Source organism: Neoarius graeffei, chromosome 2 (assembly GCF_027579695.1).
Source record: "Neoarius graeffei isolate fNeoGra1 chromosome 2, fNeoGra1.pri, whole genome shotgun sequence".
NCBI classification, from domain to species: Eukaryota; Metazoa; Chordata; class Actinopteri; order Siluriformes; family Ariidae; genus Neoarius; species Neoarius graeffei.
Window position 1 is genome coordinate 103,496,165 of NC_083570.1, and position 72,089 is coordinate 103,568,253.

The window sequence follows — 72,089 nt, forward strand, 5'->3', positions numbered from 1 at the left end:
AATAAGACCGCAGCGATTGCGGCCTGCCTGAGGCCCAAGACCAAAAAGGGGGTGAGACAGTTCCTGGGGCTGGCTGGCTATTATCGTAGGTTTATAACTAATTATTCGGACGTCACCAGCCAGCTGACTGACCTCACTAAAAAGGGAGCGCCAGATCCGGTCCAGTGGACGGAGCAGTGTCAGCGGGCTTTCTCTGAGGTAAAGGCTGCACTGTGTGGGGGGCCACTTTTACACTCCCCTGACTTCTCTCTCCCTTTTATGTTACAGACGGATGCGTCAGACAGAGGGCTGGGGGCCGTTTTGTCCCAGCAGGTGGAGGGGGAGGACCGCCCGGTCCTTTACATCAGTCGGAAGCTGACAGTGCATGAGGGGAGCTACAGCACGTTTGAGAAGGAGTGCCTGGCGATCAAGTGGGCGGTCCTCGCCCTCCGTTACTACCTGCTGGGGCGCCCTTTCACCCTCTGTTCGGACCACGCACCCCTCCAGTGGCTCCACCGCATGAAGGATGCCAATGCGCGGATCACCCGTTGGTATCTGGCACTCCAACCCTTCAACTTCAAGGTGGTCCACAGGCCGGGGGCGCAGATGGTCGGTGCGGACTTCCTCTCCCGTCAAGGGGGGGGGAGTCGGCTGCAGGCCGGACGGGCGCCCGGCCTGAGTCGGGCGGTGGGGGTATGTGGCAGCGGGGGCGTGGTCAAGCGCCGGTCTGTGACAGGAGGGCGGAGTCAGGGAAGGTAAGTGGCAGAATCACTTCACCTGAGAGCAATTAACCTGTGTTTGTGTGTCTTCCCAGTGACCGCGCCCTATATGAGGAGGGAGAGTGAGAGCAGAGGTAGCTCATCTCCAGACCAGACGCCGGTTGTGTGTGGGTGTGTGTCGGAGTTGGAAGTTGTTCACTGAAAAGTGTAGCAATAAAAGCCACATTTACAAACCTCATCTCTGTCCTGCCGTCCTCTGTGCTCCACCCCTTCGTTAGAATGGTTACATGTACAAATGGAGGAAATTCAAGACCATTGTTACCCTCTCCAGGAGTGGTTGACCAACAAAGATCACTCCAAGAGCAAGGCGTGTAATACTCAGCGAGGTCACAAAGGACCCCAGGGCAACTTCTAAGCAACTGAAGGCCTCTCTCACATTGGCTAGTGTTAATGTTCATGAGTCCACCATCAGGAGAACACTGAACAACAGTGGTGTGCATGGCAGGGTTGCAAGGAGAAAGCCACTGCTCTCCAAAAAGAACATTGCTGCTTGTCTGCAGTTTGCTAAAGATCACATGGACAAGCCAGAAGGCTATTGGAAAAATGTTTTGTGGATGGATGAGACCAAAATAGAACTTTTTGTTTTAAATGAGAAGCTTTATGTTTGAAGAAAAGAAAACACCACATTCCAGCATAAGAACCTTATCCCATCTGTGAAACATGGTGGTGGTAGTATCATGGTTTGGGCCTGTTTTGCTGCATCTGGGTCAGGACAGCTTGCCATCATTGATGGAACAATGAATTCTGAATTATACCAGCGAATTCTAAAGGAAAATGTCAGGACATCTGTCCATGAACTGAATCTCAAGAGAAGGTGGGTCATGCAGCAAGACAACGACCCTAAGCACACAAGTCGGTCTACCAAAGAATGGTTAAAGAAGAATAAAGTTAATGTTTTGGAATGGCCAAGTCAAAGTCCTGACCTTAATCCAATCGAAATGTTGTGGAAGGACCTGAAGCGAGCAGTTTATGTGAGGAAACCCACCAACATCCCAGAGTTGAAGCTGTTCTGTACAGAGGAATGGGCTAAAATTCCTCCAAGCCGGTGTGCAGGACTGATCAACAGTTACCGCAAATGTTTAGTTGCAGTTATTGCTGCACAAGGGGGTCACACCAGATACTGAAAGCAAAGGTTCATATACTTTTGCCACTCACAGATATGTAATCTCATCTCATTATCTCTAGCCGCTTTATCCTTCTACAGGGTCGCAGGCAAGCTGGAGCCTATCCCAGCTGACTATGGGCGAAAGGCGGGGTACACCCTGGACAAGTCGCCAGGTCATCACAGGGCTGACACATAGACACAGACAACCATTCACACTCACATTCACACCTACGGTCAATTTAGAGTCACCAGTTAACCTAACCTGCATGTCTTTGGACTGTGGGGGAAACCGGAGCACCCGGAGGAAACCCACGCGGACACGGGGAGAACATGCAAACTCCACACAGAAAGGCCCTCGCTGGCCCCGGGGCTCGAACCCAGGACCTTCTTGCTGTGAGGCGACAGCGCTAACCACTACACCACCGTGCCGCCCCTGGATCCATAATATATTGTAGATATTGTTTTACTTGTGGTTATATTTACAGAACACATCTGTCTGATTAAAGATTTCTTCATTGGTTAGTTTTCTTTGTCACTCTGGTGTTTAAACTCAGTGATGTTTCAGTAAAACTGTCTGACTCTGGAGCACAGTGTACTGTACACACTGCAGGAGACTGGAAGAGAAATAACACCAAATGATGGATTAGTGATGAGATTTATCTCTACAGTCAGAAAAAAACAAGCCTATTTAAGGCCTATTTAAGCAGCTAGAAATAAAACCTTCACTAAACCTTTTCCTCAATGCCCAATGTCACTCATCAAATAAATCAGATTATCTGAATGTGTTCTTAATACACAGTTAAATTAACCCTTGAATGGACTTTAACTCTGAAAGTAATTTAAAGCCTTTTGCAAATATAAACTCAATATTACCTGTGGATGAAATAATCCATGAAATATGCAAAATGCAACAGATAATTTAAACTATGAACTTAAAAATAGATTTACATATATTCAAATATAAAGGGTCATAAAGTCAAATTAAAAGCTTTTGCATTCTTTCAAGTCTTTTTCAATTTAAATAAAAAAAAACCCTCAAACATTGTTTCAGTTCATGACCATGTATTCAGCAACACACTTTCAATATCAACACACAAAATGTTATATCAAAACCTCAAATCCTAAACCTCTATTCCCGCTGGCGCTCATCACACTCATCATTAACAAACATAATCCATCAGTGATGAAGAGAAAATTACTAGCAGTCATCACAGTGAAGAATGTATTTGTCATCTTTATCATTACCATAAGTCATCTTTTCTAGAAATCCCTCTGTTTGCCAAAATCCAACCACAGTGAAAAGACGGCGGGAAGCCAGTGTGTAAACAATTAACATGTGTTTGTGATCAATAAGGGACCAATACAGGGACGGAGCATAAAAGGAGAGAGAGAGCAGAGAAAAGGAGCTCTCTCCCCAACCACAATGCATGTGAGTGAGTGAGTGAGTGAGTGAGTGAGTGAGGAGAGAGAGAGAGTGAGTGAGTGAGATTGAGTGAATGAATGAATGAATGACAAAAGGAAGCTGAAAAACTCAATAAAGTTTTTGGATAAACATCAACTCTCACCTGCTGTGCTCCACCCACATCAGGAAGTGTTACAGTGGTGCCGAAACCCGGGAGCACAGAAGAGAACCACCCCATGGAGTCCCTGCCATTTGAAGAGCTCATCCTTGCCCTCGCTACCGCCCAGCAGAACCAGCATCAAGTGCTGATTGCCCTCCAAAAGGAGCAGGAGCAACGCTTCGAAGCCTTGATGCTGGCCCAGCAGGAAGATCGCCAGGCGTTCCGGCACTGGCTCGCATCAGCAGGGGCGTCGACCACTGCTGCCACCACCCTCACAAAGATGGGACTGCAGGACGATCCGGAAGCATTCCTCGCTCTTTTCGAGCAAGCAGCCGAGGCGTGGGGATGGCCGCTGGAGCAGCGCGTGGCGCGCCTTCTCCCACTCCTGACTTGCGAGGCAGAGCTCACAGCGCAGCAGCTCCCTGCTGACAACCGGCTGATCTACGTTGACCTAACAAAAGCCATCCTGCAGCGGCTCGGCCGCTCCCGGAGCAACATTGCCAGCGCTTCCGGACGCTGGCATTGGAGGAAGTTGGCTGGCTGTTTGCATTTGGCCAGCAACTCCGGGACACCTGCTGGCGGTGGCGGAGGGCGGAAAACCGCGACGCTGACGAGATCATCGATCTGGTGGCACTGGAGCAGTTTGTCTTTCGACTTCCAGAAGGAATGGTGGAATGGGTCCAGTGTCATCACCCGGCATCGCTGGAGCGAGCCATCGAGCTGGCGGTGGACCATCTGCAGGCGGCTTCGACGGCAGGCAGATGAGGCTTCTCCCCTCGTTTCTCTTCTCTCTATCTCTCTTTTCTCCCCTGTCTCTCGCCCCCCTCCCCACCCCAATCCCCTGCCACGGAAGTGGCAGCTGGATCCTTCCCAGCCAGCCTGTCGCACCCGTGGTGTCCTCCCCTCTCCCTCTCCTGTGTCTGTGTTGTCTCCCCCTCAGGTGAGTGACACCCATAACACCAGTGCAGAGGGAAATCCTGGGCTGGTGTGCTGGCATGGCAGGGAATCAGAGCATCTCCAAGGTCAGAGCTCCACAAGGGAGGTGGGTGCTGTAATCCGGATCCCCAACGCACCAGAAACTGCCCCCGATTGGGCCGGAACTTATCGCATACTGGTGAGTATCCAAGGGGTTACATATCACGCTTTGGTGGATTCTGGTTGCAATCAGACCTCAATTCACCAATGCCTGGTGCAAGGTGAGGCATTGGGGGGAGCACAAGTGGTGAAAGTGTTGTGTGTGCACATGGGGATGTTCACCATTACCCTCTAGTGTCTGTCCAAATTCTATTGTGGGGCCAAATGCATAGAATAAAGGTGGCGGTTAAAGGCGGCCCCGTCTCACCCACTCATTGATTTTGCGTACTGATTGGCCGGGATTTAAAAACCTAATGGAATATTTAACATGCAGTGGGTCCTGCACTAGTAGGTCATGGGAAGGTCCTGGTGTGGCGTTGACTGGAGAAGCTGTCTCAGAGCCATCTACATCAACACTGCGACAGAGTGAGGAGCAGCCCACTCCTCCTCCCTCTCTCGGGGATTCCCTTGGGGATTTCCCATTAGAGCAGTCACGAGATGAGACTCTGCAGCATGTGTTTGACCAAGTGAGAGTAATCGATGGTCAAACTCTTCAGCCACACGCAGCACCGACCTTCCCCTATTTTGCCATTATTAAAGGTAAATTGTACCGAGTGATGCAGGACACTCAAACCAAGGAACAAATAACCCAGTTGTTAATCCCAAAGAGCCATAGGGAATTCATGTTCCATGCGGCTCTCTTTAATCCCATGGCTGGACACTTGGGGCAAGATAAAACACTAGCCCGAATAATGGCCTGATTCTATTGGCCAGGGATTCATGGGGATGTCCATTGGTGGTATGCAGCATGCTGTGAATGCCAATTAGTAAATCCCGCGGCCACTCCAAAAGCGCCTTCTTCCTCTAATTGAGACCCCGTTTGAGCAAATTGGGATGGATCTCGTTGGGCCATTAGATCGGTCAGCATGGGGATATAACTTTATTTTAGTTCTAGTGGACTATGCAATGCGATATCTGGAACCAGTGCCTCTCTGCAATATCTCAGCACGCAGTATTGTGGAAGCGCTCTTCCGCTTTATTTCCCGGGTCGGGATTCTGAAAAAAATCCTGACAGACCAAGGCACTTCGTTTATGTCACGCACACTGCCCGAGCTGTATGGGTTACTGGGGATTAAGTCTATCCACACCAGTGTTTATCACCCACAAACGGATGGCTTAGTAGAGCGATTTAACCAGACACTCAAAAACATAATCCATAAATTCATAAGTGAAGATGCACATAATTGGGATAAGTGGCTCGAGCCCCTGTTGTTTGCAGTATGAGAGGTCCCACAAGCCTCCACGGGGTTTTCTCCCTTCGAACTGTTATATGGGCATAAGCCGCGTGGCATTCTGGATGTGCTGTGGGAAAATTGGGAGGAGGGACCTTCACCGAGTAAAAATGAAATCCAGTACGTTCTTGACCTGCACGCAAAACTCCACACCCTCATGCACCTAACCCAGGAGAATTTACGGCAGGCACAAGAATGTCAAAGCCAGCTGTATGACAGGGGCACGCGCCATAGATAGTTCACGCCAAGAGACAAAGTGCTCGTATTATTGCCCACATCGAGTTCTAAATTAGTCAGCAAGTGGCAAGGGCCCTTTGAGGTCACACGGCGAGTCGGGGACGTCGACTATGAGGTGAAGTGAATGGATAGGGGTGGGGCATGGCAAATCTACCACCTCAACCTTTTAAAATGCTGGAATGAGGGGGTCCCCATGGCATTGGCGTTGGTAGTCCCAGAGAAGGTGGAGCTGGGGCCGGAGGTAAAAAAGATAACATCTCGGACCACTCCGGTTCCTTGTGGAGACCACCTCTCACTGGCCCAACTCACGGAAGTAGCAAAGTTGCAGAAGGAATTTTCCGACGTGTTCTCGCCCCTTCCTGGTCATACCCACCTCATAGAACACCACATCGAAATGACCCCAGGGGTGGTAGTGCGTAGCCGCCCTTACCACTTGCCGGAACACAAGAAAAAGGTGGTTCGGGACGAACTCAAGGCCATGCTCAAAATGGGCATAGTCGAGGAGTCCCACAGTGACTGGAGCAGCCCAGTGGTCCTGGTTCCCAAGACCGACGGGTCAGTCCGGTTCTATGTGGACTATAAAAAGGTCAATGCGGTGTCTAAATTTGACGCATACCCAATTCCTCGCATTGATGAGTTGCTTGATTGGTTAGGTGCTGCTCGCTTTTATTCGACACTGGATCTAACAAAGGGATATTGGCAGATCCCCTTGACTCCTCTATCCCAAGAGAAAATGGCCTTTTCCACACTGTTTGGATTACACCAATTTGTGATGCTCCCTTTTGGGTTGTTTGGGGCGCCCGCTACGTTGCAGCGGCTTATGGACAGGGTCCTCCGCCCTCACGCTGCCTATGCGGCCGCCTATCTAGATGACATTGTAATCTATAGTAATAATTGGCCACGGCACTTGGAACACCTGAGGGCTGTCCTAAAGTTGCTGAGGCGAGCGGGCCTCACAGCTAACCCAAAAAAGTGTGCGATTGGGCAGGTGGAAGTACGGTATCTGGGGTTCCACTTAGGCCATGGGCAGGTGCGTCCCCAAATTAACAAGACTGCAGTAATTGCGGCCTGCCCGAGGCCCAAGACCAAAAAGGAGGTGAGACGGTTCTTGGGGCTGGCTGGCTATTATCGTAGGTTTCTACCTAATTATTCGGACGTCACCAGCCCGCTAACTGATCTCACTAAAAAGGGGGCTCCAGATCCGGTCCAGTGGACGGAGCAGTGCCAACAGACCTTCTCTGAGGTAAAAGCTGCACTGTGTGGGGGGCCACTTTTACACTCTCCTGACTTCTCTCTCCCATTTATTTTGCAGACTGATGCATCGGACAGAGGGCTGGGGGCCATTTTGTCCTAGAAAGTGGAGGGCGAGGAACGCCCCGTGCTGTACATCAGCTGGAAACTCTCGATGCATGAAAGCAGGTACAGCACAATCGAGAAGGGGTGTCTTACCATCAAGTGGGCAGTCCTCGCCCTCTGATACTACCTGCTGGGGCGTCCTTTCACTCTCTGTTCGGACCACGCGCCCCTTCAGTGGCTCCACCGCATGAAGGATGCCAATGCACGGATCACCCGTTGGTATCTCGCCCTCCACCCATTTAAGTTCGAGGTGATCCACAGGCCGGGGGCGCAGATGGTGGTGGCAGACTTCCTGTCCCGTCGGGGGGGGGGGGGGGGGGGGAGTCAGCTTCAGGCTGGATGGCTCCCTGGCCTGAGTTGGGCGGTGGGGGTATGTGGCAGCGGGGGCATGGCCAAGCAGCAGTCTGTGAATGGAGGGTGGGGTCAGGGAAGGAAAGTGGCTGTCATTCCACCTGCTGTCAATTAATGTGTGTGTGTGTGTTTGTGTGTGTGTCATTGTTTGTTACAGGGACAGAGCATAAAAGGAGAGAGAAAGCAGAGAAAGGGAGCTCTCTCCCCAACCACAATGCATGTGTGAGTGAGTGAGTGAGTGAGTGAGTGAGTGAGTGAGTGAGTGAGTGAATGGGTGATAAAAGGAAGCTGAAAGCTCAATAATGTTTTTGGATCAACATCAACTCTCGCCTGCCGTGCTTCTGTGCTCTACCCACATCAGGAAGTGTTACAATGACCAAATGAGCACCAAGCTTTTCACCAATCACAGAGCATCTTAATCGGCCTGGTGTCATGGTGTGATTATCTCTGCTTGAACCAAACAATGGTGCAGTCTAAGCTGATGAAGTTTTTCGGGCATCTTCTTCAAGCACTGAAGATTAATTCAGGGCCGAAAGAAACACGGTGGAGGCACACTCAGAGCCCTGACTGTCCCCGAGCACATTGGACAGTGCCAGTAATACAGGGGCCAGTAAAAAGTGCCAAAATGAAAATGCTTTCAGCCGGCAAGTGACAGAAGGGAGCAAAGATTAAAGTCCTCACTGCATTCTTTACAGAGGCTCAGTATGCAGAAGACATCGCAATCTTCAGTGATGCCCCAGAAGGTTTGCAGTCACTGCTGTCCGCATACAATGATATCTCGAGTCACATGGGTTTACAGATCAAGAAAACAAAAACAGAGACCATGTGTACAGGTGGCACAAAGCTTGCTAACGTAAGTCGTTTCAAGTATCTCAGGAGTTATGTTACCAGTGACTGTTCTATGAGGGAGGAACTTGCATGCCGTATCCGAGCAACATCATGTGCATTTGGTCATTTGCCTAAAAGGGTCTTTGGCATTCGCGACTTAATGACCACGACCAAAGTAGCTGTGTTCAACCAATGCTTACTGCCACTTTTAAACGTGAAATGGGATCACTTTGTCAGCAACGATGAGGTCCTAAAGTGGGCGGGAGCTGAGGATATCGAAACCATTCTAGTCCACAGACTTCTACGCTGGTTTGGCCATATCTATCGGATGGACAATAACAGGCCTCAAAAACAGCTCTTGTTTGGTGAACATGTTCATTGCACATCTGGAAAGTCATCCGCTGCTTCGGTACAGGGGCACATGTAAATCGGCATTGAAATGTGGGGGTGTCCTCAGCACCTGGCAGGTCTGTATCAGCAACAGGACAAAGTGGTGGAAACTAACCACAACAGTGTGCGATAGTTTGCACAGAAAGAGGACAACCGAATACGAGAAGAGGAGGTTGATTAGACAGAAGAGAAAAGATCTGTGACTTTACCCATCTGTGGGTTTCTGAGAGGCGTATATATATATATTAGACTTTATAATGAATATGAGGGTCTATAACAGATACTGAGACAGATGCATTGGTGATTTGTTTATGATGTACATGAACAATAATGTGGAGCAAAATTGTTTCATGATTCAAAGGCTTTTATTAATAATTCAAAGCAGGACATTGCAGTGATACACACACAACACATATGTAAGTGATCATGAAGAAGAAGAATTGAGTTAAACTGAGGAGTGTGTGAGCTCACATGTTAATAACACAAATGAAATGATGAAAGTGGGAGATTTGAGCAGTAAAGGCCACATGTAACACACAGTAAAGCAGTAGAAGGTGAGCTGAGTAAAGTGTGTGTGAGCTCACAGCTCTGAGCACTGCTCTGTGTTCACTCTGCCCACCACAGTAGGTTGGTTGTCTTTGGAGGCCTCACAGGTCACCACCTTGTTCCTCCACTGCTCCGGGTGGAGGCTCAGCGTGCTGCTCCAGCTGTAGAGGCCGTCCGCGTGCAGAACGGCGGTGCTGCGGCTCTCCCCCGAGCTCCAGCTGCTCCCATCAACCTTCCAGCTCAGTGTCCAGTCCGAGGGGAAGCCCTTGTCGGCCACACACATGAGTGTGACCTTCTCCTGCTGCAGCTCCACACTGGAGGGGGGCAACACCGTCACACTGGGCTGAGTGACACCTACACACACACACACACACACACACACACACACACACACACACACACAGAGTTGAGACAGGAATGGGTAGCTGTCAGTCACTCAGGCTTCGTTTCAGCTCACTGTGTGTTTCACTTCCCTTTATATCTTACAGAGCAGAACTGAGTTCAGTGGAGCATCACAAACGTTTCACACTCAATTCAAACACTTTTACATCTTAGATCTATAATCATTTATATTACAGTTATCCCTGGACAGGAAAATTGAATTAGACCAAGTATTCAGTCATTAAAAATATGAAGCTCATTTTATAACATGAATAAGCCACATTTAAAATACAGAATATTTACCACTTAAGCAAATTCAGTTTTGATTTCTACATTTAAATCCGTTTTTGGACTCACAGTCTCTAAGATATTAAATGTCATTAAAATCATTCAACAAAATGTCATCTGTAATTTACACAATGATATCTACTTTCCTTTTATATTTAAATTATGATTAACGACCAGCAGTAGAATCAAATACATTTAAGCTTTAAATTATAATAACAACCGGCAATATAATCAAAGACATTTTTCAAAGTTCTAAAATAAGGGAAATTTGAGAAACAGAAGTACGTGACACAAAAATCACATCTGATCTGAATTTGGAAGAAAAATAAATCTAATTACACATTACAACATGAATCTGAACACAGTCCATTTCAGTCATTAATCTGAACACACTCCATTTCAGTCAGTAATCTGAACACACTCCATTTCAGTCATTAATCTGAACACACTCCATTTCAGTCATTAATCTGAACACACTCCATTTCAGTAATTAGTAAACAGGTTACTTACGGCCCACAGACAGTTTGGTTCCTCCACCAAAAGTGTACCACAGTGATACAAACAGGTTTAGCGGCCGTACAAAAACCCTGCTGCTCTAAACTCACTGCTCTCTCCATCCATTTCAACCTCTTATTACAAAACAGCTACAAAACACCAACTTCTGCTCACATCAGCTGATTAATACACTAACTCTCTGACTGTTTTACTACATTTTACTGTTTTTTTTTCTTTTTATACACCAAGAGTGTCAATCTAAACTGAGGATGCAATTAGTGCGTAAGAAACACAAATAAATTACACAAAATAAAAGTTGAAATTTCACAAAATGTAGAACTGCAATTGCACAGGTTTTACCCAGAATGCCTCATGGAGTAAAAATGCTGATGTACTCATGAGAAATTTACAATATATGACTGAATGTGTGGAGCTAAAGTGAGAATAATTCCTCCACTGCTTCTGTAGACTGATAGAAAGTTATGATATGATATTTAAGTCCTACAATAATCTAAAGATTAATTTACAGTCAAAAATATGAGTGTGTATTTACTCACTGCCAACATTGATGCTGCTTCTTCCACCATAAATCCACTACAGTGAGAAACTCATTAACATTCAGTACAAACACCATCCAGTGAAAGTTGAAGCTTCTCTCTCTAATTCACTTATTTATGCATCTTAGACCTCAAAGTGTTTTACAGAAAATCTCCATCTGACCCCACAAGTAAAATTCACACAATAACTCTGTAGTAGTGTGAGAATTACAGTAAGATTGGGGGAATGTGGTAAAGGTGTTTCCATACTTAGAGGACACTTTGCATTGGCAGCACATGCTTCAGTGCTCTGGGAGTGTTTATAGCGCTGTGACTTTAACACTTCATGACTGAGAGCTGCTGCTACAGCAACTTCACCCACAGCTACCATGACTTTGATCCCCGTCTTCATCTGGACACTGATCCTCTGGACTCAAGGTCAGACACGGCTTTGCCTTTTATATTTACAACAAACTCGTCAAGACAATACATTTTTCAGGTTTGTCTCATGATTATTCTTTCAACAATTTTCTATCTCATATATTTTTTTTTTTCAGAATGCAGAGGTCAAGCCACAGTAACTCAGACTCCTGCAGTGAAATCTGCTCTTCCAGGAGAAACAGTCACCATCAATTGTAGAACCAGTCAGGCCGTGTACAAGGACTCATCTGGTGACTACTTACACTGGTATCAGCAGAAACCTGGAGAAGCTCCTAAACTCCTGATTAAATTTGCAAATCAGCGAGTGTCAGGTTTCCCAGCTCGTTTCAGTGGCAGTGGATCTGGATCTGATTTCACTCTGACCATCAGTGGAGTCCAGACGGAAGATGCAGGAGATTATTACTGTCAGAGTGTACATTCTATCACTGGTTACTGGTTCACACAGTGTTATAGAGTCGTACAAAAACCTCCCTCAGTCAGATTGTAGAGAGACTGCACTGCTGCAGCTGGGAGAGACTGCAGGTGCTGAGTTGGAGGATGTGATACGGCACAAGTTCACAACTCACAGTCGAAATCTCTCAATAACCATGATGATTATGAAAAGTGAGTATATAGTAAGCTATATTTCCATTAAATTAGTTCAGCAACGAAAGATGTAGGATTAGACTTCGAGGCCTTTTTGAATTTTTCCTGCTATATTTTCACTCAATCCTCCTCTGAGCCCAACACTGAATTGGTTGACAAGCAGGAATTATGGCTCATCATTTTGAAGGCCATTGTTCTGAAAAAACTTCGATGAAGCTGTTGACTGTTTGCCCATTTCTGGTACATCACACATTGACATAACTGACCCTGTCACCTCACAGCAAGAAGGTCTGGGTTCGAGCCCCGTGGCTGGCGAGGGCCTTTCTGTGTGGAGTTTGCATGTTCTCCCCGTGTCCGCGTGGGTTTCCTCCGGGTGCTCCGGTTTCCCCCACAGTCCAAAGACATGCAGGTTAGGTTAACTGGTGACTCTAAATTGACCATAGGTGTGAGTGTGAATGGTTGTCTGTGTCTATGTGTCAGCCCTGTGATGACCTGGCGACTTGTCTAGGGTGTACCCCGCCTTTTGGCCGTAGTCAGCTGGGATAGGTTCCAGCTTGCCTGTGACCCTGTAGAACAGGATAAAGTGGCTAGAGATAATGAGACGAGAACTCTAAATTAGTTCTGATGAAACAAGTTCCCATCAGATGTCATATAATTAGTTGAACGGTGTCCACCAGTGTCACATGATCGCAGTGTAAATCTACCTGTTCCTGAAAGGCCCTGAAATATGTTGGAGAACATCCTGAAACAAACAGCATCATGGAGAACAAGTTCGTGATGGAAGTCATATGAAAACCCGTTTGAGTTTATCTTCAGGCTTGTGGCAGACGCAGCAAACATGGAAGAATCGGTCTGATGAGAACAAAACACAACTTGGAACAATGAACTGAACCATATTTGGTCGAAACTGATGTCCTGAATGAAGCATGGTGGTGGGAACATCACGTTGAGAGATTTACCTTTGCCCCCTTTGTGGCATCCTGAGTAATGCCCTTCTTTACCTGGACACTGATTTTTGGTGAACAGCCTCCTCTAGGCAGAGTCTCATTTGTTCCGTATTTGATCCAGTTTTAAAATAATGGATTTAATTGTGCTCTGTGGTATATTCACACTTTGGGAAATGTTTTTACCAAACCAAACCAAGACTGATACTTTTTCAGTGAGACCATGGAGATCTTTAATTGCAATGATGTGCTATTTTGTGGAGATTCATGACATTTAATCACACTACTTACTTCTTCCACACTTGTGCACATTTATGGATGGACACAATGTCACTTTGATCAGCTACATCCACAGTAATTTCAGGAAGATGGAGCACAATACACAGATTTCCCATCCAGTTCAATCTTTTTTTTTTTTAATCCATGAAATTCACTTTGCTCATTGATTGCTTTTATCCAAAGAGATATAAATTAAAATGCTAAAAGCATATATTGTGTTCCAGGAGGTTTGTATGAACAGGACCTTTAGAATAGGAGCCTGATCTTACTTAGTGTGTGTGTGTGTGTGTGTGTGTGTGTGTGTGTGTGTGTGTGTGTGAACGATAGGACAAGATTTTAGATCTTGAATATGTCTCTATTACTGCCTCTGTATGATTCTCTCTCTCTCTCTCTCTCTTTTGATCTGTCTATGGTTTCTGTGTCTATCACTGTCTTGACTCCTGTTGTGGTTTATACAAATATTACAGGAGAGATTTCCTTTAAAAAGGAAATCATATTTTTATATTTTCTCTGACATCAGTTTATTCTTGAGTGTATTGTTATGGCATGTGTGAGATTCATTCTGATTTGAGGCACATTCTAACCAGTCAGAGAAATAAGCAGTAACAGTTCATTTGCATGAACAGCTCTGAGTCCCAGAATAGATCAACACTTTCAGCAGATGTTCATGGTTCTTCAGTCGAACTCACTCAAGCACAACACACAGCGCTGCCCTCGACCTGCTGTTAAAGGTGCCGATCCAAATCACTGTCAAAGACACTTCACGACTGAAAAAGGAGACATGATTTCCACATTTAAGCTTTATTTCAGTACAGCACCACCACTGACACCAGCTCAGTCTGCTCAATGTTTTAATTGAATTCTAGTGGACTTTATACCAACTCTTTCAGAACGAGGTGATCTGAGTGGTGTCGTGGTGGGAGATGGTACAGCCAAACACCTCGGACTCTTCCCAGCATTCTTTGCAGAGCGTCAGGGTTCTGAAGAGTCTTTCTGTTCTTCTGTGCTGTTCAGAACCCCCTCGTTCACCTCGGCACCATCCATGGTGCAGCTCAGCAGCGCCCCCTGTGGAGAATAGGCTGAGAGCAGGCAGAGCAGCGAGGCCGATCCTTCAGAGAGCTGCAGAGAGGAGGGAGGGAGCAGAGACACGGAGGAGTTCACCACTGGACCAGCTGGAGAACACACACACACACACACACATATTCAGTAATTGTGGTTATATTTTCAGACCACAACTGTCTGATTAAAGATTTCTTCATTGGTTAGTTTTCTTTGTCACTCTGGTGTTTAAACTCAGTGATGATTCAGTAAACCTGTCTGACTCTGGAGCACAGTGTACTGTACACACTGCAGGAGACTGGAGGAGAAATAACACCAAATGATGGATTAGTGATGAGATTCATCTCTACAGTCAGAAAAAACAACAACATGATCCATAAAGATAGTAAGGAATGAACTTTTTATTGCTGCTCACCTCTAAATCTCCTCTGTAGTCAGTCTGAATCCTGATGGAATTAAAGTGAAAGACTCAACTTCTGTCATTTCTTGTTGACCTTTATACATTTATACATTTGTAATTTCCAAGAAATCTCTCATTTTGACCACTGAAAGTTGAAGCTTCTCTCTCTAATTCACTTATTTATGCATCTTAGATCTAAAAGTCTTTTCCAGAAAATCTCCATCTGAGGGGCGGCACCGTGGTGTAGTGGTTAGCACTGTCGCCTCACAGCAAGAAGGTCCTGGGTTTGAATCCAGCCGCCGACAAGGGCCTTTCGGTGTGGAGTATGCATGCTCTCCGCATGGGTTTCCTCCGGGTGCTCCAGTTATCCCCACAGTCCAAAGGCATGCAGGTTAGGCTAATTGATGGCTCTAAATTGACCGTAGGTGTGAATGTGAGTGTGAATGGTTGTCTGGGTCTATGTGTCAGCCCTGTGATGACCTGGCGATTTGTCCAGGGTGTACCATGCCTCTCGCCCATAGTTAGCTGGGATAGGCTCCAGCTTGCCTGCGACCCTGTAGGACAGGATAAGCGGCTACAGATGATGGATGGATGGATGGCTGGATCTCCATCTGATCCCACAAGGAAAAGTCACACAATAACTCTGTAGCGCCCCCTAGCTCCCTGGCTATGTATACTGAGATGTGCTCTCCGAATTCTTTTAATTAGAAAGAAATCTCTTTCCTGAGCTTAAAGTAGTGCTTTATGGTCAATAACTTATTGTTACTAATAGGCCTCTTTAAGTAGCTAGAAGTAAAACCTTCAGTTAACCTTACTGGGCCCTGATAATATTCCTGGTTGGGTGCTCAGGGAATGTCCAGACCAGCTGGCTCATGTTCTAACAGACATCTTCAACACCTCACTGGATCAAGCCAAAGTCCCGTCATGTTTCAAGACTGCCACCATCATCCCAGTGCCAAAAACCCCTCAAATCACATCACTTAATGACTACCGGCCCGTCGCACTCACTCCCATTATGATGAAGTGCTGTGAGAGGCTGGTAAAGGAGTACATCACCTCCAGGCTCCCCCCCACATTCGACCCCTTCCAGTTTGCCTACCAGCCAAACCGCTCCACTGAAGATGCCATCTCCTCCACTCTTCACCTGAGCTTTGCACACCTGGAGGAGAAGAACACTCATGTGCGGATGCTGTTCCTGGACTTCAGTTCAGCATTCAATACTATCATTCCACAGCATCTGGTGAACAAACTTGGTCCCCTGGGCTTCAGCACCCACCCGTGCAACTGGCTGATAGACTTCCTCACTGAAAGACCACAATCAGTGCAGGTCGGACAGAACACCTCCAGTGTCATCACTCTCCGCACAGGCTCCCCTCAGGGCTGTGTCCTGAGCCTTCTGCTGTTCACACTGATGACACACGACTGTGTCCCCAAGGCTACCAGCAACCACATTGTGAAGTTTGTGGATGACACAACAGTGGTGGGCCAAATTAGGGACAATAACAACCTGGCCTAAAGAGAGGAGGTGGAGCGGCTGGTGCAGAGAAAACAACCTGATCCTGAACATGGACAAAACCAATGAGATCATTGTTGACTTCAGGAAAAAAACAACCCAGCCACACTCCACTTCTCATCAACAACACGGCCGTGGAGGTTGTCAGTCGCACCAAGTTCCAAATTCATGACAACTTCACGTGGTCTGTGAACACTGCGTCACTGATCAAGAAGGCACAGCAATGTCTGCACTTTGCATAGGATAAGGAGTGCCCACTTGCCCCCCCCCCCATCCTCACTACATTCTACAGAAGCAACATAAAGAGTGTTTTAATGAGCTGCATCTCTGTGTGGTGTGGAGGCTGCAGTGCCTCTGACTGGAAGAATGTGAGGAGAGTGGTGAGGACAGCAGAGGAAATTATTGGGACTTCTCTTCCCTCCATTCAGGACATTGCACCAAGGCGTTGTATGTCTTGAGCCAGAAACATCATCAGTGACCCCTCACACCCTCACGATGGACTGTTCTCACGTCTGGCCTCTGGAAAGAGGCTCTGCAGCATTAGGTGCAGGACCACCAGGTTCTGTAACAGCTTTCCCCCCCAGGTCACTAGACTGCTGAACTCCAAACCCAAACTCTAAACTTCTATTTATACTTGAACATTCCTAATTCCACAGGTCACTTTATATGATTGCACTTTTTAATATTTTTGCTGCTGCATAATTTAATTTAATACACTTCATATTTAATTCTGTGCTAAGCCAAATTGCAAGGAAATTTTGTTCGATGTACACATGTTGCATACTGAATGACAATAAAGGTTGTCTTCGTCTCTCAGTCTAAGTCTATTCAATGCCCAATGTCACTCATCAAATAAATCAGATTATCTGAATGTGTTCTTCATAAACAATTAAATTAACCCTTGAATGGACTTCAACTTTTAAAGTAATTTAAAGATGTTTGCAAATATAAACTCAATATTACCATTGTATGAAATAATTCATGAAATACGCAAAATGCAACAGATAATTTTAACTATTTTCTTAAAAACAGATTTACGAATATACATTCAAATATAAAGATTCATAAACTCAAATTTATAGCTTTTGGACTCTTTCAAGTCTTTTTCAGTGTAAATAAAAAAAAAACCCTCAAACAGTGTTTCAGTTTATGACCATGCATTCAGCAATACACTTTCAATATCAACACACAAAATGTTATATCAAAACCCCAAATCCTAAACCACGGTTTCCGCTGGTGCTCATCACACTCGTCATTAACAAACATAATCCATCAGTGAAGAGAAAATTACTAGCAATCATCACAGTGAAGAATGTATTTGTCATCATTATCATCAGAAGTCATCTTTTCTAGAAATCCCTTCAGAAATCCCTCCGTTTTCTGAAATCCAACCACAGTGAAGAGACAGCGGGAAGCCAGAGTGTAAACAATAATCATGTGCTTATGACCAATAAAAAGCGACTACACATAATGACCAAATCAGCGCCAAGCTTTTGACCAATCACAGTTCGTCTTATTCGGCCTGGTGTGGTAGTCTGATTATCCTTGCGTGAACCAAACAATGGTCCAGTCTAAGCTGATGAAGTTTTTTGGGCAGTCTTCTTCAAGCACTGAAGGTGATTTAAGAGCCAAAACAGCCACGGTCGAAGCACACTCAGATCCCCTACTGTCCCCGAGCACATTGGACAGGGTCAGTAATACAGGGGTCAGTAAAAAGCGCCAAAGTGAAAATGCTGTCAGCCGGCAAGTGACTGAAGGCAGCTACATTTTGGGAGGCATAGCATGTTGAGTCCCCGTGGTGAACGTATGATGTAAAATGCTGTCATTCTGTGTTCAGTTTGTAAATTAACGGGAAATTCGCACACTGAACTCAGGGTCATAGTTGTTTGTTCCCAGACTCTTCTCCACTCTGTTCAATTGTAAATGTAGTTTTGTGTTGAAGTAAAGGGGTAAAGGGAATCCTAAAAGCTCTTTTGAACAATTCCATACTGAAATAAACTTAAATAAGCTCAAACTAAAGAGGCTGATTTTATCTTGATGGTGCAAAAGGCGCCCAAAATCAAGAACTTTCTTATAAGAGATTTGAGTGGAGCTTAAATTTTATATGTAATGGAGAAGCCTAGCTGTATCTGTACAAATGTTTGAATTGTGTCAGTGTGGTTGGTATAAACCTGTTTTACATCCACTTTGATAAGTCAGTAACAAAGAAAAATTACAGACTAAGTGAAGACAAAAAAAGAAAAAGTGAAGAATACTGCTTTGACTTGATTTTTCAAGGAAAAAAGTGGAGAATATTATAAGAACCCATGGGGAATGCTGCTAAAGCCACCAGTTATTCTCACTGAGGTGAAATAAAAACTAGAAAAGCACTCGGAGAGCTCAGACCTCCGCCAAGCACCTCATTTCACCACATATTGAGACTTACACCTAAAATGAGATACTAATTCTCACATACAAGATATTGTGTCATACGTGTGAGATAAAAAGTCATAGAAAAATGAAAAAAATATATATTAATTTATTTGTCATATTCAAAAGTTATATACCAATAGGTTATAACATTACATAAGCATACATCAGTGTATACATATCACACAACAATTTTTTCACCAAACACTCTGGTCATTTGTTTGTTTGTTTTGTTATGGAGTTATATGCACAAATTCCAAAAATGGGCCTATCTCACAATGATAAAGAATCCTTTAAAAAAATCCGGGATCCAGATCACCGCCAAATTTTAATGGATTGTTACTTGTGCCCAGTCACACCTCTGGAATAAATTTCAGAGCAATCCGTTCATAACTTTTTTCGTAATGTTGCGAACAGACAAACCAACAAACAAACCAACGCTACCGAAAACATAACCTCCTTGGTGGAGGTAATGAAATCAAATTAATTGGGGAAATGAAATTAATTTAAATGGGTACCCAACAGGTTATCAGTCAGAAGGTGCAGGCCTGTATTGATGCTTCTGGGCGTAGTCACCTGAAGTGCCGGCTTCAGTAGCACATTTAAAAAAAAAAAAAAAACTCACTTTTGGCAACGATGGTTGTCATCCTCACCCTCGCCGCACGAGGCTGGCAGTGCTGGGGAATGGAGACATCTTAAGTCACTAAGGCTGTGCAGAGCTCACTGACTCTGTGCGTAGATGGGTGGCCAAATAGACTACTCATGCAAAGTCCTTAACAACTACACTATGCTAGGAGTAATAGTTCTTAATAGTTCTTAACTTGGGGTTCGACCAACTTATATAATCAAGCACTGTGACCAAGCAATATCTCACTCGTGTATCCCTTTCTTCTCCCTCATGTCCTTATCTCCCTCATGCACACCTTCCTGTTTCTTGCTGACCTCTCACCCCAACTGCTGACTGGATCCACGTTCAAGGTAAGTAAATTTAAACTAACTTATTTATTATTAAATGTAAAGGATGTTACCACATTATGAAAGAAATTAAATTAATATTTTAAAAACAATAAATAAATAAAATGATAAAATTTCCATTGGGCTACAACTCTGTTACAATGTGAGAGATAACACACAATAACTCTGTAGTAGTGTGAGAATTACAGTAAGATTGGGGGAATGTGGTAAAGGTGTTTCCATACTTAGAGGACACTTTGCATTGGCAGCACATGCTTCAGTGCTCTGGGAGTGTTTATAGCGCTGTGACTTTAACACTTCATGACTGAGAGCTGCTGCTACAGCAACTTCACCCACAGCTACCATGACTTTGATCCCCGTCTTCATCTGGACACTGATCCTCTGGACTCAAGGTCAGACACGGCTTCCTATTTTATCTCTACAATAATGTGTTCATACAAATACAATTACTGTTTCTATTATAATATTTCATTTCATATTGTGTTATTATATTATTTTTTTCAGAATGCAGAGGTCAAGCCACAGTAACTCAGACTCCTGCAGTGAAATCTGCTCTTCCAGGAGAAACAGTCACCATCAACTGTAGAACCAATCCCCAGGTGTACCAAGGTTGGGGTAATCAACCCTTACACTGGTATCAGCAGAAACCAGGAGAAGCTCCTAAACTCCTGATTAATCTTGCGAATCAGCGACAGTCAGGGTTTCCAGCTCGTTTCAGTGGCAGTGGATCTGGATCTGATTTCACTCTGACCATCAGTGGAGTCCAGACTGAAGATGCAGGAGATTATTATTGTCAGAGCCGGCATGATATCTCTGGCTACTGGTTCACACAGTGTTATAGAGTCGTACAAAAACCTCCCTCAGTCAGATTGTAGAGAGACTGCACTGCTGCAGCTGGGAGAGACTGCAGGTGCTGAGTTGGAGGATGCGATACAACACAATGACCCTCTGTGGAAGAGAGGAACCACACCACACTAACTCACAAGTCACTTTAGAAATCTCTCAATAAACATCACACCATACTGCACACAGTCCATCACATCCACTACTGTAAGATCAATAGTTTCCCAGGTCTCTCAGTCGTGGTGTTACCTGTCACACCTGAAACATCTTTAGAAAGAAGAACAGCTTTAGAGATAACAGATCCGTATCTGCACTGCTGGCTGGTTGTGATATTGAATACGGGCTAAATCCAATTTTACTCCTCATCTCTGACTTGCTGTTACTATTATGACGCCATTAGAGATGAGCCTTATAACACTAACTGTGACAGTGAGTGTCATTATATAAGCATAAATAAGACATACACACTCATTAAAATACACAGAAATGTTTAAGTTAAATCCAGTGATTAATGTCTGTAAAATTTCTTGCTGTTTGAGGAGCCATGTGTTTGATCAGTGTTCATGGTGTCCTGACATTGACTACCTCACAGGTTCCTAACCCTGGTTTACCCCTTGTCCACCCCAGGACCCCCTGCTCCAAATACACATCATTTAAGTCTTCAGCTAATTGACAGTGCATGCTGAGTTGAATGATTGTGTTAGTGTCGGTAAAACACTAAAATGTGCAGGGCAGGGAAACTCCAGGACCAGAGATAGGAAACTGTGGATTACCGAATAAACTCTAGTTACAGACTGATCTTTAAATTGTGTCATGTCTTTTGGTGTGGGAAATTCACTCCAGAAGTAATACTTAAGATATTTTTGTAATTGAATATAATATTTGAGTTCAGTATAACTAGCATCCAGGGGTACAGTCGTGACATATCTCTCACCTGCCATATGTCAGCAGATCACCAGCTTCCTTGCAGACAGGGACTGGTGCTCCTCAGGGTTGTGTCCTCTTCCCACTGCTCTTCTCCCTTTCCACCAATGACTGCACCTCCATGGACCCAACTGTAAAACTCCTGAAATTTACAGATGACACTACAGTCACATGACTCATGCAAGAAATCGATGAGTCTGCATGTTGGTGGGAGATCGACCATTACGTTACATCACTGGCATTTAGCTTATCAAGAACGATGTACAACATGCCCAGAGCAGCATGGGAAGCAGTTGGTGGTTAGCTGCCTTGCTCAACGGCACTTCCTCTATTCCTGATGGTCCAGGGAAGAGAACCGGCAACCTTTTGGTCCCAAATCTAAACATTGCTAAAAATTCACTAAAAATTAGGCCACAACTTCTCCCAGTTGGTGCTCTGGTGCAATCAGAATAATGTGATGCTAAACACGCTGAAGACGATGGAGATCATAGTGGACTTAAGGAGACACCCCTCTACGATGCTCCCCCTCACAATTTCCAGCAGTACTGTGTCAACTGTAAAGACATTTCAGTTCCTGGGAACTACCATTTCACGAGACTTGAAGTGGAAATACAACATCAACTCCATCCTTAAAAAAGCCCAGCAGAGGATGTACTTTTAGTGGCAACTCAGAAAGTACGGTATGTCACAGGAGCTGCTGACACAGTTGTACACCGCTGTCACTGAATCCATCCTGTGCACATCCATAACAGTCTGGTTCGGAGAAACCACAAAACAGGACAGGAACAGACTGCAGTGAACAGTAAGGTCAGCAGAAAGGATCATCGGTGCGCCCCTGCCCATTCTCCAGGATTTGTACATTTCATGAACCAGGAAGTATGCTGAGAATTTCATGAAGGACACCTCACACCCCGGTCACAACCTGTTCCAGCTCCTCCTCTCCAGCAGGAGCTATAGAGCATTGAGAACCAGAACCACAATACATAAGAGCAGCTTTTTCCCTGTGCCATCAAACTCATAAATATATGACCTGAACCATCCTTGCCATTATATTAATGTACAATTTCTACCTCCTGTAACATGCTTTTGTTTGCACTACTACACTGCACTCTATGTACACTGACTGTGTCATGTGTGTAATTGTTGTATATTGTGTATTTTCTGTAATATATCCTGCATATTGTCTGTACATTGTGTACCATTTATATTGTTGATAGCATATATATTTATAATATATACTGCAAATTGTAGATATGACATATTTTGATCCATAATATATTGCAGATATTGTTTTTACAGATTGATATTGTACACTACAGATATTTTACACAGATTGTATTTATAATATAGGTATTGTATATCATGGATATTGTATATAACAGATATCACATATTACATACTTATTTATTTTGTGTCATGTCTATATTGTCCATATTGTACATTGCATATACATATATACCTTCTATTTTTTCTTCTCTCTCTTATTTTTCTTCCCCTTTTCTGTATCGCTAGAGAAACACCAACTGCTGGAACCAAATTCCTTGTGTGTGTTAAAATACTTGGCAAATAAACGATTGTGATTCTGATTAATCCAGTTGGTGTAAGAGCATTTCCAAAACCATCACACCAGTCCCCAGTTCACAGATGGGTGAAAGTAAAATGAATCATTCCACATACTCTATTTTAAACATAAATGCTTTCTAATGTCATTCCCACTCAACCACATCCTCATTGTTGATACTTTCTCTCGATTCCCCTTCTTCTTCTTCTTCTTCTTCTTCTTCTTATTTCATTATTATGTCTTGATCATGAATATGAGGGTCTATAACAGATACTGTGACAGGTGCATTGATGATTTGTTCATAATGTGCATGATCAATAAAATTCTGAAACAGTTTTCACTGAATCAAAGGCTTTTATTAATAATTCAAAGCAGGACATTGCAGTGATACACACACTTAACACATATGTAGGTGAACATTAAGAAGAAGAATTGAGTTAAACTGAGGAGTGTGTGAGCTCACATGTTAATAACACAAATGAAATGATGAAAGTGGGACATTTGAGCAGTAAAGGCCACATGTAACACACAGTGAAGCAGTAGAAGGTGAGCTGAGTAAAGTGTGTGTGAGCTCACAGCTCTGAGCACTGCTCTGTGCTCACTCTGCCCACCACAGTAGGTTGGTTGTCTTTGGAGGCCTCACAGGTCACCACCTTGTTCCTCCACTGCTCCGGGTGGAGGCTCAGCGTGCTGCTCCAGCTGTAGAGGCCGTCCGCGTGCAGAACGGCGGTGCTGCGGCTCTCCCCCGAGCTCCAGCTGCTCCCATCAACCTTCCAGCTCAGTGTCCAGTCCGAGGGGAAGCCCTTGTCGGCCACACACATGAGTGTGACCTTCTCCTGCTGCAGCTCCACACTGGAGGGAGGCAACACCGTCACACTGGGCTGAGTGACACCTACACACACGCACACACACACACACACACACACACACACACACACACACACAGAGTTGAGACAGGAATGGACAGCTGTCAGTCACTCAGGCTTCGTTTCAGCTCACTGTGTGTTTCACTTCCCTTTATATCTTACAGAGCAGAACTGAGTTCAGTGGAGCATCACAAACGTTTCACACTCAATTCAAACACTTTTACATCTTAGATCTATAATCATTTATATTACAGTTATCCCTGGACAGCAAAATTTAATTATACTGAGTATTCAGGAATTAAAAACATTAAATTCATTTTATAAAATGAATAAGCCACATTTGAAATACAGAAAGTTTACCACTTAAGCAAATTCAGTTTTGGTTTCTACATTTAAATCTGTTCATAGACTCACAGTCTCTAAGATATTAAATGTCGTTAAAATCATTCAATAAAAAAAATGTCACCTGTAATTTGCACAATGATATCGACTTTGCTTATAGACTTAAATTATAATTAACCACAAGCGCTATAATCAAATACATTTAAACTTTAAATTATAATAAACAACCAGCAGTATAATAAAAAGACATTTTTCAAACTTCTAAAATAATGGAAATTTGAGAAACAAAAGGATGTTACACAAAAATCACATCTCACTGAGTGGATTTGGAGGAAAAATACATGTAAATATGTTCTTTACACATTACAACATGAATCTGAACACACTCCATTTCAGTCATTAATCTGAACACACTCCATTTCAGTCATTAATCTGAACACACTCCATTTCAGTCATTAATCTGAACACACTCCATTTCAGTCATTAATCTGAACACACTCCATTTCAGTCATTAATCTGAACACACTCCATTTCAGTAATTAGTAAACAGGTTACTTACGGCCCACAGACAGTTTGGTTCCTCCACCAAAAGTCCACCACAGTGATACAAACAGGTTTAGCGGCCGTACAAAAACCCTGCTGCTCTAAACTCACTGCTCTCTCCATCCATTTAAACCTCTTATTACAAAACAGCTACAAAACACCAACTTCTGCTCACATCAGCTGATTAATACACTAACTCTCTGACTGTTTTACTACATTTTACTGTTTTTTTTCTTTTAAAACACCAATAGTGTCAATCTAAACTGAGGATGAAATTAGTGTGTAAGAAACACATAATTTTCACAAACTAAAGCTGAAAAGTCACAAAATGTCGATCTGCAATTGTTCAGGTTTTACTCCGATTGACTCATGGAGTAAAAATGCTGATGTACTCATGAGAAATTTACAATATATGACTGAATGTGTGGAGCAAAAGTGAGAATAATTCCTCCACTGCTTCTGTAGACTGATAGAAAGTTATGATATGATATTTAAGTCCTACAATAATCTACATATTAATTTTCAGTCAAAAATATGAGTGTGTATTTACTCACTGCCAACATTGATGCTGCTTCTTCCACCATAAATCCACTACAGTGAGAAACTCATTAACATTCAGTACAAACACCATCCAGTGAAAGTAGAAGCTTCTCTCTCTAATTCACTTATTTATGCATCTTAGACCTCAAAGTGTTTTACAGAAAATCTCCATCTGACCCCACAAGTAAAATTCACACAATAACTCTGTAGTAGTGTGAGAATTACAGTAAGATTGGGGGAATGTGGTAAAGGTGTTTCCATACTTAGAGGACACTTTGCATTGGCAGCACATGCTTCAGTGCTCTGGGAGTGTTTATAGCTCTGTGACTTTAACACTTCATGACTGAGAGCTGCTGCTACAGCAACTTCACCCACAGCTACCATGACTTTGATCCCCGTCTTCATCTGGACACTGATCCTCTGGACTCAAGGTCAGACACGGCTTTGCCTTTTATATTTATAAACTGGTCAAGACAATACATTTTTGAGGTTTGTCTCATGATTATTCTTTCAACAATTTTCCATATCATATCTGTATTTTTTTCAGAATGCAGAGGTCAAGCCACAGTAACTCAGACTCCTGCAGTGAAATCTGCTCTTCCAGGAGAAACAGTCACCATCAACTGTAGAACCAGTCAGGCAGTGTATTACTACAGCTCATACGGCCACTGCTTATACTGGTATCAGCAGAAACCTGGAGAAGCTCCTAAACTCCTGATTAAATTTGCGAATCAGCGAGTGTCAGGTTTTCCAGCTCGTTTCAGTGGCAGTGGATCTGGATCTGATTTCACTCTGACCATCAGTGGAGTCCAGACTGAAGATGCAGGAGATTATTACTGTCACAGTCACCATTACATCAGTAGCAAAGACCTGTTCACACAGTGTTATAGAGTCGTACAAAAACCTCCCTCAGTCAGATTGTAGAGAGACTGCACTGCTGCAGCTGGGAGAGACTGCAGGTGCTGAGTTGGAGGATGTGATACGACACAATGACCCTCTGTGGAGGAGAGGAACCACACCACACTAACTCACAACTCACATTAGAAATCTCTCAATAATCATCACACCACACTGCACACAGTCCATCACATCCACTACTGTAAGATCAGTGGTTATGTGTTTTTCTCGATTATTATTTGTCATAACTCAAATAATTGGTGGACAAATTTTCTCTCTTTTTTCAGCTTCTATCACTAATCCTGCCTCAGTACAGTTTCTCTTTCTGACCTGATGTCAGTTACTGTTATTATTATTCCCAGTGCCTTAGTTTATATCTCCATTTTCTTTCTCTTCTCTCTTTCTTGACCTCCTCCAGCATGACCTTCTCCAACTGCCTTCCAACAAACAATAGTTTCAATGTTCTGGACCTGGTCTTCAGCCATTCTTCCTGAGCTCTCGTTATCATTGTTACCCCACTCTCCTTTTCAGATCATTACTTTGTATCCTGCATGTTTGTTCTCCCTGCCCTACCTCCCAGTTTCTATTTATACCTCTCCCTCTCTTCCTGAATCCTCCACACTTTCTCCTTTTCCTTCATGGCTTGCAGCATTTTGTTTCTGCACAGATCTCAACATGCCTGGCAGACATCTTGTCATAGATGGCAGTTCATCACCTGAAACTAAATCTCAACAAGACTGAGCTGTGCAGAAAACCTTGAGGTATTTTTGGACAACCAATAACCCTTCGTTTCTCATATTCCTCACCTAATTTGGCCATGCAGGTTTCTCATTTCGATCAGGAGAATCTGGGCAATTCTGCCCAATGAGGTCATTCAAGAGCTTGTTCAGTACTTTATTATCATGATATTAGTCTACTGTATTCTACACAAGTTTAATCCACTTGTATTTGGACTCAGAACTGAAGAACAGCTCAGACCGTGGCAGAGAGCTCACTTCTCTTAATATCCCAGTTAGTCCATGTAGGAAAAGCTAATGGCTACCGAGCTGACAGGTATACAGCCTCCTGACTCATTCAACAATGGATGTTTTGGATGCAGGCATGCAGCTTGTGAACAAGCAAGGCAGGCAACTGCTTGGGGTCTCCTGGCCCAGGGGCCCCCAAGAGTCAGGGCCCGAGGGCTGTTTTATGTACTGAAATGTCTCAAAAATATATATATTTGAAAAAAAATTATGTTTGAAAAAACAATGACAGAGAGAATTGAAAAAGACAGCTTGCTCTCAACCGACCTCCCTGTTAAAAATAAAGGTTAAATCAAATAAACAACAATGGGCGATTTACAATGACATCATCTCAGTAGGAAACCTCCCGAATGGGGCCCCACGTCAATCCCACCTCACCTTAACCTGTGTGATGTTAATGGACTGCAGTGGAAAAGAAGCTGAGGGAAAATGAAGAGGAGTTATCCATCTGGTAGTGAGAAGAGGAAGAAAAAAGAGAATGAAGAAAAAAGAAAGAAAGACAGTGGTAAGTGGAGCAGATAATGATATAAGCATAACATTAACAGTAAATGACTGCTGTTCCTGTCACTGTTGCCTCTGAGAGAGAAGTTTCTCCTCCTTAAAACTCATCAAGACCTATCTCAGATCCACCATGTCACAGGAGAGACTTTCAGGGCTGGCTCTCATGTCTATAGAGCGCAGTGTATGAAGAGCTTTGGATCTGGAGGAAATAGTTTCTGCATTTGCTCTATCCAAGGCCCGTAAGCAGCATTTCTAGAGGCAGTGCTTACAGTACAAGGTGCTGAAGAGAATTGCGTACTTATATTTTGTACAAAGTTTATATGTGTTTTTTTCAAGTTATTTAAGCCATTTTATTGTTCCATCGTTTATTGTTGTACTGTCCATGATGCTTTCTACTGATCTGAAAACTTGTTAATTTCAGCACAATTTAGTCTGCACTGATGTGGGTTATTTACAGTGTAATGTATATTTTATACTAAGTTTATATAGGCTATTTTTAAGTTATTTATTTTATTCATATTTTTATTGTATATTTTGTACTAAGTTTATATAGGCTATTTTTAAGTTATTTATTTTATTCATATTTTTATTGTATATTTTGTACTAAGTTTATATCGGCTATTTTTAAGTTATTTATTTTATTTATATTTTTATTGTATATTTTGTACTAAGTTTATATCGGCTATTTTGAAGTTATTTCTTTTATTTATATTTTTATTTCATATTTATGTGATGCCAAATTATTTACAATGCACTGTAACAACCTTGTTGTGATTTAGTTATTTATTTTGTTTTTTATTGTTCTTTACCATTGTATTTTCACATTTTGAATTTAAAAAACTTTGGTTTCATGCATTTTTCATTGGTGTCAGATTATTTATAACATATTGGTGATGAACACTGGTCAGAAGGGCCCCCTGGAAATTTTTGTTTGGGGCCACAACAGACTTTAGAATCACCTCTGTTTGGATGGAAACTGCAAATAACCTCAATGTTTGTGAACTTTTGTCAAACTCAATTTATTGGACTAACAACCACTATCTATACAGAATATAATGTTCAGCACAATGGAAAAGACATTGTTGTTTTTTCTCTCTTCATGCTGTTCTCCCTCACTCTCTCCTCCACATGACCAGCTTCTTCCAATCCTGATCATGACCTTGACCTGGAAGAAAATATGTATAAAATCACAATAAATGAATGTGTAAACAGGTATTGCCCTGTCCTAAACAAGCACAAATAAATAATACATCTATTAACATTTCCCATTATCGCACAAACTGAGAATTTCAGAGTGAACAAAAGCAAATATATTATGTTTCCTTTCCCACTGGATTACACTGATATTCTGAGTTTTATTCCTGAAAAGTAGCTGGATATCATTCAGTTTCAGATGAGTGAAGTTGGAAGAAAATGTATGAACACTCACCTGCTCCTTATCCAACCATAACCACTAATTTTTGGGACATTGTTCAGACCACACTGAAGAAGAGCCTTTATTTGTCACATATATATTACAGCACAGTGATAATTCTTTACTTCATGTGTCCCAGCTTGTTAGGAAACTGGGGTCAGCCATGATACAGCGCCCCTAAAGCAGAGAGGGTTAAGGGCCTTAATCAAGGGCCACTTGGCAGTGCTGAGGCTCGATCCCCTGACCTTCTGCTCTGTTACTCAGAGCTTTAACCACTGAACCTCTACTGCAACACAACAGAGAAACAAAACAGTTTCAAATCATATTTGCGACCTAGATACAAGAACAGTGATCCCTGAAAATACAGTATAGTTTAAAAAATACATATCCTGAATTTATTTAAAATTATTCACCTTTTCGTTTTACACACTTGTGCACATTTATATATGGAGACATTGTAACGTTGATTAGCGACGGCCACATTCAGTTCAGTAAAACGTAGCGCAATACACAGATTTCCCATCCAGTTAATTAGTTTTTTTTTTTACCCATGAATTCTAATTTGCTGTTTTATCGCTTTTGTCCAAAGAGATATACATTAAAGTGTCTAAAGGACATCTTGTGTTCCAGGAAGTTTGCATGATCAGGACCTTCAGGATAGGAGCCTGATCTTACACACACACACACACACACATGCATGCCTGAGACCCGTGAGATGGACAGCATTGTACTAGTCAGTCACAACAAATTGTTGGATTTATTTTTTATTTTGATGTCAGATGATGGTCTTGCAATTTTTTTTTTGTCTTGATTAAAGTAGTGTTCCTGTTGGGAAGTTATTAAGGTCGAGGTTTGGACCTGAGTTTTAATCAGGTTGGATTGTCATTTTTATTTTCTGAGCAAGCTTCATTTACAGCTGTTCCACTGTCTTCCTGATTAATATCCACATACATGTGTGCACACACTGCCAGAGTTGGGTCAGAACACAGCCATGCTGCTTTCTGGGGGTGGAGAGGAGCGTTGCATTTTTTTTTTTAGAATGAAAATGCCAATGGTTATTTTTCAGTTCAGTTGTGTGTCATTCTGTAAGATTCTACCAGGTTTTTATTCTCCAGGTTCTACAAGCTAGGCAGAAAATCCAGTCAGTTGTTTCAGAGGCAGCAGGTTTTGTAAGCGTTGTGGGAATAATACAGCAATGCATTAACAGAAAATGCACTTTTAATACTTCAGTATTTTTAAAAGCAAATACTTCAGTACATTAACTTAAGTAAAAAAATTGACTGTACAACTTTCACTTGTACCGGAGTAACATTTGACCAGTGGGATCTGTACTTTGACTTAAGGAATGAAGTTGCGTATTTTGTCCACGTCTGTTCATCAGTGTATTTTAAATGTACTTATTAGATTTTTCATGAGTTTAGGCATATTCTTACCAGTCACAGAAATAAGAAGTAAAAGTTCATTTGCATGAACAGTTCTGAGTCCCAGAATAGATCAACACTTTCAGCAGATGTTCATGGTTCTTCAGTCGAACTCACTCAAGCACAACACACAGCGCTGCACTCGACCTGCTGTTAAAGGTCTCATCTCATCTCATTATCTCTAGCCGCTTTATCCTGTTCTACAGGGTCGCAGGCAAGCTGGAGCCTATCCCAGCTGACGATGGGCAGAAGGCGGGGTACACCCTGGACAAGTCGCCAGGTCATCACAGGGCGCTTTTAAAGGTGCTGATCCAAATTACTGTCAAAGACACTTCACGACTGAAAATGGAGACATGCTTTCCACATTTAAGATTTATTTCAGTACAGCAGCACCACTGACACCACCTCAGTCTGCTAAGCGTGTTTTAAAGTGTAGACTTATTTTCTTGTGGACTTTACAGCGGCTCTTTCAGAATGAGGTCATCTAAGTGGTGTCATGGTGGGAGACGGTACAGCCGAACACCTCGGACTCTTCCCAGAATTCTTTGAAGATGGTCAGGATTCTTCTGTTCTTCTGTGCTGGTCAGAACCCCCTCGTTCACCTCGGCACCATCCATGGTGCAGATCAGCAGCACCCCCTGTGGAGAATAGACTGAGAGCAGGCAGAGCAGCGAGGCCGATTCCTCAGAGAGCTGCAGAGAGGAGGGAGGTAGCAGAGACACGGAGGAGTTCACCACTGGACCATTACATTACATTACAGGCATTTAGCTTATCGAGAACGATGTACAACATGCCCAGAGAGCCTGGGGAGCAGTTGGTGATTAGCTGCCTTGCTCAAGGGCATTTCAGCTATTTCTGATGGGCCAGGGAATGGAACCAGCAACCTTTTGGTCCCAAATCTAAACATCGCAAAACATTTGCTAAGCGTTAGGCCACAGCTTCTCCCAGTTGGTGCTCTGGTGCAGTCAGAAAAATGTGGAGCTAAACATGCTAAAGATCTCATCTCATTATCTCTAGCCGCTTTATCCTTCTACAGGGTCGCAGGCAAGCTGGAGCCTATCCCAGCTGACTACGGGCAAAAGGCGGGGTACACCCTGGACAAGTCGCCAGGTCATCACAGGGCTGACACATAGACACAGACAACCATTCACACCTATGGTCAATTTAGAGTCACCAGTTAACATAACCTGCATGTCTTTGGACTGTGGGGGAAACCGGAGCACCCGGAGGAAACCCATGCGGACATGGGGAGAACATGCAAACTCCACACAGAAAGGCCCTCGCCGGCCCCGGGGCTCGAACCCAGGACCTTCTTGCTGTGAGGCGATAGCGCTAACCACTACACCACCGTGCTGCCCACATGCTAAAGATGGTGGAGATAATAGTGAACATCAGGAGACACCCCTCTGCAATGCTCCCCCTCACAATTTTCAGCAGTACTGTGTCAACCCTAAAGACATTTCAGTTCCTGGGAAAAACCATTTCACAAGACTTGAAGTGGGAATGCAACATCAACTCCATCCTTAAAAAAAGCCCAGCAGAGGATGTACTTTTAGCAGCAACTCAGAAAGTACGGTATGTCACAGGAGCTGCTGACACAGTTGTACACCGCTGTCACTGAATCCGTCCTGTGCACATCCATTACAGTCTGGTTCGGAGCAGCCTCAAAACAGGACAGGAACAGACTGCAGTGAACAGTAAGGTTAGCAGAAAGGATCATCGGTGCTCCCCTGCCCAGTCTCCAGGATTTGTACATTTCATGAACCAGGAAGTATGCTGAGAAATTCATGAAGGACACTTCACACCCTGGTCACAACCTGTTCCAGCTCCTCCTCTCCAGCAGGCGCTATAGAGCATTGAGAACCAGAACCACCACACATAAGAGCAGCTTTTTCCCTGTGCCATCAAACTCATAAATATATGACCTGAACCATCCTTGCCATTATATTAGTGTACAATTTTTTACCTCCTGTAACATGCTCTTGTTTGCACTATTACACTGCACTCTGTGGACTCTGACTGTGTGATGTGTGTATTTGTTGTATATTGTGTATTTTCTGTAATATATCCTGCACATTGTCTGTACATTGTGTACCATTGATATTGTTGATAGCATATATATTTATAATGTATACTGCAAATTGTAGATATTACAGATATTTGGATCCATAATATATTGTAGATATTGTTTTACTTGTGGTTAGATTTACAGAACACATCTGTCCGATTAAAGATTTCTTCATTGGTTAGTTTTCTTTGTCACTCTGGTGTTTAAACTCAGTGATGTTTCAGTAAAACTGTCTGACTCTGGAGCACAGTGTACTGTACACGCTGCAGGAGACTGGAGGAGAAATAACACCAAATGATGGATTAGTGATGAGATTCATCTCTACAGTCAGAAAAAAAAACAATATACATGATCTAGGGCGGTACGGTGGTGTAGTGGTTAGCGCTGTTGCCTCACAGCAAGAAGGTCCTGGGTTCGAGCCCCGTGGCCGGCGAGGGCCTTTCTGTGTGGAGTTTGCATGTTCTCCCCGTGTGCGCGTGGGTTTCCTCTGGGTGCTCCGGTTTCCCCCACAGTCCAAAGACATGCAGGTTAGGTTAACTGGTGACTCTAAATTGACCATAGGTGTGAATGGTTGTCTGTGTCTATGTGTCAGCCCTGTGATGACCTGGCGACTTGTCCAGGGTGTACCCCGCCTTTCGCCCGTAGTCAGCTGGGATAGGCTCCAGCTTGCCTGCGACCCTGTAGAAGGATAAAGCGGCTAGAGATGATGAGATGAGTATAATCAAATACATTTTTCAAACTTCTAAAATAATGGAAATTTGAGAAACAAAAGGATGTTACACAAAAATCACATCTCACTGAGTGGATTTGGAGGAAAAATACGTGTAAAATATATTCTTTACACATTACAACATGAATCTGAACACACTCCATTTCAGTCATTAATCTGAACACACTCCATTTCAGTCATTAATCTGAACACACTCCATTTCAGTCATTAATCTGAACACACTCCATTTCAGTCATTAATCTGAACACACTCCATTTCAGTAATTAGTAAACAGGTTACTTACGGCCCACAGACAGTTTGGTTCCTCCACCAAAAGTCCACCACAGTGATACAAACAGGTTTAGCGGCCGTACAAAAACCCTGCTGCTCTAAACTCACTGCTCTCTCCATCCATTTCAACTTCTTATTACAAAACAGCTACAAAACACCAACTTCTGCTCACATCAGCTGATTAATACACTAACTCTCTGACTGTTTTACTACATTTTACTGTTTTTTTTCTTTTAAAACACCAAGAATGTCAATCTAACCTGAGGATGCAATTAGTGAGTGAGAAACACAAATACATTACACAAAATAAAAGTTGAAATTTCACAAAATGTAGACCTGCAATTGCACAGGTTTTACCCAGAATGCCTCATGGAGTAAAAATGCTGATGTACTCATGAGAAATTTACAATATATGACCGAATGTGTGGAGCTAAAGTGAGAATAATTCCTCCACTGCTTCTGTAGACTGATAGAAAGTTATGATATGATATTTAAGTCCTACAATAATCTAAATATTAATTTACAGTCAAAAATATGAGTGTGTATTTACTCACTGCCAACATTGATGCTGCTTCTTCCACCATAAATCCACTACAGTGAGAAACTCATTAACATTCAGTACAAACACCATCCAGTGAAAGTTGAAGCTTCTCTCTCTAATTCACTTATTTATGCATCTTAGACCTCAAAGTGTTTTACAGAAAATCTCCATCTGACCCCACAAGTTAAATTCACACAACAACTCTGTAGTAGTGTGAGAATTACAGTAAGATTGGGGGAATGTGGTAAAGGTGTTTCCATACTTAGAGGAAACTTTGCATTGGCAGCACATGCTTCAGTGCTCTGGGAGTGTTTATAGCGCTGTGACTTTAACACTTCATGACTGAGAGCTGCTGCTACAGCAACTTCACCCACAGCTACCATGACTCTGATCCCCGTCTTCATCTGGACACTGATCCTCTGGACTCAAGGTCAGACACGGCTTTGCCTTTTATATTTTAAACAAACTGGTCAAGACAATACATTTTTCAGGTTTGTCTCATGATTATTCTTTCAACAGTTTCTGTATCATACTTTTTTTTTTCAGAATGCAGAGGTCAAGTCACAGTAACTCAGACTCCTGCAGTGAAATCTGCTCTTCCAGGAGAAACAGTCACCATCAACTGTAGAACCAGTCAGGCAGTGACTAAGGACTCATCTGGTGACTGGTTACACTGGTATCAGCAGAAACCTGGAGAAGCTCCTAAACTCCTGATTAAACTTGTGAATCAGCGACAGTCAGGTTTTCCAGCTCGTTTCAGTGGCAGTGGATCTGGATCTGATTTCACTCTGACCATCAGTGGAGTCCAGACTGAAGATGCAGGAGATTATTACTGTCAGAGTGTACATTACATCAGTAGCAAAGACCTGTTCACACAGTGTTATAGAGTCGTACAAAAACCTCCCTCAGTCAGATTGTAGAGAGACTGCACTGCTGCAGCTGGGAGAGACTGCAGGTGCTGAGTTGGAGGATGTGATACGACACAATGACCCTCTGTGGAGGAGAGGAACCACACCACACTAACTCACAACTCGCATTAGAAATCTCTCAATAATCATCACACCACACTGCACACAGTCCATCACATCCACTACTGTAAGATCAATAGTTTCCCAGTTCTCTCAGTCGTGGTGTTACCTGTCACACCTGAAACATCTTTAGAAAGAAGAACAGCTTTAGAGATAACAGATCCGAATCTGCACTGATGGCTGGTTGTGATATTGAATACGGGCTAAATCCAATTTTACTCCTCATCTCTGACTTGCTGTTACTATGATGAAACAATTAGAGATGAGCCTTATGACACTCACTGTGACACTCAGTGAGTCTCATTGTATAAGCATAAATAAGACATACACACTCATTAAAATACACAAAGACATCAAGTTTAAATCAAGTGATTAATGTCTGTAATTTTTCTTGCTGTTTGAGGAACCATGTGTTTGATCAGTGTTCATGGTGTCCTGACATTGAATACCTCACAGGTTCGTAACCCTGGTTTACCCCTTGTCCACCCCAGGATCCCCTGTGTTGCACATTTCAACACTTTCCCTGCACTCAACACACCTCGTTTAATGTTTACACTAATTAACAGTGCTTGTTGATTTGAGTGAGTGTGTTAGTGCAGGTAAAAGAGTAAAATGTGCAGGACAGGGGACACTCTAGGACCAGGCACAGGAAGTTGTGGACATTCAAATAAACTCTCATTCCATACTGACAGGGGTGGTGTTGGGGGGGGGGTTATGTCTATTCTTAGGGCCAAACACTGTCTGGGGCCCTCAGGACTCAATACAAATATTATCATGTGTAAGTTAATTTAATAAAAAAATATTTCTTTCAGAATGTTATCTCTTAAAATGAGCAAATTTTCTTCTTGTTTGGTTTTCCATTTTTCGCAAAATTATTAGACTAGATAGTCTTTATATTTCACCCTGTCCCTATTCATTACATGGTACAGTCTTGCGTAGGCAGAGCCAGAGCATGACACCACGTTAGGTTTGTTGTTTTCAAATCAAGCACTAAAGTCAGTTGCGCACAATACAGGTAGAATTGATGGTGAGTCATCACTAGATTGAAACCATCATGAAGAAGTCGGGTTACCAGAAATGTAAAGAGAGGCAGCAGAAAGCTGAGGGAGAGAGAAAAAGGACTGACAGTTAGTCACCCAGTTTTTCTTGAAGAAAGGTAGCTGATACGTTTATTCACTCTTTTTCCTTTGGTGGCTATTAACCTTGCATGCTAATGTTAATGCTACAGAAGATTATTATTGTGGCTTAACCACTTTTTGGATGACCAAGGTAACAACTTAATTTCCAATGCAGTGACATTTTTCTTAAATATTTCATCGGTTACCTTTATTGCCACTGAAAATGAGATGAGTAATGAATGTAATTTTGGTCTGCAAAGAGCTCAGTGAATTTGTTGGCCCACTATACAGCTAGTGCGCCACCTAAGTTAAAATGCATGCTAATAAATAGCTTGTTCACAAATGACATCTTCACTCAACATGCACAGATGCAGCCTCAGGATTAGGGAACCCTGCCTCAACCCCCCTCCCAGTTGAAGCAGAAGGAGGTGAGCAGTATTTTGTTTATAATGTATTTACAGATAAATCTATGAATAATGGGTGGCACGGTGGTGTAGTGGTTAGCACTGTTGCCTCACAGCAAGAAGGTCCTGGGTTCGAGCCCAGTAGCCGACAAGGGCCTTTCAGTATGGAGTTTGCATGTTCTTCCAGTGTGTGTGTGGGTTTCCTCCAGGTGCTCTGGTTTCCCCCACAGTCTAAAGACATGCATGTTAGGCTAATTGGTGGCTCTAAATTGACTGTAGATGTGAGTGTGAATGGTTGTTTGTCTCTATGTGTCAGCCCTGCGATGACCTGGTGACTTGTCCTCTTGCCCATGTGAGCTGGAATAGGCTCCTGCGACCCTATACAGGATAAGCGGTTATAGATAATGGATGGATGGATCTGTGAATAAAGGGCTTTGGGGTTAAGGCTCATGCAGACTGATTTTTCGTATTTATGCTGCATTAATCAAGTGAGCAGCTACTGTAGCTATAGCAAACAAGTACAATTTTAGCTGATAACGTTCATATAGAAATTCCAATAATGAAATGGACAACTGGCATATGAAATGAACAAAAACTAGCTAAAAAGACTGTTAGATAGCTTGATTTAAGATGTAAAGGGAATAACGCCATTGTCACTTTTAAGATCACCCTTTTAAAAAACTTTTTTCCCTTTTTGATCAACTAACCTTACTAACGAAGCATGCAGCTCATTCCATCCAAGTTCATAATACATACACATGGTTCTCAAAACATGCTGTGTTAGTACAATTATATGACAGATTCAGAATTATGTACCTTATGGATAGTTTGGAGCCAAGGCCCTCTTCAAGCCATGATGCAGCCCGAGAGGAGGCGAGAGATATTCACAAAGAAGAAGAGGCTAAGAATGACAGTGCAAGTAGTGACAGCAGCACAGATGAGGAGGAGGAAGCAGTGAAGAGCAAAAAACAAAGTGAGGCTGAGATCAGGGACATTTCAGTCACTGAGTCACATACACTGGTTTCAGAACTAGATGATCTGCTGTCAGTTGAGCCAGGCTTGTGGCCAGCAAAATTAAGCGACAGTGACAGGGCAACTATTGTTAGAAAATTGGCAACAAGGGAAGACAAAGAAATACCCAAAGATTCAGAGGGAAAGCCATTTCCAGACTACTTGAAATACCCCAAGGCATCAAACAGCAGAGAAAAGGTTAAAAGGTGCTGGTTAGTTCATAGTGACAGTGCAAATGCTCTTTTTTGCATTCCTTGTGCTCTTTTTTCACATGGATTAAAAAGGCCTTCTCATAGCGCTCTGAATAGTGACCACAGGTACAAGATGTGTGATGTTAAGTGGTGCTGCATGTACATTGCTGGAGTGCACAGATTGATGCTGTTTAACATGGAGCAAAACCTGATGTCATTGAGGCCCTTGGTTCCATACTCAGCTCATGCAGGCTCACAAGTGAGGCTAGACCTGAAGCTGTTGGTCTAAGGAAGTACTTTATGTTGTTTGATGACATTGTACTTCTGACCATTTGGATGAAAGTATTGCAATGTTTTGATGACAGAAATGTGATACTCCAGTCAGGGAAAATATCACTTGAGGTGGAGGCAGCCAGTGTAAATGCACTCTAAGATGAGATGCAGGCTCTTAGAAATGGATGGGATTCTCTCCTCTCTGAGGCATCATTGATTGCTAATCAAATGGGGGTTCCACCTCAGTTTAGAAAAGAACTCAGCCATGAGAAGAAGAGGAAGAGGTTCCAGGATAAGACCTCAGAGGAAGCAGGTCAGGAAGACAGAGCAGAAACAACATTTCGAAATACTGTATTTTTCACTGCCCTGGAGCAGATAATAAGTGACTTGGACACTCGGTTCCAAACCATAGCAAATTTTGTTGAAGAATTTGCAGCCACACATAAAGTTGGGCAGATAAGTGACAGTACTATTTCTTCTCTGTGTTGGCCACTGAAAATTAAGTACACAAGGGACCTCACACCTCAGTTTGAGAATGAAATCAGGCATCTTATTCAATATTTTCTGCTCCTTTCCACTCTGACTGCACCTGTCTTTCTCTCCTAAATGCAATTTACAAATTGCAACTCCAGAGCGTTTTTGGAGAGGGTTGCATTGCCCTTAGGATTTTTTGCACACTTCCATTTACTGTTGCTGGTAGAGAAAGAGTATTTAGTCAGCTGAAACTGATCAAGAGCTATCTGAGATCAACAATGGCTCAGGAGAGGCTGAATAATCTTGCAGTCCTTTCAATCAAAAGCAAGTTGGCTCTGTCACTTGACTTTAAAGAGCTGATCAATGATTTTGCTACCAAGAAGGTTCAGTGTTTGTCTTTTGGAATTTGAATCCTTGGTGTTAAAAATATTCTCGCGCTTCTGTTTTTGATGCATCCATTTGCAGGCAGCATGGTATAACCAAATTGTTGATGTAAAATTTATGAGCGTGTTAATTAAATGTTCCCCTCTGTTGCACAACAAAGCACATTAGCCACTTTAAAAATGCATGTAGAGTATGTACAGTGGTTATCTAGCTCATTGTTGTTATTGTTCAAGTCTTTATTTAATAATGTATTTAATGTATAATTTAATTTATTTAATCACTTGATGAATGTTGAGTTTTTCTCACTGGATTGTGGATTACTGTATTTCCAGATAGTTTTTTTTTCTATTAAATTGGCACAGCCAAGAAAAAAAAAAAGCCCGAATCATGTAATTTTCTTCTATGAATTAAATAATTATTCATCAACCTAGAAATGTAACTGCATATAATGACTCAGTACATGAAGGAGACATCAGGATGAATTTGGAAATCTGTTTGAGACACCAAGGCCAGACTACATGAAGTTTATACTTATCTACGAGCTCCAGCCTGGGGAGGTCTCGAACTAAAGACTGACACTGAGGGGTGAAAAGTAATATCAGGGTATGGACCTTGTGCGCGTGACGTCACGGTCACGTGATTATCTGTTTACACCCCCATATTGGGGATCACGCTTTTGCAAGTTTGATAGTGATACCCGTTGTCACGATGTCTTCTTCTCAAGTCTGCCTCTCGACTTATGCTGAATCCCTGGATATCACAGCAAAAAATCGTTATAGAGATAAGATTGCTGCCTTAGGGGTCGACCCATATATGATTAGTAAGAGTGAAACCAAATCTGCGCTTGATTGTTCAAGTAATGAGCTGCCAGACGTAAGTTACCCCGATGTATATAATTATCTAATCAACACGCCAGGGGGTTACAGTGCTCAGTCACTAAAAGCCTACAAGTCACTAGAAGCTTACAGATATTCCTCCTCAGGATGGGTACGGAACGTGCTAGTTCATATGTGTGAAAAGCGTTTTGTTATTTCTTCACAGCTGCGTACCATACATTGACTTTTCAGAATAGATCTTATTTGCATATCGCTATTATCGAATCATGTAGCATGATACTGTTTTATAATTAGTAGTAGTACTAACTATTGTGTATAGATATTACTAGATCTACTACGAGTTTTAGTAATGGCAATGTAGAATGCCACGAGTCAAGGATTTAGGAAACATAAAAATTGAAAATGCACAAGTGTATCATGTTTATTACAAAAATGTATATTATTTATGCGCTATACTGAAACAGTTAATGTTACAGGGGTAGAAGCCACTTGCCTGACACGAAATGTTGGGCACACAATCTCGAGTGTTCGCTTGGTTCCCAGTCAACACGTTTAACGGCAGCAATCCACTTCTTCCTCCGCTCTTGATCAGCGGGGAACCGGTAAAATGATAAACCCTCCATGCTTTTTCTGTTTGAGCACCCGACTGCCACACAACAAGCCATTCTGACTGAAAATTTTAATCAATCTCCAAAAATTTTCGTGTGTGAAGTGAGCTGCGGCTTGATACCCAATATGGCGGATAAACAAACTTGACCTCTGACCTATGATGTTGGTGCACAAGGTCCATAAACAAGGTCTGTGTCTTCTGTGATCAATTCAGTAGAGGTGTTCAGATCCAGTGGGTCATTACTGGTGTCTGACAAACTCAGATTTTGTTGAATGAATAACTCGCTAACAATAATAATTAATTAAAGCACTAATAACACTTCCCCTGGATAAACTAAGGGAAGTGATTTATTTATTTATTTTTGCAGGGGTGGGTGAGGGGGGTGTTTATTATATTTTTTTTAGAGGGCCCAAAATTTCTAGCAGCGCCCCTGTATAGTAAATTGTAACATGTCTTTTAGTGTCGGAAATTCACTACAAAAGTAATACTGATGATTTTTGTAACAGAATATTGATTTGAGTTCAGTCTGAGTAACATCCAGGTTTACAGTTGTGATTAATACAGTAGGTGTAACAGCATTTCCATAACCATCACACCAGTCCCCAATTCACCAATGAGTGAAAGCAACATGAAGCATTCCACTTACTCTCTTTTAAACATAAACGCTTTATAATTTAATTCGCATCCTCACTGTCGATACTTTCTCTTGAATATTATTATTATTATTATTATTATTATTATTATTTATAATGAATATATATAATATTAATATTATATATATTACGGTCCATAACAGATACTGAGACAGGTGCTTTGGTGATTTGTTTATGATGAACATGAACAATAATGTGCAACAAAAGTGTTTCATGATTCAAAGGCTTTTATTAATAATTCAAAGCAGGACATTGCAGTGATACACACACTTAACACATATGGAAGTGATCATTAAGAAGAAGAATTGAGTTAAACTGAGGAGTGTGTGAGCTCACATGTTAATAACACAAATGAAATGATGAAAGTGGGAGATTTGAGCAGTAAAGGCCACATGTAACACACAGTGAAGCAGTAGAAGGTGAGCTGAGTAAAGTGTGTGTGAGCTCACAGCTCTGAGCACTGCTCTGTGTTCACTCTGCCCACCACAGTAGGTTGGTTGTCTTTGGAGGCCTCACAGGTCACCACCTTGTTCCTCCACTGCTCCGGGTGGAGGCTCAGCGTGCTGCTCCAGCTGTAGAGGCCGTCCGCGTGCAGAACGGCGGTGCTGCGGCTCTCCCCCGAGCTCCAGCTGCTCCCATCAACCTTCCAGCTCAGTGTCCAGTCCGAGGGGAAGCCCTTGTCGGCCACACACATGAGTGTGACCTTCTCCTGCTGCAGCTCCACACTGGAGGGAGGCAACACCGTCACACTGGGCTGAGTGACACCTACACACACACACACACACACACACACACAGAGTTGAGACAGGAATGGACAGCTGTCAGTCACTCAGGCTTCGTTTCAGCTCACTGTGTGTTTCACTTCCCTTTATATCTTACAGAGCAGAACTGAGTTCAGTGGAGCATCACAAACGATTCACACTCAATTCAAACACTTTTACATCTTAGATCTATAATCATTTATATTACAGTTATCCCTGGAGAGTAAAATTGAATTATACTGAGTATTCAGGAATTAAAAATATTAAACTCATTTTATAACATGAATAAGCCACATTTAAAATACAGAATATTTACCACTTAAGCAAATTCAGTTTTGGTTTCTACATTTAAATCTGTTTCAGGACTCACAGTCTCTAAGATATTAACTGGTGTTAAAATCATTCAACAAAAACATCACCTGTAATTTGCACAATGATATCTACTTCGCTTTTAGATTTAAATTATAATTAACCACAAGCACTATAATCAAATACATTAAGATTTAAATCATAATAAACAACCAGCAGTATAATCAAAGACATTTTTCAAACTTCTAAAATAATGGAAATTTGAGAAACAGAAGGATGTTACACAAAAATCACATCTCACTGAGTGGATGTGGAGGAAAACTAAATGTAAAATATATTCTTTACACATTACAACATGAATCTGAACACAGTCCATTTCAGTCATTAATCTGAACACACTCCATTTCAGTCATTAATCTGAACACACTCCATTTCAGTCATTAATCTGAACACACTCCATTTCAGTCATTAATCTGAACACACTCCATTTCAGTCATTAATCTGAACACACTCCATTTCAGTCATTAATCTGAACACACTCCATTTCAGTAATTAGTAAACAGGTTACTTACGGCCCACAGACAGTTTGGTTCCTCCACCAAAAGTCCACCACAGTGATACAAACAGGTTTAGCGGCCGTACAAAAACCCTGCTGCTCTAAACTCACTGCTCTCTCCATCCATTTAAACCTCTTATTACAAAACAGCTACAAAACACCAACTTCTGCTCACATCAGCTGATTAATACACTAACTCTCTGACTGTTTTACTACATTTTACTGTTTTTTTCTTTTTATCCACCAAGAGTGTCAATCTAAACTGAGGATGCAATTAGTGAGTGAGAAACACAAATAAATTACACAAAATAAAAGTTGAAATTTCACAAAATGTGGAATTGCAATTGCACAGGATTTACCCAGAATGCCTCATGGAGTAAAAATGCTGAAGTACTCATGAGAAATTTACAATATATGACTGAATGTGTGGAGCTAAAGTGAGAATAATTCCTCCACTGCTTCTGTAGACTGATAGAAAGTTATGATATGATATTTAAGTCCTACAATAATCTAAAGATTAATTTACAGTCAAAAATATTAGTGTCTATTTACTCACTGCCAACATTGATGCTGCTTCTTCCACCATAAATCCACTACAGTGAGAAACTCATTAACATTCAGTACAAACACCATCCAGTGAAAGTTGAAGCTTCTCTCTCTAATTCACTTATTTATGCATCTTAGACCTCAAAGTGTTTTACAGAAAATCTCCATCTGACCCCACAAGTAAAATTCACACAATAACTCTGTAGTAGTGTGAGAATTACAGTAAGATTGGGGGAATGTGGTAAAGGTGTTTCCATACTTAGAGGACACTTTGCATTGGCAGCACATGCTTCAGTGCTCTGGGAGTGTTTATAGCGCTGTGACTTTAACACTTCATGACTGAGAGCTGCTGCTACAGCAACTTCACCCACAGCTACCATGACTTTGATCCCCGTCTTCATCTGGACACTGATCCTCTGGACTCAAGGTCAGACACGGCTTTGCCTTTTATATTTTAAACAAACTCTTCAAGACAATACATTTTTCAGGTTTGTCTCATGATTATTCTTTCAACAGTTTCTGTATCATACTTTTTTTTTCAGAATGCAGAGGTCAAGTCACAGTAACTCAGACTCCTGCAGTGAAATCTGCTCTTCCAGGAGAAACAGTCACCATCAACTGTAGAACCAGTCAGGCAGTGTCCAAGGACTCATCTGGTGACCGGTTACACTGGTATCAGCAGAAACCTGGAGAAGCTCCTAAACTTCTGATTAAATATGTAAATCAGCGAGTGTCAGGTTTTCCAGCTCGTTTCAGTGGCAGTGGATCTGGATCTGATTTCACTCTGACCATCAGTGGAGTCCAGACTGAAGATGCAGGAGATTATTACTGTCAGAGTTACCACAGTGGGAATGTGTTCACACAGTGTTATAGAGTCGTACAAAAACCTCCCTCAGTCAGATTGTAGAGAGACTGCACTGCTGCAGCTGGGAGAGACTGCAGGTGCTGAGTTGGAGGATGTGATACGACACAAGTTCACAACTCACAGTCGAAATCTTTCAATAACCATGATGATTATGAAAAGTGAGTATATAGTAAGCTATATTTCAATTAAATTAGTTCAGCAACGAAAGATGTAGGATTAGACTTTGAGGCCTTTTTGAATTTTTCCTGCTATATTTTCACTCAATCCTCCTTTGAGCCCAACACCGAATTGGTTCAGAAAAAGGAAATATGGCTAATCATTTCGAAGGCCATTGTTCTGAAAAACTTAGATGAAGCTGTTGACTGTTTGCCCATTTCTGGTACATCACACACTGACATTACTGACCCTAAAGTGTATACCATGTCAGTTGCATAAGTATTCACACACACTGCACTTTTCCACATTTTCTAGTGTTACAGCCGAGAACTGAAATGCACTTAAGTGGGACTAAACGTCATGAAGCTACACAAAACCTCCCACATTACTGAAGTTTGGGGAAAATCAGTCAAGATTCTTATGAGTTAATTAACTCTAAATTAGGCAGCACGGTGGTGTAGTGGTTAGCACTGCCGCCTCAAACCAAGAATGTCCGGGAGGGTTTGAGCCCCGTGGCCGGCGAGGGCCTTTCTGTGCGGATTTTGATGTTCTCCCCGTGTCCACGTGGGTTTCCTCCGGGTGCTCCGGTTTCCCCCACAGTCCAAAGACATGCAGGTGACTCTAAATTGACCGTAGGTGTGAATGTGAGTGTGAATGGTTGTCTATGTGTCAGCCCTGTGATGACCTGGCGACTTGTCCAGGGTGTACCCCGCCTTTCGCCCGTAGTCAGCTGGGATAGGCTCCAGCTTGCCTGCGACCCTGTAGAAGGATAAAGCGGCTCAAGATAATGAGATGAGATGAGACACTTGTACACATTTATATATGGAGACATTGTAACATTGATTAGCGACGGCCACATTCACTCCAGTAAGACACAGATTTCCCATCCAGTTAATTTGTTTTGTTTTTTTTGTCCCTGAATTCTAATTTGCTGTTTTATTGCTTTTATCCAAGGAGATATACATTAAAGTGTCTAAAGCATATCTTATGTTCCAGGAAGTTTGCATGATCAGGACCTTCAGGAGAAGAGACTGATCTCTCTCTCTCTCTCTGTACAATTGGAAGAGATTTTAGGTCTTGAATCAGACTCAATGACTGCCTCGATATGTCATTCCCCCCATCAATCTGTCAACATTTTGTCTTTTAGTGTCTTCACTCCTGTCATAGTTTATGACTATTTTTATGTTTTCTCAGAGATCAGATTATTCTTCAGTATATTTAAAATGTACTTGTTAGATTTTTCATGAGTTTAGGCAGATTCTTCCCAGTCAGAGAAATAAGAAGTAACAGTTCATTTGCATGAACAGTTCTGAGTCCCAGAATAGATCAACACTTTCAGCAGATGTTCATGGTTCTTCAGTCGAACTCACTCAAGCACAACACGCAGCGCTGCACTCGACCTGCTGTTAAAGGTGCCGATCCAAATCACTGTCAAAGACACTTCATGACTGAAAAAGGAGACATGCTTTCCACATTTAAGCTTTATTTCAGTACAGATACACCACTGGCTCCACTCCAGTCTTCTAAATATGTTTTAAAGTGTACACTTCTATTCTAGTGGACTTTACAGCTGCTCTTTCAGAACGAGGTGATCTGAGTGGTGTTGTGGTGGGAGACGGTACAGCCGAACACCTCGGACTCTTCCCAGCATTCTTTGAAGAGGGTCAGGGTGCTGAAGGGTCCTTCTGTTCTTCTGTGCTGGTCAGAACCCCCTCATTCACCTCGACACCATCCATGGTGCAGCTCAGTAGCGCCCCCTGTGGAGAATAGGCTGAGAGCAGGCAGAGCAGCGAGGCTGATCCTTCAGAGAGCTGCAGAGAAGAGGGAGGGAGCAGAGACACGGAGGAGTTCACCACCGGACCAGCTGGAGAACACACACACAGTCAATGTGGTTATATTTACAGAACACAATTGTCTGATTAAATGTTTTTTTACATTGGTTAGTTTTCTTTGTCACTCTGGTGTTTAAATTCAGTGATGTTTCAGTAAACCTGTCTGACTCTGGAGCACAGTGTACTGTACACACTGCAGGAGACTGGAGGAGAAATAACACCAAATGATGGATTAGTGATGAGATTCATCTTTCCAGTCAGAAAAAAAAAACAACAACATGATCCATAAAGATAGTAAGGAAAGAACTTTTTATTGCTGATCACCTCTAAATCTCCTCTGTAGTCAGTCTGAATCCTGATGGAATTAAAGTGAAAGACTCAACTTCTGTCATTTCTCTACTACATTTATACACCTGTAATTTCCAGGAAATCTCTCATTTTGACTTTCTGATCAGTGAAAGTTTAAACTTCTCTCTCTCTCACTCACTTTTATGCATATTAGATCTACAGTGGTGCTTGAAAGTTTATGAACCCTTTAGAATTTTCTAAATTTCTGCATAAATATGACCGAAAACATCATCAGATTTTCACACAAGTCCTAAAAGTATATAAAGAGAACCCAGTTAAACAAATGAGACAAAAATATTATACTTGTTCATTTATTTATTGAGGAAAATGATCCAAAATTACATATCTGTGAGTGGCAAAAGTATGTGAACCTCTAGGATTAGCAGTTAATTTGAAGGTGAGATTAGAGTCAGGTGTTTTCAATCAGTGGGATGATGATCAGGTGTGAGTGGGCACCTGGTTTTATTTAAAGAACAGGGATCTATCAAAGTCTGATCTTCACAACACATTTGTGGAAGTGTATCGTGGCACGAACAAAGGCGATTTCTGAGGACGTCATAAAAAGCATTGTTGATGCTCATCAGGCTGAAGAAGGTTACAAAACCATCCAAACACACCTTGTTTAACGCTTCAGCTAATTAACCGTGCTTGCTGAGTTGAGTGAGTGTGTTAGTGCAGGTAAAACATTAAAATGTGTAGGACAGGGGGCACTCCTTACATCTAAAGTGCTAATGGTTAATGAACTTATTACTGATCAGGAGTTTAATGTACTTTGTTTAACTGAAACATGGATGAAGCCAAATGAATATAGAGCATTAAATGAAGTTAGTCCTCCTGGATACAGTTATATACACCAGCCTCGTCTAACTGGCAGAGGACGAGGTGGCGCAGTTATCTATAATGATTATCTACAACCCCGATTCCAAGAAAGTTGGGACAAAGTACAAATTGTAAATAAAAACGGAATGCAATGATGTGGAAGTTTCAAAATTCCATATTTTATTCAGAATAGAACATAGATGACATATCAAATGTTTAAACTGAGAAAATGTATCATTTAAAGAGAAAAATTACGTGATTTTAAATTTCATGACATCAACACATCTCAAAAAAGTTGGGACAAGGCCATGTTTACCACTGTGAGACATCCCCTTTTCTCTTTACAACAGTCTGTAAACGTCTGGGGACTGAGGAAACAAGTTGCTCAAGTTTAGGGATAGGAATGTTAACCCATTCTTGTCTAATGTAGGATTCTAGTTGCTCAACTGTCTTAGGTCTTTTTTGTCGTATCTTCCATTTTATGATGCGCCAAATGTTTTCTACTGTATGGGTGAAAGATCTGGACTGCAGGCTGGCCAGTTCAGTACCCGGACCCTTCTTCTACGCAGCCATGATGCTGTAATTGACGCAGTATGTGGTTTGGCATTGTCATGTTGGAAAATGCAAGGTCTTCTCTGAAAGAGACGTCGTCTGGATGGGAGCATATGTTGCTCTAGAACCTGGATATACCTTTCAGCATTGATGGTGTCTTTCCAGATGTGTAAGCTGCCCATGCCACACGCACTAATGCAACCCCATACCATCAGAGATGCAGGCTTCTGAACTGAGCGCTGATAACAACTTGGGTCGTCCTTCTCCTCTTTAGTCCGAATGACACGGCATCCCTGATTTACATAAAGAACTTCAAATTTTGATTCGTCTGACCACAGAACAGTTTTCCACTTTGCCACCGTCCATTTTAAATGAGCCTTTCCCCAGAGAAGACGTCTGCGCTTCTGGATCATGTTTAGATACGGCTTCTTCTTTGAACTACAGAGTTTTAGCTGGCAACGGCGGATGGCACGGTGAATTGTGTTCACAGATAATGTTCTCTGGAAATATTCCTGAGCCCATTTTGTGATTTCCAACACAGAAGCATGCCTGTATGTGATGCAGTGCCGTCTAAGGGCCCAAAGATCATGGGCACTCAGTATGGTTTTCCAGCCTTGATCCTTACGCACAGAGATTCTTCCAGATTCTCTGAATCTTTTGATGATATTATGCACTGTAGATAATGATATGTTCAAACTCTTTGCAATTTTACACCGTCGAACTCCTTTCTGATATTGCTCCACTATTTGTCAATGCAGAGTTAGGGGGATTGGTGATCCTCTTCCCAGCTTTACTTCTGAGAGTTGTTGCCACTCCAAGATGCTCTTTTTATCCCCAGTCATGTTAATGACCTATTGCCAATTGACCTAATGAGTTGCAATTTGGTCCTCCAGCTGTTCCTTTTTTGTACCTCTAACTTTTCCAGCCTCTTATTGCCCCTGTCTCAACTTTTTTGAGATGTGTTGCTGTCATGAAATTTCAAATGAGCCAATATTTGGCATGAAATTTCAAAATGTCTCACTTTCAACATTTGATATGTTGTCTATGTTCTATTGTGAATACAATATCAATTTTTGAGATTTGTAAATTATTGCATTCCGTTTTTATTTACAATTTGTACTTTGTCCCAATTTTTTTGGAATCGGGGTTGTATTCGGCCTGCTGTGGTAGTGTGATTATCTTTGCATGAACCAAACAATGGTGCAGTCTAAGCTGATGAAGTTTTTTGGGCAGTCTTCTCTAAGCACTGAAGGTGATTTAAGGGCTGAAACAGCGACGGTCGAAGCACACTCAGAGCCCCTACTGTCCCCGAGCACATTGGACAGGGTCAGTAATACAGAGGTCAGTAAAAAGCGCCAAAGTGAAAATGCTGTCAGCCGGCAAGGGACTGAAGGCAGCTACATTTTGGGAGGCATAGTGTGTTGAGTCCCCTTGCTGAACGTATGATGTAAAACGCTGTCATTCTGTGTTCAGTTTGTAAATTATCGCGAAATTCGGATTCCTTCATAGTTGTTTGTTCCCAGACTCTTCTCCACGCTGTTCAATTGTAAATCAAGTTTTGTGTTGAAGTAAAGGGGTAAAGGGAATCCTAAAAGCTCTTTTGAACAATTCCATACTAAAATAAACTTAAATAAGCTCAAACTAAAGAGGTTGATTTTATCTTGATGGTGCACAGGGCGCCCAAAATCAAGAACTTTCTTATAAGAGGCTGGAGTGGAGCTTAAATTTTATATGTAATGGAGAAGCCTAGCTGTATCTGTACAAATCTTTGAATTGTGTCAGTGTGGTTGGTATAAACCTGTATTACATCCACTTTGATAAGTCAGTAACAAAGAAAAATTACAGACTAAGTGAAGACAAAAAAAGAAAAAGTGAAGAATACTGCTTTGACTTGATTTTTCAAGGAAAAAAGTGGAGAATATTTTTCAGAACCCATGGGGAATGCTGCTAAAGCCACCAGTTATTCTCACCGAGATGAAATAAAATTGAAATCAAATTAATTGGGGAAATGAAATTAATTTAAAATGGGTACCCAACAGGTTATCAGTCAGAAGGTGCAGGCCTGTATCGACGCTTCTGGGCGTAGTCACCTGAAGCGCCTGCTTCACGCAATATCTCACTCGTGTCTCCCTTTCTTCTCCCTCGTGTTGTCCTCTCCCTCACGCACACCTTCCTGTTTCTTGCTGACCTCTCACCCCAACTGCTGACTCGATCCACGTTCAAGATAAGTAAATTTAAAATAACTTATTTATTATTAAATGTCAAGGATGTTACCACATTATGAAAGACATGAAATTAAAATTTTAATAATGATGCATCAATAAATAAATAAACTGATAACAAAATTTCCATTGGGCTACAACTCTGTAATAATGTGAGAATGACAGTAAGATTGGGGGAATGTGGTAAAGGTGTTTCCATACTTAGAGGACACTTTGCATTGGCAGCACATGCTTCAGTGCTCTGGGAGTGTTTATAGCGCTGTGACTTTAACACTTCATGACTGAGAGCTGCTGCTACAGCAACTTCACCCACAGCTACCATGACTTTGATCCCCGTCTTCATCTGGACACTGATCCTCTGGACTCAAGGTCAGACACGGCTTCATATTTTATCTCTTCAATGATCTGTTCATACAAAAACACAGTTTCAATTATGTTTAAATTTGATATTGCATTTATATATATATATATATATATATATATATATATATATATATATATATATATATATATATATATATATATATATAACATTTTTTTACAGAATGCAAAGGTCAAGCCACAGTAACTCAGACTCCTGCAGTGAAATCTGCTCTTCCAGGAGAAACAGTCACCATCAACTGTAGAACCAGTCAGGCAGTGGCTAAGGACTCATCTGGTGACAGGTTATTCTGGTATCAGCAGAAACCTGGAGAAGCTCCTAAACTACTGATTAAATATGTGAATCAGCGACAGTCAGGATTTCCAGCTCGTTTCAGTGGCAGTGGATCTGGATCTGATTTCACTCTGACCATCAGTGGAGTCCAGACTGAAGATGCAGGAGATTATTACTGTCAGAGTTACCATTCCATCTCTGGTTACTGGTTCACACAGTGTTATAGAGTCGTACAAAAACCTCCCTCAGTCAGATTGTAGAGAGACTGCACTGCTGCAGCTGGGAGAGACTGCAGGTGCTGAGATGGAGGATGTGATACGACACAATGACCCTCTGTGGAGGAGAGGAACCACACCACACTAACTCACAACTCACATTAGAAATCTCTCAATAATCATCACACCACACTGCACACAGTCCATCACATCCACTACTGTAAGATCAATAGTTTCCCAGTTCTCTCAGTCGTGGTGTTACCTGTCACACCTGAAACATCTTTAGAAAGAAGAACAGCTTTAGAGATAACAGATCCGTATCTGCACTGATGGCTGGTTGTGATATTGAATACGGGCTAAATCCAATTGTACTCCTCATCTCTGACTTGCTGTTACTATTAGGAAGCCATTAGAGATGAGCCTTATAACACTCAATGTGACAGTGAGTCTCATTATATAAGCATAAATAAGACATACACACTCATTAAAATACACAAAGACATCAAGTTTAAATCCAGTGATTAATGTCTGTAATTTTTCTTGCTGTTTGAGGAACCATGTGTTTGATCAGTGTTCATGGTGTCCTGACATTGACTACCTCACAGGTTCCTAACCCTGGTTTACCCCTTGTCCACCCCAGGACCCCCTGTCTTGCACATTTCAGCACTTTCCCTGCTCTCAACACACCTCATTTAACGTTTCCACTAATTAACAGTGCTTGCTGACTTGAGTGAGTGTGATGGTGCAGGTAAAATAGTAAAATGTGCAGGTCAGGGGACACTCTAGGACCAGGGACAGGAAGCTGTGGACATTAAAATAAACACTAGTTCCATACTGATAGGGGTGGCATTAGGGGGGGAAGTTAGGTCTATTCTTAGGGCCAAGCACTGTCTAGGGGCCCTCAGAGGACAATATTATTATGTGCAAGTTAATTTAATAAATTTTTTTTAATAATGTTGTCTCTTAAAATGAGCACATATAACAATCTTCTGGTTTGATTTTCCATTTTCTGCAAAATTATTAGACTAGATAGTCTTTATATTTCACCCTGTCCCTATTCATTACATGGTACAGTCTTGCATAGGCAGAGCCAGAGCATGACACCACGTTAGGTTTGTTGTTTTCAAATCAAGCACTAAAGTAAATTGCCCATGATATAAGAAGAATTGATGGTGAGTCATCACTAGATTGAAACCATCATGAAGAAGTTGGGTTACCAGAAATGTAAAGAGAGGCAGCAGAAAGCTGAGAGAGAGAGAGAGAGAGAAAGGACTGACAGTTAGGCACCCAGTTTTTCTCGAAGAAAGGTAGACGATATGTTTATTCACTCTTTTTCCTTTAGTGGCTATTAACCTCACATGCTAATGTTAATGCTACAGAAGATTATTATTGTGGCTTAACCACTTTTTGGATGATCAAGCTAACAACTTAATTTCCAATGCAGTGTCGATTTTCTTAAATATTTCATAGGTTACCTTTATTGCCACTGAAAATGAGATTGGTAATGAATGTAATTTTGGTCTGCAAAGAGCTCAGTGAATTTTTCAGTCCACTGTATGGCTAGTTAGACAAGACTATACAGCTATACAGCTAACACTAGACAAGATCGGTCCAGTTTTGGATGAAAAGAGGAATTCCAGACTGACCTATGTCAATGCACCCAACCCACTGAATGAAGCAACCATGAAAAAAGCTTGTGCCAACGCACAATGCATTCTCAGAGAGACACAGAGGGAGTTCTGGGACAACGTTTGTGAAAATGTTCAGAGTTGCAATGACTGTGGTGACATTGCGGATTCCACGCAGCCCTGAAGTTTGTTCTAGGGCCATCACCTCGACTGACTGCGCCTTTGAAAGACTCCGATGGTAACATCTTGTTGGAGAAACCTGTTCAACTCAAACGCTAGGTTGAGCACTTCAGCTCTCTCTACAGCAACCCCGTACCTTTTGATGAATCCGCGCTGGACTGCATAGAACAACTCCTGGAATTGAAGTAACTTGATGAAGATCCCACCTTGCAAGAAATTGAGAGCGCCCTAAAGGACATGAAACGAGGCAAGGCACCTGGGAGTGATGGTATACCTCCAGATCTTCTTAAACTTGACATCCCTGTCTTGAAAGAATACCTGCTCAACCTGTTGTTATCATGCTGGTGTGAAGGACACGTCCCACAGGATCTCAAAGACGCAAAGCTGGTGACCCTCTTTAAGAACAAGGGGTCTAGACAAGTCTGTGACAACTATAGAGCCATTGCTTTGCTCAGTCTGGTCGGTAAAGTCTTCGCCAGTATAATTCTGAAGAGATTACAGGTTCTTGCAGACAGAATTTATCCTGAATCCCAGTGTGGCTTCTGAAGGCATCGATCCACCATCGACATGGTCTTCACTCTCCATCTGCTTCAGGAGAAATGCATTGAGCAAAACAAACCTTTACTTGCTGTTTTCATAGACCTAGCCAAAGCCTTTGACTCGGTAAGCTGTGAAGGCCTGTATCTGGTACTATACAAGTTAGGCTGTCCACCTAAATTCCTAGCTATCATCAAAGCACTTCATGACGGAATGTCTGCTTGCATAGATTTTGATGGTGACCTCTCAGAAGCCTTCACAGTGAATTGTGGAGTTAAACAGGGATGCGTGATGGCTCCAACTCTGTTTGGCATCTTCTTATCCACCCTGCTACATATCACTTTTCCAAACCCTGAAGGCATCGCCCTCAGCACCCAGAGCGATGGCAAACTTTTCAATCTTGCGTGCCTCAGGGCAAAGTCGAAAACCAGCACAGTCCTGATATATGAACTAATTTTCGCTGATGATGCCATGTTTTGCCCTCATAGTGTAGCCAAGCTACAAGGTACATGTGACGCATTCAGCAATACCTGTGACAAATCTGGCCAAATAATTAGTGTGAAGAAGACGGTTGCCTTCTCAATAAATGCACCCCCTCCTCACATCACCATCAATGAGAGCCCTCTTGACACGGTTGAAGACTTCCGTTACCTAGGTTCCACGGTCTCATCTTCTGGAAATCTAAACTGTTAAGTTAACTCATACATTGGCCAGACTGCCTATCTGTTTGGGAAACTGGAAAGTTATGTTTGGGACAACAAGTGTCTTACAGTCCATACCAAAGTGCACATATACCAAACTTGCGTACTGTCCGCTCTGCTCTACGGTAGTGAGACATGGGCTTCTCATGCCCACATTGAAAGGAAACTTAACAGTTTCCAACTTAGATGCCTCAGAAAGATCTGTGGGGTTACATGGATGGATAAAGTTCCAAACTTGGAGATCCACAAAAGATGTGGCACCACAAGCCTGTATCCAATCCTGAAACAACATAGGCTGCGTTGGTTGGGCCATGTGTCCCGCATGGCCCACTCTCGTCTCCCCCACCAAATTTTGTACGGTCAGCTTGCAGGTGGCAAATGTGACAGGGGGCATCCAAAGCTTTGCTTCATTGACGTTTGCAAGCGTGACCTGAAATTATTCGACATCAGAGCTGATTGGGAGAAGCTTGTCCAAGATCATATTTCTTGGCGGCACAAGCTCCACCAAGGTGCCAAAAAACTTGAAAATGATCTGGTGACAAAGGAGTCTGACAGAAGACATAAGAGACATGAACCTTGTCAAACAACGGAATTCATCTGTGAAACCTGTGGCAAGCTCTGTAAGAGTCGAGCTGGGCTAGTTGCCCACAGTCATGACCATCGGTGCTGAGCAGACCATCCAACAGGACGTAAAAGACTTTGATGATACAGCTAGTGCGCCACCTAAGTTAAGATGCATGCTAATAACTAGCTTGTTCACTAATGACATCTGCACTCAACATGCACAGATGCAGCCTCAGGATTAGGGAACCCTGCCTTAACCCCCCTCCCAGTTGAAGCAGAAGGAGGTGAGCAGTGTATTATTGATAATGTATTTACAGAGAAATCTATGAATAATGGATGGCATGGTGGTGTAGTGGTTAGCATTGTTGCCTCACAGCAAGAAGGTCCTGGGTTTGAGCCCATTAGCCAACAAGGGCCTTTCTGTATGGAGTTTGCATGTTCTTCCCACATGTGCATGGGGTTCCTCCAGGTGCTCTGGTTTCCCCCACAGTCTAAAGACATGCAGGTTAGGCTAATTGGTGGCTCTAAATTGACCATATATGTGAGTGTGAATGGTTGTTTGTCTCTATGTGTCAGCCCTGCGATGACCTGGTGACTTGTCTCGGGTGTACCCTGCCTCCTGCCCGTAGTCAGCTGGGATAGGCTCCTGCGACCCTGTACAGGATAAGCTGCTACAGATAATGGATGGATCAATGGATCTGTGAATAAAGTGCTTTGGGGTTAAGGCTCATGCAGACTGATTTTTAGTATTTTATGCTGCATTTACCAAGTGAGCAGCTAGCTATATCAAGCAAGTACAATTTTAGCTGAGAACGTTCATATAGAAATTCCAGTAATGAAATGGACAACTGGCATATGAAATGAACAAAATCTGGCTAAAAAGACTGTTAGATAGCTTGACTTACGATGTAAAGGGAATAATGCCATTGTCACTTTTAAGATCATAAATTTGTTTCCCTTTTTGATCAACTAATGTTACTAACCAAGCATGCAGCTCATTCCATCCAAATGTTCGTAATACATACATATGGTTCTCAAAACATGCTGTGTTAGTACAATTATATGACAGATTCTGAATTATGTACCTTATGGATAGTTTGGAGCCAAGGCCCTCTTCAAGCCATGATGCAGCCCGAGAGGAGGCCAGAGATATTCAAAAAGAAGAAGAGGCTAAGAATGACAGTGCAAGTAGTGACAGCAACACAGATGAGGAGGAGGAAGCAGTGAAGAGCAAAGAACAAAGTGAGGCTGAGATCAGGGACATTTCAGTCACTGAGTCACATACACTGGTTTCAGAACTAGATGATCTGCTGTCAGTTGAGCCAGGCTTGTGGCCAGCAAAATTAAGCGACAGTGACAGAGCAACTATTGTTAGAAAATTGGCAACAAGGGAAGACAAAGAAATACCCAAAGATTCAGAGGGAAAGCCATTTCCAGACTACTTGAAATACCTCAAGGCATCAAACAGCAGAGAAAAGGTTAAAAGGGACTGGTTAGTTCATAGTCAAATCAAATCAAATCAAGTTTATTTGTACAGCGCTTTTAACAATAAACATTGTCGCAAAGCAGCTTTACAGAATTTGAACGACTTAAAACATGAGCTAATTTTATCCCTAATCTATCCCCAATGAGCAAGCCTGTGGCGACGGTGGCAAGGAAAAACTCCCTCAGACGACATGAGGAAGAAACCTCGAGAGGAACCAGACTCAAAAGGGAACCCATCCTCATTTGGGCAACAACAGACAGCCTGACTATAATATTAACAGTTTTAACAGGTATAACCCTCAACTGTCCTCATGGGGCCGTCCTTCACAGGAGTGGGGCGATAAAACTCCGACCAGACACAGGGCACCAGGATGGATCAAGCAGGTCCGAGGGGCAGAAGAGGCCAGCATCTCAATCCCAGGATCAACATGTAACTCAGAGGGACAGATTGGGGGGGGGGGGAGAGAAAGAAAACATGTTGTTAGGTATGCCCTAAAAATGACAAGTATTAAATCTGTGTGGTAGGCTCGCAGAGACGAGAGTCTTTACATCAGGCATGACACACAATGGCATGTTAATATGGTAAAAAAAATATATCATGACCTGCTCTGGCTGGATGCTTGATTGGGTGATGGGAGCACACTCCTCAGCAATGATGAGATGCAGATGGGACCCTTAGGCCTGGCCAAGACAATTCAGTTACATTTCACCGGGTCTGGGACATGCGACAGAATGTCTGACGGCCGATTCCCTGCAGGCTACGATAGCCAGTCGAGGTCCCCACCGTCTCCACCAAAAGATTTCCTGTTGACTCCATGTAACTCAGAGGGACAGATTTGGAGTGGGGGGGGGAGAGAAAGAAAACACAGGTGGTTAGGTATGCCCAATGTCACCTGAATAAGTAGGAACAGTATACATATTGCACCGAGTACAAGCAGGGACTCCGGCAACTAACTATGACAGCATAACTAAAAGGAGAGAGCCAGAAGGTAACACAGGCATGAGGGAGCCCCGGGACATAAAGCAGCCAGCCACTGCACCGTCAACAAACTCGAGTGAGCAAGCGAGTGGGGACTGACAGCATCCATACATCCCAGTTTACCAAAACACTCTATGTCTGAGGACCCTCCAGATCTACTCCTTTACCTCAAACTCATAGTGACAGTGCAAATGCTCTTTTTTGCATTCCTTGTGCTCTTTTTTCACATGGATTAAAAAGGCCTTCTCATAGCGCTCTGAATAGTGACCACGGGTACAAGATGTGTGATGTTAAGTGGTGCTGCATGTACATTGCTGGAGTGCACAGATTGATGCTGTTTAACATGGAGCAAAACCTGATGTCATTGAGGCCCTTGGCTCCATACTCAGCTCATGCAGTCTCACAAGTGAGGCTAGACCTGAAGCTGTTGGTCTAAGGAAGTACTTTATGTTGTTTGATGTCATTGTACTTCTGACCATTTGGATGAAAGTATTGCAATGTATTGATGACAGAAATGTGATACTCCAGTCAGGGAAAATATCACTTGAGGTGGAGGCAGCCAGTGTAAATGCACTCTAAGATGAGATGCAGGCTCTTAGAAATGGATGGGATTCTCTCCTCTCTGAGGCATCATTGATTGCTAATCAAATGGGGGTTCCACCTCAGTTTAGAAAAGAACTGAGCCGTGAGAAGAAGAGGAAGAGGTTCCAGGATGAGACCTCAGAGGAAGAAGGTCAGGAAGACAGTGCAGAAACAACATTTCGAAATACTGTATTTTTCACTGCCCTGGAGCAGATAATAAGTGACTTGGACACTCGGTTCCAAACCATAGCAAATATTGTTGAAGAATTTGCAGCTACACATAAAGTTGGGCAGATAAGTGACAGTATTGTTTCTTCTCTGTGTTGGCCACTGATAATTAAGTATGCAAGGGACCTCACACCTCAGTTTGAGAATGAAATCAGGCATCTTATTCAATATTTTCTGCTACTTTCCACTCTGACTGCACCTGTCTTTCTCTCCTAAATGCAATTTACGAATTGCAACTCCAGAGCATTTTTGGAGAGGGTTGCATTGCCCTTAGGATTTTTTGCACACTCCCATTTACTGTTGCTGGTAGAGAAAGGGTATTTAGTAAGCTGAAACTGATCAAGAGCTATCTGAGATCAACAATGGCTCAGGAGAGGCTGAATAATCTTGCAGACGTTTCAATCAAAAGCAAGTTGGCTCTGTCACTTGAATTTAAAGACTTGATCAACGATTTTGCAACCAAGAAGGTTCAGTGTTTGTCTTTTGGAATTTGAATCCTTGGTGTTAAAAATATTCTCGCGCTTCTGTTTTCGATGCATCCATTTGCAGGCAGCATGGTATGACCAAATTGTTGATGTAAAATTTATGAGCGTGTTAAATAAATGTTCCCCTCTGTTGCACAACAAAGCACATAAGCCACTTTAAAAATGCATGTAGAGTATGTACAGTGGTTATCTAGCTCATTGTTGTTATTGCTCAAGTCTTTATCTCTCACCTCATCTCATTATCTCTAGCTGCTTTATCCTGTTCTACAGGGTCGCAGGCAAGCTGGAGCCTATCCCAGCTGACTATGGGCGAAAGGCGGGGTACACCCTGGACAAGTCGCCAGGTCATCACAGATAATTTATTTAATGTATAATTTAATTTATTTAATCACTTGATGAATGTTGAGTTTTTTTCACTGGATTGTGGATTACTGTATTTCCAGGGGTTTTTTTTTGTTTGTTTGTTTGTTTGTTTTGTTTTGTTTTTTCTATTAAATTGGCACAGCCAAGAAAAAAAAAAACACAAATCATGTAATTTTCTTCAATGAATTAAATAATTATTCATCAACCTAGAAATGTAACTGCATATAATGAGTCAGTACATGAAGGAGACATCAGGATGAATTTGGAAATCTGTTTGAGACACCAAGGCCAGCCTACATGAAGTTTATACTTATCTACGAGCTCCAGCCTGGGGAGGTCTCGAACTAAAGACTGACACTGAGGGGTGAAAAGTAATATCAGGGTATGGACCTTGTGCGCGTGATGTCATGGTCGCATGATTATCTGTTTACACCGCCATATTGGGGATCACGCTTTCGCAAGTTTGATAGTGATACCCGCTGTCGCGATGTCTTCTTCTCAAGTCTGCCTTTTGACTTATGCTGAATCCCTGGATATCACAGCAAAAAATTGTTATAGAGATAAGATTGCTGCCTTAGGGGTCGACCCATATATGATTAGTAAGAGTGAAACCAAATCTGCGCTTGATTGTTCAAGTAATGAGCTGCCAGACGTAAGTTACCCCAATGTATATCATTATCTAATCAACACGCCAGGGGGTTACAGTGGTCAGTCACTAAAAGCCTACAAGTCACTAGAAGCTTACAGATATTTCTCCTCAGGATGGGTACGGAACGTGCTAGTTCATATGCATGAAAAGCGTTTTGTTATTTCTTCACAGGTGTGTACCATTCATTGACTTTTCAGAATAGATCTTATTTGCATACTGCTATTATCGAATCATGTAGCATGATACTGTTTTTTAATTAGTAGTAGTACTAACTATTATGTATAGATATTACTAGATCTACTACTAGTTTTAGTAATGGCAATGTAGAATGCCACGAGTCAAGGATTTAGGAAACATAAAATTGAAAATGCACAAGTGTATCATGTTTATTACAAAAATGTATATTATTTATGCGTTATACTGAAACAGTTAACGTTACAGGGGTAGAAGCTACTTGCCTGACACGAAATGTTGGGCACACAATCTCGAGTGTTCGCTTGGTTCCCAGTCAACACGTTTAACGGCAGCAATCCACTTCTTCCTCCGCTCTTGATCAGCGGGGAACCGGTAAAATGATAAACCCTCCATGCTTTTTCTGTTTGAGCACCCGACTGCCACACAACAAGCCATTCTGACTGAAAATTTTAATCAATCTCCAAAAATGTCCACGTGTGAAGTGAGCTGCGGCTTGATACCCAATATGGCGGGTATCAAACAAACTTGACCTCTGACCTATGATGTTGGTGCACAAGGTCCATAAACAAGGTCTGTGTCTTCTGTGATCAATTCAGTAGAGGTGTTCAGATCCAGTGGGTCATTACTGGTGTCTGACAAGCTCAGATTTTGTTGAATGAATAACTCCCTAACACTAATAATTAATTAAAAGCACTAATAACACTTCCTCTGGATAAACTAAGGGAAGTGATTTATTTATTTATTTATTTATTTATTTATTATTTTATTTTATTTTTTTTTTTTGCAGGGGTGGATGAAGGGAGTGTTTATTATATTTTTTTAGAGGGCCCAAAATTTCTAGCAGCGCCCCTGCATAGTAAATTGTAACTTGTCTTTTAGTGTCGGAAATTCACTACAAAAGTAATACTGATGATTTTTCTAACAGAATATTGATTTGATTTCAGTCTGAGTAACATCCAGGTTTACAGTTGTGATTAATACAGTAGGTGTAACAGCATTTCCATAACCATCACACCAGTCCCCAATTCACCAATGAGTGAAAGCAACATGAAGCATTCCACTTACTCTCTTTTAAACATTAATGCTTTATTATTTAATTCACATCCTCACTGTCGATACTTTCTCTCGAATATTATTATTTTTATTATTATTATTAGTCTTTATAATGAATATATATAATATTAATATTATATATATTACTGTCCATAACAGATACTGAGACAGGTGCTTTGGTGATTTCTTTATGATGTACATGAACAATAATGTGCAACAAAAGTGTTTCATGATTCAAAGGCTTTTATTAATAACTCAAAGCAGGACATTGCAGTGATACACACACTTAACACATATGGAAGTGATCATTAAGAAGAAGAGTTGAGTTAAACTGAGGAGTGTGTGAGCTCACATGTTAATAACACAAATGAAATGATGAAAGTGGGACATTTGAGCAGTAAAGGCCACATGTAACACACAGTGAAGCAGTAGAAGGTGAGCTGAGTAAAGTGTGTGTGAGCTCACAGCTCTGAGCACTGCTCTGTGTTCACTCTGCCCACCACAGTAGGTTGGTTGTCTTTGGAGGCCTCACAGGTCACCACCTTGTTCCTCCACTGCTCCGGGTGGAGGCTCAGCGTGCTGCTCCAGCTGTAGAGGCCGTCCGCGTGCAGAACGGCGGTGCTGCGGCTCTCCCCCGAGCTCCAGCTGCTCCCATCAACCTTCCAGCTCAGTGTCCAGTCCGAGGGGAAGCCCTTGTCGGCCACACACATGAGTGTGACCTTCTCCTGCTGCAGCTCCACACTGGAGGGAGGCAACACCGTCACACTGGGCTGAGTGACACCTACACACACACACACACACACACACACACACAGAGTTGAGACAGGAATGGACAGCTGTCAGTCACTCAGGCTTCGTTTCAGCTCACTGTGTGTTTCACTTCCCTTTATATCTTACAGAGCAGAACTGAGTTCAGTGGAGCATCACAAACGTTTCACTCAATTCAAACACTTTTACATCTTAGATCTATAATCATTTATATTACAGTTATCCCTGGACAGGAAAATTGAATTAGACCAAGTATTCAGTCATTAAAAATATGAAGCTCATTTTATAACATGAATAAGCCACATTTAAAATACAGAATATTTACCACTTAAGCAAATTCAGTTTTGGTTTCTACATTTAAATCTGTATTTGGACTCACAGTCTCTAAGATATTAAATGTCGTTAAAATAATTCAACAAAATGTCATCTGTAATTTGCACAATGATATCGACTTTGCTTTTAGATTTAAATTATAATTAACTACCAGCAGTAGAATCAAATACATTTAAGCTTTAAATTATAATAAACAACTGCCAATATAATCAAAGACATTTTTCAAACTTCTAAAATAAGGGAAATTTGAGAAACAGAAGGACGTGATACAAAAATCACATCTGTTCTGGATTTGGAGGAAAAATAAATCCAAAATATATTCTTTACACATTACAACATGAATCTGAACACACTCCATTTCAGTCATTAATCTGAACACACTCCATTTCAGTAATTAGTAAACAGGTTACTTACGGCCCACAGACAGTTTGGTTCCTCCACCAAAAGTCCACCACAGTGATACAAACAGGTTTAGCGGCCGTACAAAAACCCTGCTGCTCTAAACTCACTGCTCTCTCCATCCATTTAAACCTCTTATTACAAAACAGCTACAAAACACCAACTTCTGCTCACATCAGCTGATTAATACACTAACTCTCTGACTGTTTTACTACATTTTACAGTTTTTTTTTCTTTTTAAACACCAAGATTGTCAATCTAAACTGAGGATGCAATTAGTGAGTGAGAAACACAAATAAATTACACAAAATAAAAGTTGAAATTTCACAAAATGTAGAACTGCAATTGCACAGGATTTACCCAGAATGCCTCATGGAGTAAAAATGCTGATGTACTCATGAGAAATTTACAATATATGACTGAATGTGTGGAGCTAAAGTGAGAATAATTCCTCCACTGCTTCTGTAGACTGATAGAAAGTTATGATATGATATTTAAGTCCGACAATAAACTAAAGATTAATTTACAGTCAAAATATGAGTGTGTATTTACTCACTGCCAACATTGATGCTGCTTCTTCCACCATAAATCCACTACAGTGAGAAACTCATTAACATTCAGTACAAACACCATCCAGTGAAAGTAGAAGCTTCTCTCTCTAATTCACTTATTTATGCATCTTAGACCTCAAAGTGTTTTACAGAAAATCTCCATCTGACCCCACAAGTAAAATTCACACAATAACTCTGTAGTAGTGTGAGAATTACAGTAAGATTGGGGGAATGTGGTAAAGGTGTTTCCATACTTAGAGGACACTTTGCATTGGCAGCACATGCTTCAGTGCTCTGGGAGTGTTTATAGCGCTGTGACTTTAACACTTCATGACTGAGAGCTGCTGCTACAGCAACTTCACCCACAGCTACCATGACTTTGATCCCCGTCTTCATCTGGACACTGATCCTCTGGACTCAAGGTCAGACATGGCTTTGCCTTTTATATTTTAAACAAACTCTTCAAGACAATACATTTTTCAGGTTTGTCTCATGATTATTCTTTCAACAGTTTCTGTATCATACTTTTTTTTCAGAATGCAGAGGTCAAGTCACAGTAACTCAGACTCCTGCAGTGAAATCTGCTCTTCCAGGAGAAACAGTCACCATCAACTGTAGAACCAGTCAGGCAGTGTACAAGGATTCAAATGGCCACTACTTATACTGGTATCAGCAGAAACCTGGAGAAGCTCCTAAACTCCTGATTAAATTTGCAAATCAGCGACAGTCAGGTTTTCCAGCTCGTTTCAGTGGCAGTGGATCTGGATCTGATTTCACTCTGACCATCAGTGGAGTCCAGACTGAAGATGCAGGAGATTATTACTGTCAGAGCTGGCATGATATCTCTGGTTACTGGTTCACACAGTGTTATAGAGTCGTACAAAAACCTCCCTCAGTCAGATTGTAGAGAGACTGCACTGCTGCAGCTGGGAGAGACTGCAGGTGCTGAGTTGGAGGATGTGATACGGCACAATGACCCTCTGTGGAGGAGAGGAACCACACCACACTAACTCACAACTCACATTAGAAATCTCTCAATAATCATCACACCACACTGCACACAGTCCATCACAACCACTACTGAAAGATCAGTGATTATGTTTTTTTCTCGATTGTTATTTGTCATAATTCAAATAATTGGTGGACAATTTTCTCTCTTTTTTCAGCTTCTATCACTAATCCTGCCTCAGTACAGTTTCTCTTTCTGACCTGATGTCAGTTACTGTTATTATTATGCCCAGTGCCTTAGTGTATATCTCCATTTTCTTTCTCTACTCTCTTTCCTGACCTCCTCCAGCATGACCTTCTCCAACTGCCTTCCGACAAACAATAGTTTGAATGTTCTGGACCTGGTCTTCAGCCATTCTTCCTGAGCTCCCGTTATCATTGTTACCCCACTCTCCTTTTCAGATCATTACTTTGTATCCTGCATGTTTGTTCTCCCTGCCCTACCTCCCAGTTTCTATTTATACCTCTCCCTCTCTTCCTGAATCCTCCACACTTTCTCCTTTTCCTTCATGGCTTGCAGCATTTTGTTTCTGCACAGATCTCAACATGCCTGGCAGACATCTTGTCATAGATGGCAGTTCATCACCTGAAACTAAATCTCAGCAAGACTGAGCTGTGCAGAAAACCTTGAGGTATTTTTGGACAACCAACGACCCTTCGTTTCTCATATTCCTCAGCTAATCTGGTCATGCAGGTTTCTCATTTCGATCAGGAGAATCTGGGCAGTTCTGCCCAATGAGGTCATTCAAGAGCTTGTTCAGTACTTTATTATCATGATATTAGTCTACTGTATTCTACACAAGTTTAATCCACTTGTATTTGGACTCAGAACTGAAGAACAGCTCAGACCGTGGCAGAGAGCTCACTTCTCTTAATATCTCAGTTAGTCCATGTAGGAAAAGCTAATGGCTACCGATCTGACAGGTATACAGCCTCCTGACTCATTCAACAATGGATGTTTTGGATGGAAACTGCAAATTACCTCCATGTTTGTGAACTTTTGTCAAACTCAATTTATTGGACTAACAACCACTATCTATACAGGATATAATGTTCAGCACAATGGAAAAGACGTTGTTGTTGTTTTCTCTCTTCATGCTGTTCTCCCTCACTCTCTCCTCCACATGACCAGCTTCTTCCAATCCTGATCATGACCTTGACCTGGAAGAAAATATGTATAAAATCACAATAAATAAATGTGTAAACAGGTATTGCCCTGTCCTAAACAAGCACAAATAAATAATAAATATATGAACATTTCCCATTATCACACAAACTCAGAATATCAGAGTGAACAAAAGCGAATATATTATGTTTCCTTTCACACTGGATTACACTGATATTCTGAGTTTTATTCCTGAAAAGTAGCTGGATATCATTCAGTTTCAGATGAGTGAAGTTGGAAGAAAATGTATGAACACTAACCTGTTCCTTATCCAACCATAACCACTAATTTTTGGGACATTGTTCAGACCACACTGAAGAAAAGAAGCCTTTATTTGTCACATATATATTACAGCAGAGTGATAATTCTTTACTTCATGTGTCCCAGCTTATTAGGAAGCTGGGGTCAGCCATGATACAGCGCCCCTAAAGCAGAGAGGGTTAAGGGCCTTAATCAAGGGTCACTTGGCAGTGCTGAGGCTCGATCCCCTGACCTTCTGCTCTGTTACTCAGAGCCTTAACCACTGAACCGCTACTGCAACACTACAGAGAAACAAAACAGTTTCAAATCATATTTGCGACCTAGATACAAGAACAGTGATCCCTGAAAATACAGTATAGTTTAAAAAATACATATCCTGAATTTATTTAAAATTATTCACCTTTTCGTTTTACACACTTGTGCACATTTATACATGGAAACATTGTAACGTTGATTAACGACGGCCACATTCAGTTCAGTAAGACGTAGCGCAGTACATATTTCCCATCCAGTCAATTAGGTTTTGTTTGTTTGTTTTATCCCTGAATTCTAATTGCTGTTTTATTGCTTTTGTCCAAGGAGATATACATTAAAGTGTCTAAAGCACATCTTATGTTCCAGGAAGTTTGCATGATCAGGACCTTCAGGATAGGAGCCTGATCTTACACACACACACACACACTCAATATCTCTCTCTGTCTCTCTCTCTGTGCAGTTGGATGAGATTTTTGGTCTTGAATCAGACTCTATTACTGCCTCGATATGTGATTCCCCCCGTCAATCTGTCAACATTTTGTGTCTTTCAGTGTCTTCACTCCTGTCATGGTTTCTGACTATTTTTATGTTTTCTCAGAGATCAGATTATTCTTCAGCAGAGGTGGACAGTAACAAAGTACATTTCCTTGAGTACTGTACTTAAAGTATCTGTACGTTACTTGAGTATTAATTTTTTTCCCTTACAAAAATTAACCATGGTTTTACTATGAAAACTAACCATGGTTTTTTGGGTAACCATGAAAACCATGGTTCATGACTATCGTTTAACCATGATTTAACCATGGTTTCACTATGGTATAATCTTTGCACCCAATCGTTTCAACCCAATTGTTTGGGCTAAGATAACCTAGTGTTGAGTTCGTGCAATATTAGCCCAGTGGTTGGGTTAAAGTTGAGTTATTTTTGACCCAGTATTTTTAGAGTGTATTATTATTGTTTTTGTTGTTGTGGATGTACTATATGCATTTTACCTCAATGTTCACTTAAATTGTTAGGTTCTAAGTAAATGTTAATGTATCTGGGCTGTTAATTGAGATCCTTCTCTACAGCATTGACTGTTGGACGAAAGCATGGTAATACTACAGTTAGTGCATCCTTTTAAAAACCATACTATCCCTTTTTAAACTAATTTCATAGTTACTGTGACCTATTACACATACAACTATGATGCTACCACAGCTACTGCAGTACTATGGATAAACCACAGTAATGCTATGGTTGGTTCATAGTACTTAGAATCACCATGAAATACCATAGTAGAACCATGGTTACTACCATGGATGAACCATAGTAATACTATGGTTGGTTCATAGTACTTAGAATAACCATGAGATACCATGGTAGAATCATGGTTACTACATAAAAACCATAGTATAACCATGGTCACTACATAAAAACCATGGTAAAACCATAGTAAACCATGGTAGATTTTCGTAAGGGTTTTGGCAACTTATGACTTTAACTTCACTACATTTGAAAAACAAATGTCGTACTTTTCACTCCACTACATTTCTATCAAGGCCCTCGTTACTTGTTATGATGAAGCAGCTTTGAAAGTGGATGTTTTTTCTTTTCTTTTATAAAATGTGATTGTTTTTGTTTTTTTCCACAGGTGACACTGAGACAGCCTATCAGTAATCACGAGGGTCACGCCACGTCCATAGACTGTATAAAATCAAGTTCAGTGATTTCTCAGCAACATTATTTAACACAATCAGTTGATGGCAGAATGGAAGGAGGCAGTTCTTCTGGAGAATGCACACAGCCATGGCTATACCTAGAACCCATGTTTCAGTTTTCTGAAAGGATTAAAGATTCATTTCATTTTAAAAGTTTGCTTTGATTGCCTAAAATGTACCACATCACAGCCGACAAAAACTCGCCGTCTGACCTGCGGAAGCATATGTGGCAGATCACAGAATCCAGGGACACATGTCTGCCCGGGGGCATTTTGAGTTATTGACAGATTCAGAAAGTACAGTTTCTAAGCTTTCCAATGATGCCTTCCATGTGGAGATCTGACAATATTTGAAGAATGTGTGGCCGTTTGAAAGTGTATACTTCTTAAAACAGAAAAGGGAGAAAATTGCCCTCAAAGTTTTCCATCTCAGCTACTCTGGGTGTAGGGCAGGCACATAATGGTGCTCATTTGCATGACATTAAGGAACGCTCTACCCCCTACTAGCTAGCATGATACTACTTTCATGTAAACAAAGATTACCACGTCAATTTTCCTTCCATGCAAAGTATGCCCAACACAATTATGAAGTATAAAAATAAGTCCTAAAGTATACTTTAACGTTTTGTGGTTGAAAAATTACTCACACCGTAAGAAAGAAAGATAGCACGATGATGACCATGGGCGCTGCCGGGGGGGGAAGGTTAGAACAATTCTAGGGGCCCAGCACTGCCATGGGGCCCTTTAAGGGGCTGATAATATGCTTTTAATGATTTTAATAAGACTTTTGAAATAACAACAATGCAATATTCCATCTGGTAAAATGAGCTAATTGAACAAGGTTGTCTATTTCTTGAGTTCTTCAACATATTGTCATTTAACCCTCCCCCTTTTGCGAAATGGTACGGTCCAGTTCTGGTAGAAGCGTGATGCGTTAAATCTGTGTGCTGATCAGTGCAACGCTACTTGCTGCTGTGTCGCGGTGCAGCAGCCAGACAGCCAGCAGTGGAGTGCGTACAGTCTATGATCGCTAAATATGAAGAGTGGCTGTCAAAAACGTAAAGAAAGGCAGCTGAAAGCTGAGTGGGACCGGAGAGGCAGGCAACTGGTCACTCAGTTTTTCCCAAAGAAAGGTAGCTATCGCTCACGTGTGTTCAAAATATTAGCGAATGGTAAATGAACAGTATGACCGTGGTTGGATTAGCCTATCAAGAGAACACTTTTACAGTTTGTACAGTGACATTTTTTCCATTTTAATAACTGAACTGACTTGTGTGATAAACAAGATGAAATATTACGTTATGCTGGTGCTAATAACTAGTGCTAATAACCAGTTTCATAACTAATTGGGTGCCCTAAATATGCACAGATTCAGCCTCAGGGGGACCTCCGCCCTACCAAACCACTGAACCCCCCTTTGGAGAAGGAGGTAAGCAGCAATACAACCCATAAATGCTTTAGGATTGAAGTTTTTAATGAGCGAGCGCCATATACAGTTTGCTAGATTAAAGTGTTGCTAATAACGGACACACTCCTGGTCCATGGAGGGGCAACCAATAGTCTAACTCTGCTTACGCTCAAATTTCTGTCTAGACACACTTTGCTTTGAACATATTCCCTTTTTGCAGAACAGTACACATAGCTTCCTACCTAACACATAACAATCCATGGGATTTCCATAGGTATTTTGATGCTGGGTAGAAAACTTTTTCTATGATTTATTAGCAGTCACATCACACATTTCACTACCAATTGTCCTAGCACAAGAAGGCATGTGGCAAAATCTTGAATTTTCATTTGTGATTGTAAATGCACCAGAATTAGTCACTGACCAGTTTTCATCTAGTCCCTGGTAGGTTAATACATAAAATGTAATAACAAAGTCACAAACTCAAGGTCCATGGGCTATCAAAAGTCAAATAATGACAATAGTGCAATTGTGACGAGGGTGGGCAAAGTTGGGGGGCCCAAAATTCTAATCTTTCATGGGGCCCAAAATTTCTGGCGGCGCCCCGATGATGACACAACTAACACAACACTAGTTTCATGTAAAGCCTCGGTGACAACCGTCCGTATGTGCTCCTACAGCCGGTCTACATGCAAAAAACGCAAGAAACACACGGAGAGCGCGCATGAAACGCACGAGAGCGCGCATGTGATGATTTTCGAGCCGCAGAGGTTCTCATCTCATTATCTCTAGCCGCTTTATCCTTCTACAGGGTCACAGGCAAGCTGGAGCCTATCCCAGCTGACTACGGGCGAAAGGCGGGGTACACCCTGGACAAGTCGCCAGGTCATCACAGGGCTGACCCATAGACACAGACAACCATTCACACTCACATTCACACCTACGGTCAATTTAGAGTCACCAGTTAACCTAACCTGCATGTCTTTGGACTGTGGGGGAAACCGGAGCACCCGGAGGAAACCCACGCGGACACGGGGAGAACATGCAAACTCCACACAGAAAGGCCCTCGCCGGCCCCGGGGCTCGAACCCAGGACCTTCTTGCTGTGAGGCGACAGCGCTAACCACTACACCACCGTGCCACCCCGCAGAGGTTCTTTGTCATGTCAAACAAACTCTAAGGGTGCTTACATTTTTTTTTCAGGTTGCAAGACAAACTTACGGCCAACGCGCGTCTTTCTCCATGAACAAAAAAAAAAAAAACGCAGCGATTTGGGAAACGCCAAAAATCACACGGCCAAAAAATCGTACGTCCGGTTGTGACCTAGGCTTAACCAAACCACAACACTCTCCGTTACATGCAAAAATAACCACACAGCCTTAGATTAATAAACTCACCCCATCAGAAAGAGAAACGGCGCCTTGCACACACCAATGCCTCCGATGGAATGTAGTCCTAGAATGGTCCGTGTATCATCCAATCATTCAAGTATTCCATTCAATCTGGAAAAGGAGGTTGCATTTTTTTTTTTGCTAGAAATGGTTATCTCCGATGTAAATACCGTGCGACTGTTTGCTTCGCGGTGTGTCAGGTCCTCTGCGCTCTGTTTAGTAACTCATTCCATAGTGAAGTCACACGCCTGTATGCAGTTAAGTAGCCTGGGCCCGCCCATCCTAAGCGTGATGCAACACGAGGGCCTGTTGCGAGCTCGGAGAGCTTTGAAGTCGCGTTAGCCAGGCTAGCAGTTAAGTAGCCATGCGCTCAGCTCGGATCATACAGCTGATTCGCGAAAAAAAAAAAGACTTAAATCATCATGTGAATGGCCCATATGGTAATTTACCCACACCCCCCAGCAGGCTACAGTCCTGACAAAAACGAGATAATTTGCAACAAAAAATGTATGCTTTTCCAACAAAATAATCTATTATCTGAAATACTGATTGCATTCTTCAAGATCTCAACTTGCACATGATGGAAAAAAAACAAAAATCACAAATTTAAAAAAAAAAAATGCTTCTTTTGCGATTATCTCGGATTCGTTTCAGCCGACATGTGTCCCTGGATCCGGTGAGGGGTCACATATTGAGGTATGTAAATGTTTTATTCCAAGAGAAAGCTTGCAATGAAATCTTATGTGCTTTTATTAGAGCTAGCGATAATGTTGCAATAGCTGTGCAGTCTGGTTATTCAAATTAATTTCTATGGATTTGCTCGCCAAGTTGCCACAGGCTTGTCCATGGCTAATGCTAATATATAGCTAGTTAACTTGGACACTGTCAGTTAGCATGTAAACACACAGTTATGCTAACATGAATAACATTAACTTATCTGAAGGGCTTCCAGAAATATGTTTTAGCATAATCTTGTCAAATAAACAAAATATAGAAATCTTTCTTTGCTAGTAACGTGAGCTACCCAATATAATTTCAGGTTTGAAAAGATTTTGCTAGCATCTCAGGTGGAGATTCACTGACTAGCTAGCTTTACATTAAACCACCATGATTACACAGACAGATTCAAATGTGCATGAATACATACGCTTGCACTCGCATGCGCAGACACACACACACACATGCACACCCGAGACCCGTGAGATGGACAGCATTGTACTAGTCAGTCACAACAAATTGTTGGATTTATTTTTTATTTTGATCTCAGATGATGGGCTTGCAATTTTTTTTTTGTCTTGCTTAAAGTAGCGTTGGGCAGTTATTAAGGTCGAGGTTTGGACCTGAGTTTTAATCAGGTTGATTGTCATTTTTATTTTCTGAGCAAGCTTCATTTACAGCTATTCCACTGTCTTCCTGATTAATATCCACATACATGTGTGCACACAGGATGGCACGGTGGTGTAGTGGTTAGCGCTGTTGCCTCACAGCAAGAAGGTCCGCGTTCGAGCCCCGTGGCTGGCGAGGTCCTTTCTGTGTGGAGTTTGCATGTTCTCCCCGTGTCCGCGTGGGTTTCCTCCGGGTGCTCCGGTTTCCCCCAAAGACATACAGGTTAGGTTTACTGGTGAGTGTGAATGGTTGTCTGTGTCTATGTGTCAGCCCTGTGATGACCTGGCGACTTGTCCAGGGTGTACCCTGCCTTTTGCCTGTAGTCAGCTGGGATAGGCTCCAGCTTGCCTGCGACCCTGTAGAAGGATAAAGTGGCTAGAGACAATGGGATGTGTGCACACACTGCCAGAGCTGGGTAGAACATGACCCTGCTGCTTTGTGGGAGTGGAGAGGAGTGTTACATTTTTTTTTAGAATGAAAATGACAATGGTTATTTTTCAGTACAGTTGTGTGTCATTCTGTAAGATTCTACCAGGTTTTTATTCTCCAGGTTCTACAAGCTAGGCAGAAAATCCAGTCGGTTGTTTCAGAGGCAGCAGGTTTTATAAGCGTTGTGGCAATAATACAGCAATGCACTGACAGAAAATCTAATTTTCATATTTAAGTATTTTTAAAAGCAAAGAGTTCAGTTCTTTAACTTAAGTAAAAATTTGACTGTACAACTTTCACTT

The 72,089-nt window shown here is 42.0% G+C and overlaps 4 gene segments (V, D, J or C); 1 reads left to right on the forward strand and 3 right to left on the reverse strand.

The window, feature by feature from the left end:
• Window positions 1–9,533: 9,533 nt before the first annotated feature.
• Window positions 9,534–19,476, reverse strand: LOC132870533 (Ig kappa-b4 chain C region-like). The segment is given in 4 exon segments: window positions 9,534–9,853; window positions 10,679–10,763; window positions 14,478–14,620; window positions 19,455–19,476. Coding segments are annotated over 4 exon segments (570 nt in total).
• A 665-nt stretch (window positions 19,477–20,141) lies between these two features.
• Window positions 20,142–21,496, forward strand: LOC132870541 (probable non-functional immunoglobulin kappa variable 6D-41). The segment is given in 3 exon segments: window positions 20,142–20,196; window positions 20,309–20,649; window positions 21,491–21,496. Coding segments are annotated over 3 exon segments (396 nt in total).
• A 20,218-nt stretch (window positions 21,497–41,714) lies between these two features.
• On the reverse strand, window positions 41,715–46,543 carry LOC132870550 (Ig kappa-b4 chain C region-like). The segment is given in 4 exon segments: window positions 41,715–42,034; window positions 42,912–42,996; window positions 46,184–46,326; window positions 46,480–46,543. Coding segments are annotated over 4 exon segments (612 nt in total).
• Window positions 46,544–61,195: 14,652 nt separating this feature from the next.
• The window catches only part of LOC132870556 (Ig kappa-b4 chain C region-like), an 11,770-nt gene continuing 876 nt past the window's right edge, over window positions 61,196–72,089 (reverse strand). Inside the window, 2 exon segments of the C gene segment in view lie at window positions 61,196–61,515; window positions 62,250–62,334. Of these exon segments, the coding sequence occupies window positions 61,196–61,515; window positions 62,250–62,334 (405 nt within the window).